The sequence below is a fragment of the Urocitellus parryii genome, chromosome 1 (assembly GCF_045843805.1).
Source record: "Urocitellus parryii isolate mUroPar1 chromosome 1, mUroPar1.hap1, whole genome shotgun sequence".
In the NCBI taxonomy this organism is placed as follows: domain Eukaryota; kingdom Metazoa; phylum Chordata; class Mammalia; order Rodentia; family Sciuridae; genus Urocitellus; species Urocitellus parryii.
Window position 1 is genome coordinate 255,011,228 of NC_135531.1, and position 72,089 is coordinate 255,083,316.

Below are 72,089 nucleotides of genomic sequence, written 5' to 3' on the forward strand. Positions count from 1 at the left end.
GCACTCTACCACTGAGCCACAACCCCAGCCCAACTTCACACCTTTTATGAGCAGCATATTGTCATCTAAGTTGCTGCCAGCACTCTGGGTGAAGAATGAGAGTCCTATGGTCTGAGTCAGTGTTAGGAATGACAAAGTTTCTTATTTCCTCCAAATCAGGGTGCCTTTTTTTTCCCACTCCCCTCCCGGTACTAGGTGTTAAACTTAGGGGCTTGCTCAAACTAGGTAAGTGCTCTACCACTGAGCCACACCCCAACCCTTTTTATTTTGAGATAGTTGTGTTATAGCTTTTCTTGAACTTTCAATTCTCAGCCTCCCACATAGCAGGGATTTACTTGTATTTGCCACTGTGACCAGTGATCAGTATGTCTTGACCCATGACCTTGTCTGTCCACTACTGAGTAGGAACTGTGGAAGAAAAGTGCAAATCTGTTTGAGGTTACATTTCAGATGCTGATCTGAGTGTTCTCAGGTTTTGTTTGTTTGTGGTACTAAGCATTAAATCCAAGAGCTACATAACCAGCCCTTTAAAATTTTTTTTTGAAAGGGTCTCAATAAATTGATGAAATATCCAACTTAACATCCTCCTGCCTCAGTCTCCCAAATTGCTGGGATTACAGGCAGGCACCACCATATCCAGCTGATCTGAGCATTCACAACTTGGTTATTGTAAAAAACTGAGAGGATATTCTTGAACCCAACGTTACTTTTTTTTTTCTACCAAGGATTGAAATAAGGGGCCTCAACCACTGAGCCACATCCCCAGCTCTATTTTGTATTTTATGTAAAGACAGGGTCTCATTGAGTTACTTAGTGCCTCACCATTGCTGACGATGATCCTTGAGTTGCTGAGATTACAAGTGTGAGGCACTACATACGCCTGGCCCCAACATTATTACTGGTATGGTGTCTCATTGCCTGGGACCCAACAGAGCTAGTGGAATCTGCAAACCATAGTACCCAAGATCCAGCGGCTTGTTTCTTCACATGTCTTGTAAGACAGATGCTGGCATATTGCTCTGCAGAGCAGCATATAAAACAAATAAGAGGCTGCAAATTGCAGGATCACATTGGTTATACATCCATGTGTATACACACAGCAATCCTAGTGTCAGTTAAGAGGCTGCAAATTATGCAGAATGTGCCAGGCTTGATCTGGGTAACTTGGGAGATTGAAGCAGGAGTTTAGCAAGTTCAAATACAGCCTTGGCAATTCAGTGAGATCTGGTCTCAAAATTAAAAATATAAAAAGAGCTAGGGATATAGGTCAGTGGTAAAACATCTCTGGGTTCAGTTCTCAGTATGAGGTGAGAAAACCACTACAAAATACCCCCAACAAAATGCTGAACCTTTGGCCAAAATCAGACCAAGAAAGTGAGGGGATAGTTTTGTATTGTTGCCAGTCAAGTAGTGAAAATGTTTGGGAGTTTAAATAGTGGAAAAGCTTTTGTTTTTGTTTTATTTTTTATTTTTTTTTGGTGGTACTGTGGATTGAACCCAGGGTGCTCTACCACTGAACTACATTCTCAACTGCTTTTTTTTTTTTTTTTTTTTGGTACTGGGAATTGAATCCAGGGGTAACTTAATCACTGAGCCACATCCTTAGACTTTTAAAATATTTTATTTACAGACAGGGTCTTGTTGAGCTGCTTGGGGACTCGCTAAATTGTTGAGGTTAACTTTGAACTCACAATCCTCCTGCTTCAGCCTCCCGAGCCACTGGGATTATAGGCATGTGCCACCTTACCTGGCTACATCCCCAGCTTTTTTCATTTTTTATTTTGAGACAGGGTCTGGCTAAATTACTGAGGCCGGCCTAGAATTTGTGATCCTCCTGCCTCAACATCCTGAGTTCGGGAAAAACTTAAAAATACAGATTCATATTGATGAACTCATCATATGAAAAGGTAATAGTAATTCTTTCTCATACGAGAGATCAAACCCAGGGGTGCTTAACCACTGAGCCACATCACTATCCCTTTTTTAAATTTTTAATTCTGAGTACTTGCTAAGTTGCTAAATTGCTGAGGCTGGCTTTGAACTTATGATTCTCCTACCTCAACCTCCTGAGTTGCTGGGATTACTGGCGTGCACCACCGCACCCAACGTTAATTTTTTTTTCTTTAAATGAACACCCTAGAAGACATAGCTGTGGATGACTTTTGAATTAAAGAAAGGAACAAGTTTGAAGGTAGTAATATTTTCAGTCCGGATAATCTCCAGAAGTTAAAAACACTTTCTTTGAGGGCTTCAGGTCATGCTTCTGCCAGCAAGAGGAGGATTGAAAAGGGAAGAGGGGAGGCAAATAGATGCAAAAGAGAGAAAGGAGAGAATGAAAAAAGACGGGGAGGTATGAAGGAATAGAACAGAGTACGAATTGATGAATTGATAAGGAATTATGTACTATGTCTTTTTAAAAAATATTTTTTAGTTGTAGATGGACACAGTATCTTTATTTTACTTACTTATTTGTATGTGGTGCTGAGGATTGAACCCAGCTCCTCATGCATGCGAGGCAAGCGCTGTACCCCTGAGCTACAGCCCCAGCTCGTTGTACTATGTCTTTGTATGAAGTTGCTGTATTGTGGGTGTAGCAAGAAAATTTAATGACAGAAAAAACTAGATTGAAGGAAGAATAGAATGGGAAGTCTATAACAGAGAAGTTAAAATTTTGTTGTGCATAGTTTTACTTCAATATGGGCAAGACCTTATTATGATCTTACACTTGTAGTCCCTCACCTTCCTACTCCTTTGCCTATATCTCCCGATACATTGAAGTAACTTTTAACTTAATTTTTTTTTTTTTTGTTTTGTTACTGGGAATCAAAAATCAAGCCCAGAGCCGAGCTTGGTGGCGTGCACCTGTAATCCCAACAGCTTAGGAGGCTGAGGCAGAGGATTGCAAGTTCAAAGCAACTCAGTGAGACCCTGACTCTAAATTAAAGATATAGAAAAAGGCTGGGGATGTGGCTCAGTGGTTAAGATCCCCTGGGTTCAATCCCAGTTCAGAGGGGGGGGGGGGAAGAAGCAGCAGCCCAGGATCTTCTATTAAGCTATGTCCCCAACCACGAAGTAACTCCCTGCTGCCCCATATTGCGATTTAAACTTAGGGTAGGTCTTGGGTATCCAAGGCAAGCGCTGGATCACTGAGCTATATCCCCAGTCCTTTTGATTTATTTATTTATTTTTTGAGACAGGGTCTTGCTAAGTTGCCCAGGTTAGTCTCAAACTTGCAATCTGCCTGCCTCAGCCTCCCTAGTAGCTACGATAATAGGTTGGTACCACTGTGCTGAACCAGAAATAACTATTTAAAAAAAGTTTTTGAAGTTTTGGTGGGTTATCTTTATGTTTCAATAAAAATAGGCTTATATTGCTATTTGGGGGTTTGCTGACTGGGTAGATATTGTATATTAAATTCCTTTATCACCGGTGGGGATGTGACTCATCTGCCTCTGCACCCTCATTCTCACACTTACATTGCCCTCATCCCTGAGTCCATAGTATACCTCTGCAACTTCAAACCATCTACTTTAGTTTTTCATTAATCATATTTCATAACATATTCGTCACTAATCTTTTTGTTTTAACAACCATTGAGATGAGGACAGTAACATTACTATCTTGTAAATTAATTTTTTGTTTATTTTACAGAGGGTGAGGCAAAATGGAAATATTTTGGGAAGCTTCTCATTAATCTTCAGTCATAACTTGGATGGGTCATATGAGTGAATCCTTTACCCTTAAAGTTGACATATACTCTTGCTCTCTTTTTGTGGTACCAGGGACTGAATCCAGGGCCTCATGAATGTTACACAGAGCACTCTATCTCTGAGCTATATCCATAACCCTACTTTATTTGATGACTTTTTCATTTCTGCAACTTTCAATCCTCCTGCTTCAGCCTCTCAAGTAGCTGGGATTGTAAGTGTGCGCCACTGTGCTGGGGGGCATATACTTTTTTTTTTTTATATTTAAATTCTGTATTGGGGATTGAACCCGGGGTTCTCTACCAGTGAGATATACTCCCAGCCGTTTTTATTTTGAGCCTGAATTGCTCAGGCTGTCTTTGAACTTACAATCTTCCTGCCTTGCTCTCCCAGGTCACTGAGATTGTGGGCATGCACAATGACGGCTGCTAGACATATATTTTTTCCCCCTACATTTAAAAAATTATTTTTAGTTGTTGATGGACCTTTATTTATTTATATGCGGTGCTGAGAATCAAACCCAGTGCCTCACACATGCTTTGCAAGCTCTCTACCACTGAGCTACAACGCTAGCCCTGCCCTCCTATATTTTTTATTGGTGCATTTTAATTGTACATAATGATGGGATTTATTGTTACATATTCATGCGTGTACACAATATAACTATAATTTGGCCAGTATCATTCCCCAGTGTTTTCCCTTTCCCTTTCATCTAACTCCCCCAAGTTCCCTTCCTTCACTCCACTGATCTTCCTGAGATCTTTCAGGAAAACCCCTTTTCGCTCCCTACCCACTACTTTTCCCTTCTATTCACTAGTCTCCACATATCAGAGAAAACACACGTCCCTTTATCTTCTGGGTTTGGCTTATTTCACTTAACACAATTTTCTCAAGATCTATCCATTTTCCTGCAAATTACACCATTTTTTTTCTTTTTGACTGAATAAAACTCCATTATGTATAAATATCACATTTTGTTTATCCATTCATCTGCTGATGGACACCTAGGTTGGTTCAATAGTTTGGCTATTGCAAATTGTGCTGTTTCAAACCTGGTGTGGTGACTAATTCTTCAGGGAAATACTAAGGGGTGGTATAGCTGGGTCATATGGTGGCTCCATGCCTACCTAGCCTTTGGAGAAACCTCCATACCCATTTCCATACTGGTTATAGGTTATACTAATTTACAGTGCCACCCAACATTGTAAGAGTGTTCCTTTTTCTCTACATCCTCTCCAGCATTTATTATTATTTGTATTCTTTTTTTAAAAATTTTTTATTAGTTGCTCAAAACATTACAATGATCTTGACATATCATACATTTGATTCAAATGGGGTATGAATTCTTGTTTTTTCACGTGTACAGATTGCAGCATTGGTTAACATTGGTTATACAGCCACGTTTATACATACAGCCATACTAGTGTCTGTTGTATTCTGCTACCCTTCCTATCCCCCCTCCCCTTCCCTCCCATCACCTCTCTCTACCCAATCTACTGTGACACTTTTCTCTTTTTTTTCTTCCCCCTCACACCATCTTATATGTAATTTTGCATAACAATGAGGGTCTCCTACCATCATCCGTGCAATTCCCCTTCTCTCTCCCATTTCCACACACCTCTCGACCCTATTTAATGGTAATTGTCTTCTCATGCCTTTCCTCCCTGCTCTATTTTGAGTCGCCCCCCTTATATCAAAGAAGACATTCGGCATTATTTGTATTCTTGATGACTGCCATTCTGATGGGTGTGAGATGAAATCGCAATATAGTTTTGATTCGCATTTCCCTGATTGATAGCAATGTATTTTTGTGTATTTGGTGGTCAAAGTGTCTATTTAATTTATTTGCCATTTTTGATATGTACACTTTAAAGAGGCAAAATGCCAGGCTAATGAGAAAAAGCTTCATAATGACTTCACCCATCTATAAAAGGGTAGAATGAAGTGCATGTTGTAGGATTGGTGGGGGGGAATAACAAAAACTCCAAGTTGACAGGATCTAAATTATTCTGTGACTCAGTAGTGGGATCTAGGTTTTCCCTGGATATAAATGAGCAGTTTTCAGGCCCCATGGCGCCAGTTTATAATCTCAGTTCCCAGGTAGGCTGAGGCAGGAAGATCACAAGTTCGAGGCCAACCTGGTGAGTCGTCTCAAAATAAAAAAATTAAAAAGTGGGGGACAGCACTGGAGATGTAGCTCCGTAGTACAGCGATCCTGAGTTCAATCCCCAGTACCAGAATTAAGAAAGGGCTGGGGATGTGGCTCAAGCGGTAGCACTTGCCTGGCACGCATGCGGCCAGGGTTTGATCCTCAGCACCACATACAAAGATGTTGTGTCCGCCGAAAACTGAAAAATAAATATTAAAAAATTCTCTCTCTCCAGAAATAAGAAAAAGCAGTTTTTACTCTTCCTTAAAGAATATGAGATAACGCATACAGAGGAGCCTTTTACTGTATAGATCAACTATGTTCCGGAAGAAATGGGTGCTTTCAAATCCAATCCTGATCTTTAGGATTCCAAAATCTTCACATTCAGAGCTCAACTTTTGTTAAACAGTTATTGAGTCAGTTGTTGATGGCTGTGATTTCCACACAATACTGTCTTTGCCACCAAAAATGTTGGTGATATGTCAAATCTTAAAAGAATGCTTCACTATTGAACAGCTGACTATGTTCCACAAATTTTGATTTTTGGCAGCTACCAGATGCCTGTGATTTCAGGTAACATCCAGGACACATTTTCCTTCTTCGATGGAAGAAGGATGGTGTTTTTGACTAAAGCTTAGAAAACGTATAGTTGACTATCCAGGCATCAGAAATAATAACTAATTTCATTTTTTGGGGGGTGTGTATTTGGGGAATTGGGCTTATACTTACAACTGTTCTCATGTGGGTTCCCGGAATGTACTAAGAAGTAATGTACCTGGCAACTAGGGACTCTGAGAAGTTTAAGAGCTTTTAGTTGGTCCTATTTCTCTCTTCCCAGTAAGGGTGAGAAACTCACGGGCCATGGACATGGTAGGCACCCATCTCTCTCTTTTCTAAGGGCTATGGGAATATTTTTGGTTTTAGAAAAATCCTTTTCTCTAGGAAAATCTCTCCTTCTCCAGGTAAATCTCTGTTTTAAGTTTGAGCAACTCCTGTATCTGCTAATTCTTTCCTTCCATTTAGGGTTGTGAGTTTTATAAAACAACACACTTTATTCTTTTGAAATAAAGACAGTCTGAACAAAAACGTTCAAGTTTTTGTACATGTAGGCAATACTGCCACCTTGCCAACAACATTAAGAGACCAAGTTTATAAGATGCATCTTGTTAATGTGTTGGGCGTGTGGAGCATGACTTAGTGTGTGTAAAATATATTATGTCTTGGTGGCTGGGCTAATGTATAATGGGTTTTCTCCCATTAATTCCAGGGTTGTCGTGTGGAAAAATCTCGCCTCAAAAAGAAAAAAAAAATCAGTACTTTTTGGTGTTAAAAAAAATCCAGGGGCTGTAGCTTACCTAGCATGTGTGAGACCCTGGGTTGAGTGCCCAGCACCAGAAGTGAGGTGTATATTGTAGCAACAGCCAAAGAACAAAGTTGCTTTTTCTAGTTATTTTTTCGTAAGACATAGCTTTCCAGCGGTGCTCCTAATTTTAGAAAATGATTAATATTTCTTTATCACCGATTATATATTGTGTAGCTATCGCTACGCAATTGGTTTAGGTTTGTATCCCCGTTACATTTAAACTGTTTTTGCTCATTGTATTCTTAGCAGGTAGGGGATTGTAATTGAATGACAAATGGATGTAAATATTGGTAACCCTTTCTTGTGCAGTGTAAACCTAAAACTCCTTAAAGGAGCCTCAGTTTTCTTTGTCAAAGGGGGACCATAGGATTCATTTTACATTAACCCCGAAATGAAATGGAAGAGTATCTAGCAATTATAAATACAGTGCCTAGCACAGAGTACATGCTCATTAAACAGTAGATTTTGTGAGGGGCACCTCACTGCGGGATCCATAGGGGAACAGGCAATGCATTTACTCTTTATGCTCCGTCTTCTTTTCGCTCTTCACATGTTGCTTTGAATTGGCAAGCCATTTTTTCTTTGACCATTTTTTTTTAATTCAAATGGTAAAATCTTGGTTCCTATCTCACGACCTAACTCCGCCGTGAGCCTAGTCATTCTAGCTGGAGCGGGATTGATTGCAAAGCCCAGGAGTGGGGCCCGGACCAGGAAGGCAGTGTCCGCTTTAAGAGGGGGGAGGCAGGGGCTCCTCGGAGCGAGCGAGTGAGTGGGTGGGCGGGTGGGCGGGGGGCGGTGCCGCAGCTCCTGCGTCAGAAGGGGCCCTGTTTTCGCACCTTCCCTGACGTCAAACCTGCAGAGGGGCTGCAACGCCGTTGCCAGTGGATGCCAGCGAGAGCCCAGTCGTGACTCGGAGCCCGCGTCTTGAGAGACGCGCTCCGGCTCGCCTCTCCTCTCGGGCAGGAGCGGCCGGGGGCTCGGGTTTCTGGCCCCGCGGCGCTCTGGACGGCTCGGGAGTCCAGACGCCGCCGCGGACCGGGATCCAGAGAGAGCGCGCCCAGCCCGGCCTCGGTCCCCACCGCGGCCCGGAAGGAATCCGGGCGGCCTCCGCGGAGGTGAGTGCCCGGCGGGGGCGGGCCGGGGCGGCGCGCGGCCGGGGCGGCGCCCGCGGGCGGGGCCTGCTCGTCGGGCGCCCGGAGCGCCTTGTTCCTCCAGAGGGACGGCGGACGGCTCGCCGGGCTCCCGCACCTCCTCGCAGGTCTTCGGCTTCCCCTCTCCCCGCGTCCCTTCCTGCCCCTGCGGCGCGAGCGGGGCCCGCGCCTCCGGGCCGGGCGGGCGGACGGCGCGAGGGGAGGAGGTGGGCCCTGGGTCGGAGGGGCCGGCGGCCAGGCCTGGGGCGGCGGCCGGGGCGGGGGCGGCCAGCCGAGGCCGGCCGAGGGACGCGTCCCCGCCACGTCTCTCCGGGCACCTGTGGGGCGAGACCCCGCGCCACCTGTGCACACACCCGCTTCCCCGTGCCCTGCGTGGTGTCCAGCGGTCCCGGACCTGGGCCTGGACCAGCCTCTGGCGGTTAGAGTTTATTTTGGAAACGTTCGATTTTTTCTCTCTCTCTCTCTGTGTTAATAATCGTTTTACTACGGCCGTGCAACAGTTGTGTAAATCTGGTCGAATTACGCCATCGTCCTTACTGGCTCCTGAGAAGGCCCTTTCCAGCTCCTTCGGTTTTCTGACGCGATGATTGTTGGTAGCGCACGGGAGAAATGCATGAGGCGATATTGGTTCTCAAGGCACTGAAATGTTTTGCGCCCCAAAATGGAAGCATCCGTTTTATTTATTTATTTATTTAGTTAGTTTACTGCAGCAATATACTACGGGGGGGGGGGGGGAACGGGGTTTGAAGAAAGCCCGTAGCAAACTCCTCCTCAGTAGAGAATTTTACAATTTCGAGTGTTTCTGTCCATTCTTTTTAGAAAATGCATGAATTTATATTTGCGTTACATCCGTGGGGTATTTACTTTCTGATTTTTTTTCACTTAATACATAGAGGACTTTTCTCTGTAAAATTGTAACTATAGCATCGATGGCTAGAAAGAAACTCGCTAAAGATTTGATGACGTATCACTGCAGTGGCCAGTTTATTGGCTAGAAATAAGCAGAATTCAGGGTAGCAACCGGTATCCAAAAGATATTATTTATTCCTGTTAAAAACTTGAGGCAGTGTTTTTCAGACTGCAGTTTTCAGCCCATTGGCGATTTGTAAAATTAATTTAGTGGTTCGTGAGAGGATTTTAAAAATTCATTTAAAAGATGAAATAAAATAGCGTAGAAAATACCAGACTACATTACTTGTTCTGAAGGGTATTGTTTTGTGAAACCTTGTTTTAACTGCGCATGTGTGCCTGTGAGTGTGTGCTGGGTTGTAATATAAAATGTATTGCTTTCTATGGTGTCAAGATAAATAAATTTAAAGTCACTGATCCAAAGTACTGTCAGCATTCAAAATGGGTGCAATGATGCAATTAAACTAAAAGTTAATTTTATTCATTTTCACTCTCTCTCTCTTGCAGAGGCGGGGAATACTTACATTGTTTATTGCAGTATATTAGGTTCTTTTCCCCTAATATTAAAATAATTAGCATTTCCAAAAATACAGAAAGGTTTTTATAGAAGTTAAAAGATCAAAACATTAACTGAACATATTCACTAGTTATTGGTGTGAGACTTGGAAAAAGATCACTTCTTTCTAAACTTAAGTTCCCTAATTTGTTCAATGGCAGTGACTTGATTCCTACCTTTTAAAGCTGTTTGTTATTTAGATGAAACAATGCATATAAAGCTATTGACGGTGTCCTGGCTCAGATTAAGTATTCACTACGTACTATTATTTTATTAAGATCCAGTGGTAGTGTCTAGAATAATTCTTGTTGTCAGAGAAAAGGCGGCATAGTGTGGATAATCAAAAAAAAAAAAAAAAAAAAGAAAGTTGAAAATTAGTTATTTGTGTTGTGTGACTGGGAATTAAGATCATCTTTTTATATATTATTTGGGCACTATTTGGTGATTGCTTACTAATTGTTATCCCATTGATAGATAATTTAGATTGTCTTATTTTAAAAAAAAAAGGTTTCCTTCTATTGTCTTTTCTTACTTTCTGTTAAGTTGTCGTCTCTTTTGTCAGGCAGTTGAAAAAATTTCCTCTGAGGATTTTGGATTTTGTTAGCTCTTATACAAAGCTGCAGTCAGTTTGGAAATCCACACAACTACAAAATCATTTCAACAATATTTTTATTGATATTTATCTCTGCACCCGGTGTAGATTTCAGATATACAAGAAATGTTTCTTAAAAACAAAGAAACAAACAGCTCACACGGTTCAGATATTTGTTGTTGACTGCTCCCGGTGGGTTTATTCAGTTTTAAATGTTGCAAAAACCAATGAAATAAGATGATTGTTATCACTTTAAAAATATCATTAAAATTATTAAAAATAAATAGAATGCTTTGGAATCGGAAAAAAAGATTTTGTTACTAGGTGGGATGATTGTAAAAGGTGGTGAAAAAATCCTAAACATTAATCGTAATTCTCTTGATTGGAAATGTCTTTAGATTCTAAGCACATGATTTGGAACTAATTAATTTGTCCCAGAAAAACAAAAACCAAAACCCCAAACAACAATGAAGCAAAAAAGCCCAACTAACTGAAACTTACATGCGTTAATGTAAGTTAAAATATTAAGGTTATGTGGGGATATATTTTTAAAATTATTGACTCACCAACTGCTGTTTTTTTTTGTCAGATAAGACGGGTTTTTATCTTACACTTATAAATGAAATACTATGTAATCATTAAACATTCTGTTTGCAAATATATATATATATATATATATATATAAAATGGCATGTAAAGTGCTCATATGATTAATTGAAGGGGTAGTAATAGGATGGAATGTTCAATATATTCCATTTTTGTAAAAATATGATTAGAAAGAATAAAGAATTTATAATAAATGTTAACAATGGGTGGTGGAATTATGACTATTTGTGCTGTTTTTTATAATTGTACTATAACTAGTATTTTACTTTTGAAATAAAAATAAAAATCACTTTTAAGGAAAAAATTTAAATGTGTGTTTTTCTAATTTATAAGACTAAATGAGACTGCTTTAAGGGATAATGACTCTTTGAATTTGAATATTTTGGATATCAATGAATTCTCTGTTATCCTAGGAAATGGTGCTGAGTAGTTTAAAAGTTACACATTTCTTATATATAGTTAGTATCCCTTTGAGGAGCTCCTTTGAATAGGAGGAAATCATTGTTCCAGAATTTTCAAAGCACTCTTAAAAAAAAAAATTCACTGCCTAAAGATATGTCTAAATTCTTTAGTCTGCTTTTGAATCCTACCATGTCAAAAACCTCAATGTACTTTTCCTGTTTTATTGCCCCTTAAATTCACAAATGAAACCGTAGGTTCAGCCGAACTTGTTAATTTACTGTCTCAAAGTGTTCCCATGCCTTCCTGCTTTTGTACCTATGCCTTTTACATGGAATATCTTTTTCTGACCTAAGCAAAGCCTTCCCATTTTCAAGAATCTGGTTTATAAAACCATGTCCACATTGACGTCCCTGGCTACTCCAGCTGAAACTGTACTTTGCAAATTAATCCATTAGCACTTATTAGTTTTGCAGTGCTGCAGATCAAACCCAAGGCTTCATGCGTACTAGGCGAGTATTCTACCCCAGCCCTGAATGTACAATTTTTATTTAGACTTTTCTTAAACACTTCTTCACACCCTTGCATTAATTTTCCAGTTTCATTTTAAATTTCTTGATGGCAGGAAAACTTTTCTCATCTTTTGTGTCTATCCCTTAAAGTTTCTAAGCACCAAACTCTGTGCAGGATATGTATTTAATAGCTGTATTTTGATTAAACAATGGTGTCACTGACTGTTTTGAGCCCCGGTGTTGGAATTTTTTAAAATCAGTGATCCTAGGTAAGGATCAATCCTTTATCTACAACAGTGTATAGGAAAAAACTGATTATTCTGCTTAATTGAGAGTTGGTCATTTTTACAAGACCCAAACTTAATTTCAGGTATATATTTCTTTTAAAAATGTTTCATGAAGCTTATTTTGTGTTTGGTAGCATTTTGCCTTTAACCTTACAAAAGGCACAGCTGTGCCTTATATTCTTTTACAGCTACTCTTCACCTGGGATCCAGAGGTCTGAAGTGTTTGATGGTGGGTTAGATGGGTCATCAGTCATTCTGCTCCAGAACATCTTAGGAGGTCATGTTGTGACATTCAGTGAGTCATAGTATGTAGTATGTTCTGTGTTCAAAAGTTAATATTTTTTTCTATTATTGGAAGCATAATTGCATCACTGTTCAAACTTAAAATGATTTGGGGATACTTGTTGGTGAATGGTAGACACTTGTGGGACTACTGTTTCTTTTCTTTCTTTCTTTCTTTTTTTTTTTTTTTTTAACAGTGCTGGGGATCAAACCCAGGTCCTTGTGCATACTAGGCAAGCACTCTTAACACTGAGCTACATGACTAGCTGGGACTTACTTACCTTTTTTAAAAAATTGTTTCATTTTAATTTACAGATGTTTACCAGGATTCATACATCGGATGAAATGCCTGCCCTTTTCTTCTCACGGTAAATAATTTGTTACTTTATAAGAAATATCAATTCTAATAAAATTCAGAATTTGTATAAAAAGATCCAGTTATGCAAATAATATAATCTCAGACCATGAAGAATTGATCTTTTTAATGAGTAAGAATTTTATTAGTTCATAAACTGATGATGTAGATTATTAGGTCAGCTTATATATCAGATCACCTTGGAACATTTTTTTTAATTTAAAATTTCTTCCACTTTTTTAAAATTGGTGTGTTATAGTTGTACATAATGATGGGATTTGCTGTTACATATTTATACATGCATACAATATAACAATATAATCTGCCTAATATTCCTCCTCAGCACTCTCTCGACCCTCCTTCCTCCTACCTCAGTCCCGTTCCTCTGTTCTACTGATCTCACTTTGATTTTCATGAGATCCCCTTAGCCTTTCTTTTTGGATCATTTTAAATAATCATAATATCCATGTGCTTTGGATTCCCCCCATGCCAAGGAGATTTGATTTGGTAAGTTTTAGATGGGGTCCTATAATTGAATATTTATAAATGCAAATGTGTTTCTGATTCATTGTGACTTTTAATTGTGGCACTAGAGAGGATGGAAACAGTAGGTGAAAATGCCATAGTAGTTAAAGGTCATAGGATTAAAGATTAAATAATATTTTTTGTGTGTGATGTTTGATTCATTTTCGTTTTGTCTTTCATTCAGCAAATATTGAATTGTGTGTATGTGTGTGTGTGTGTGTTTGATAGTGGGGATTGAACCCAGGGGTGCTTAACCATAGAATTGCATTCCCAGATTTTTTTTTTAAGAAAAATATTTTTTAGTTTTAGTTGGACATAATACTTTTATTTTATTTTTTATGTGGTACAGAGGATCAAACCTAGGGTTCTGCATGTGCTCTACCGCTGAGCTACAACCCCAGCCCCTCCCAGTCCTTTTTTATATTTTATTTAGAGACAGGGTCTTGCTGAATTGCAAAGAACATCGCTAAGTTGCTGAGGCTGATCTTGAACTCGATCTTGAACCGCCTCAGCCTCCAGAGATGCTGTGATTACAATTATGCGTCATTGTGCCCTGCTGATATATTTATTGATATATTTTCATAAATCACAAACATTTGTGATTTTATCATATTCAGAATTTAGGTTTAAGCTCAGGAGTTCTCTTAGCTTAAAAATTGCTGTATTTTTAATTTACAAACTGTTTCATTTTATTGCTTCAGATTAATAAATGAAGTAGATTAATGAGAAAAGAGACCAAATAATAAGTGATTTCTTATATATTATTTCAGATGCTGGTTTAATTGATTTATTTTCCCCTACGTGTGGGAATTCAGAAAATCAAAGGTTTCCAATAAAAGTAATAGGTAAGTAAATGTTATGAAAGAATTTTGACTTAAAGCTTTTATATTCTCATCTTTTTAGTTTTAAGGCTGCAATTTCATTTTTCAGTCATTTTATTTTTTGGTATCAGGGATTGAACACAGAAGTGTTTAACCACTGAGTCCCCAGCTCTTTTATTTTTATTTTTTAATTTTGGGACAGGGTCTAACCAATTTGTTTACAGCCTCACTAATTTGCCTAGGCTGACTTTGTGATTCTCCTGCTTCAACCTCCCAAGCTGCTGGAATTACAGGTGTGTATCACCGCACCTGGCTTTAGTTATTGATTTTGATATTTAAATCTTTTGTAGAATAATCTCATTTATAAACATTCACATTATTAGAATAATTTTTATACATTTTCCAACAGACGAGAATGTCTACAAATGGTGTGACTCTACGTTGTGTATAACCAGAGATATGAAAGATTGTGCTATTATATGTGTAATATGAATTGAAATATATTCTGCTGTCATATATAACAAATTAGAATAAATTTAAAAACGAATGTATAAAATAATTAGAATTAAAAACTTGACAAAATTATTTGTAATTCTGTTTTCAGTTTAACAGAACAGGAATATCACATTGAATTAATTTGTTTACTTAAAGTAATAATGACATGGTGTCAGCTAATAAATTGGCTGTGCATCAGAATTACCTGGGAATTTAAAAAATTCTGAGCTGGCATGGTGGCACACACCTATAAATCCCAGTGGCTTAGAAGGCCGAGACCAGAGGATACAAGTTTAAGGTCAGCACCTGCCACTTTGCAAGACCCTGTCTCTAAATAAAAAAAATAAAAAGGGCTGGGTATGTAGCTCAGTGGTTAAGTGCCCCTGGATTCAATCCCTGGCACCAAATAAATAAATAAACAAATAATATGAATCCTAAACTTTTAACTCATCTCTACTAACTGATTTTGGCATTCAGCCTTGTTTGGGAACTACTACTATATCTTAAGTTAGGGGATTATTGTTATAGGAGGGTGGAAGTTAAGAAATCTCAAAAGTAGCAGTAGGAAAAGATTCTGAATATTTATTTTGATTTATATAGTTGTCAGAAGAGAAATGTCTCATGTTTCAGAGGCTTCCTTAGATATTACTCTGATTGTTGGCAACTTTGTTGGTAAATTATTCTCTGTCTCTGTTATAAACTGAGCAGAAACTGTCATATGGTATCTTTTCTCTCATGACAGAGAATTAGCATTACTATATATGATATTAAGAGTTCAAATAATCTGAAACTTTGTATAGAAACATGGTAGGAAAATTAATGAGCTCCTTAAGATTATAGAAGTACACTCACTATAGTAATACCTTAGAAGTAATTTGCTTACACATTACGTACTGTATTCTTCAATGAATCAGTTTCTAATAATTCTTGTAAATTAGCAGAAAATTCATAAGAAATTCAGTCATTTAAATCTTCAAATATTGACAACAAACTGCTCTTTAAGAAGATGCTATATTTTCAGATCCACTGCAGGATCACAAAGTGACTCAGTAGATCGTGGCTGCTTTGCATATTTTCTTAACTACTAATAGAAATATGAGTGAATTTCTCAGTCAGTTTCTTCATAGTAGTAAGGAATTATAGTGATTTTAAAAAAATTTATAGTTATTGATGGACAACAACATGCCTTTATTTTGTTTTTTTTTTTAAATTTTTATGTGGTGCTAAGGATTGAATTTAGTGCCTCATGCATGCTACGCAAGCAGTATGCCAAGGAGCTACAGCTCCAGCCCCTTATGGTGATTTTTTTTGCCACCTTTCTTCTTCCTTTTTTTCCTCCAGCTTTGAGTATTCAAGAACAATAGCCATTTTGGTTATTCAACATGCAGAGGAAACAAGGATATTGCAGCTATTGCCGTGTGCAGTATCCTAACCTGGAACAGGTGAGAGGTTCCTACCAATATGATAATACCTATAAGGAACTTAAATGTGACTTTCTGTTCTTTTACATTTTACTAAATACATTTATTCATTCATTGAGCAGATTATGTTGAGAATCTACTAGTTAGTTGGCTGACACTGTTTAAGATTCTAGGGATATGACCAAGAACAAAACCAAGTTTCTTTTTTTCATGGAGCTTAAATTCTAGCACAGTAAAACAGAAAATAGTCATGTAAATTTAGCATGTAAATTTAATATGTCAGAATGTGATAATTTTTTTTAGGAAAATAGGGGCAGGAGTACTATTTTAGGTGGAGCAGCCAGGTAAGGCCTTTTTAAGAAAGTAACATTTGAATTGAGATTTTAATGAGGTTTACTGATATATATAAAGAACAAAGACAGGGAAGAGTGTTTGTCACGCTAACCAAAAGCCAAGAGGCTATTGTGACTGCAGTAGAGATGGTTAAATACATGTTGAAAATAAATCAAAGAAGTAGATTCTGTAAAGACCTTGCAGGTTAAGGTAAGGACTTTGAATTTCAGGACAGACAGAAGAGGTAAATCATCTAACTTATATTATAAAGAATCATTCTGACTACTATTAGGGAGAAGAGTTGGTATGGCATTTCTTTTAAATTTATTGTTTTATTGCAATATAATTCTCACACCATAAACTTAACCCCTTTAAAATGTGTAATTCAGAGATCTTTAGTACATGCATCAAGTGCATATACTAATGCCATAGTGTCGTAATTCTAGAACATTTTCATCACCCTAAAAGGAAACCCTATACTCATTAATCAATTACTCTCTATTCCCTTCTACCCCTAACCCTTGGTGACAACTAATCTGTTTTCTGTTTCAATAAATTTGACTATTCTGGATATTTTGTATAAATGGAATCATATACCATGTGACCTTTTGTGTCTGATGTTTTCACTTAGTGTAAAATTTTCAAGTTTGATCTGTGTCATAGCAAGTAGTACTATCTCTCTTTTTCATGACTGAATATTATTCTCTTATAAAGATAATACTACATTTTGTTTATTCATTCAATAATTGATGAATGTTTAGATTTTTAAAATTTTTTTTGGCTACCATGAATATATCTGCTATTTACTTTTGTGTATAAGATTTTGTGTGGACATGTTTTCACTTCCCTTTATGTGTGTGTGTGTGTCTGCGTGTTTGTACATTTATAGCAGTGTTATTGTTGAGTCATATGGTGTGTTAAGTTTTTTTGAGGAACTGCCTCACTATTTTCCAAAGTAGATGTACTGTTTTATGTAAGTTACTGCTAGCAGTGTATGAGGGTTTCAGTTATTCCTCATCCTTTCCAGCACTTATTATCTTTTAAAAATTATAACCATTTTTACTGGATGCAAAGTGATATCTCATTGTGGCTTTGATTGGCATTTCCCTAATGTCACTAAGCATCTTTTCATGTGCCAGTTATGTATCTTCTTTGGATGAATGCCTGTTCAAATCCTATGTCTATTTTTTAATTGGGTGTCATTTAATTGTTATGTGGTAAGTCTTTAAGTATTCTGGGCACTAGACCCTTATGAGATATATGATTTACAAATACTTGCCTGATAGTATGCTTCAGTGCACAAAGATTTTTAATTTTGCTATCATTGAATTTAACCTTTTTTTTTTTTTTTTTTGGTGTTGGTCCTGGGGATTGAACCCAGGGCCTTGTGCATGCAAGGAAGTGCTCTGCCATTGAACTGTATCCCCAACCCTGTTCCTTGTGTTCTTGATGTCAGAGAAATTGCCTAGTCCAAGATCATGAGGATTTATGCTTTTATTTCCCTCCAAGAGTTTTATAATTACTCTTACAGTTAGATGTTTGGTCCATTTTGAGTTAATTTTTGTATGTGACATGAGATAGGGGCTCCAGTTTCATTCTTTTGCATGTGATATCCAGTAATCCCAGCATAATTTGTTAAAAATATCCTTTTCTCATTGAATTGTCTTTATATCTCTGTTGAAAATTAGTAGACCATAGGTATAAGAGCTTATTTCTATACTTTCAAGTTTATTCTACTGGTCTATATATTTACTCTAATGCCAGTACCACAGTCTTTTAAAAAATATATTTTTAAGTTTTAATTGATACATAGTAATTGTACATATTTATGAGGTACAGCATAACATTACAATGTGTAATGGTGAGATTATGATAATTGGTATATTCATAAAAATAAGACATTTATCATTTCTTCGTTCAGAATCCTGTTATTTTTTAGATTTTTTTTAGTTGTAGATGGACACAATATCTTTTTTTAAAAAAAATTTTAGTTGTAGTTGGACACAATACCTTTATTTTATTTATTTTTATGTGGTGCTGAGGATCGAACCCAGTGCCTTACGCCTGCAAGGCAGGTGCTCTACCACTGAGCTACAGCTCCAGTTCCCTCTCTACTATTTTAAAATGTACACCTAATAGTGGTTAACCATAGTTATTACTATAATAATGGTAACTATTATTCTAGTCTCTATAACAAGATCAGCTTTTGAACTCCCACACATGAAAGCATGCAGTCTTTGTCTTTGTCTTTGTCTTACTTCATTTAACATAAGGTCCTCCAGTTCATTTGTCACTACAAATGACAAGGTTTCATTTTTTATTATGGCTTAATAATATTCCATTGTATTTATATGTACCACCTTTTCTTCTATCGGTTCATCAATGGACTATTTGGTTGATTCCATTTCTTGGCTGTTGTACATAGTGCTGCAGGAAACATGGGAATGCAGTTGTCTCTTCAACATACTGATTTTATTTTCTTTGGATATATATCCAGTAGTAGGATTACTTGGTCATATGACAGTTCTGTTTCTAGTTTTCTGAGGAAACTCTACAGTTTTCCACAATGGATTTTCATTCCAACCAATAGTATATGAGAATTACCCTTTCTCTACAGCATTTGTTATTTTTTGTCTTTTTGATAATAGTCTTTCTTACTGGAGTAAGAAAGTAATGTTGTAATGTTGAGCATTTTTTCACGCACTTGACCACCATTTGTGTATCTTCTTTTGAAAATGTCCCATTTAGGTAATTTGTTTATTATTAAACCAAATTTTTGCTATTGAGTTGAGTCCTTTATGTTTTCTGGAAATTAATTCCTTATTAGGCAAATAGTTTGTAAATATTTTCTTCCAGTTTGTAGGTTGTTTCTTCACTCTATTGATTATTTCCTCTCTCGTGCAGAAGTGTTTTATTTATTTTTTATTAATGTTAATAAAATTTGACAGTTTTTGCTTTTGTTGCGTGTGCTTTGGGGATCATATTAAAAAAATTTTGCCCAGACCCAATGTTTTGAAGCTTTTCCCTTATGTTTTCTCCTAGTAGTTTTATATTTTTGGAGTCTTACACTGAAGTCTTTGGTTTGTATTGAGTTGATTTTTGAATATGGTAAGAGAGAAGTCCAGTTTTATTTTCCTAAATATGGATATTTAGTTTTTCTAGCACTATTTACCGAAGAGGCTTTCCATTTTCCTGCATATGTTCTTGCTACCTTTTTTGAAAATCAGTTGGTTATAAATACATAGATTTATTCTTGTAATTTCTGTTTTGTGCCTTTGGGATATGTCTTTTTTTGTTCTAGTACCATACCATTTGTTTACCATAGATTTGTGGTATGATTTGAAGTTAGGTATTATAATGCCCTACCTTTGTTCTTTTTGCTCAGGATTGCTTTGGCTATTCAGGGTCTTTTGTGGTTTTCATATGAATTTTATGATTTTTTTTCTATTTCTGTGAAGAATATCATTGACCTGGGTACAGTGGTATATGCCTGTAATCTCAGCAGCTCAGGAGGTTAAAGCAGGAGGGATACTGAGTTCAAAGCCAGCCTCACCAACTTAGCGAGGCTCTAAGCAAACTCAGTGAGACCCTGTCTCTAAATAAAATACAAAAAAGAGCTGGAGAGGGGCTGGGGTTATGGCTCAGCGGTACAGTCCTTGCCTGGCACGTGTGAGGCTCTGGGTTCGAGTCTCAGCACCACATAAAAATAACTAAAATAAAGGTATTGTGTCCAACTACAACTAAAAAATATTTATTTTTTAAAAAAGGGCTGGAGATATGGTTTAATGGTTCATGCCCCTGAGTTCAATTCCCAGAACCAAAAAAAAAAAAAAGAGAAAACAATATCATTTATATTCTGATAGAATTGTATTGAATCTGTAGGATTGGATAGTATGGACATTTTAACATTAGTTCTTCTAATCCGTGAACAGGGAATGTCTTTCCATTTTTGCATCCTCTTCAATTTTGGTCTTTTGTGTTTCATAATTTTCATTGTATAGTCATTAGCTTCTTTGGTTAAATTTATTCCAAGGTATTATTATTTTTTTATAGCTATTTTTAGTGGTATTTATTTCTTGGCAATTTTGTAATTGATGTATAAAAAACTACTTTTTAATGTTGATTTTGTATCCTACCACCTTATTAAATTTACTTATCAGTTCCAACAATATTTTGGGAGAGTCTTTAGGTTTTACCTATATAAAATTACATAGTCTGCAAACTGATAATTTGATCTCTTTTCCTCTTTGAATGCCCTTTATTTTTTTTTTAATCTTATTTCCTTGGCTAAGACTTCCAATATTGTCTATCAAATAAGAGTGGTTAAATAGACATCCTTGATCATGGAGGAAATGGATTTCAGCTTTTTTTTTATTTAGTAGGTTATAGGCTATGAGTTTCTCATGTATAGCCCTTGCCATACTTCAGTACCTAATTTTTTGAGAATTTTTATCATGAAGAGACATTGAATTTTATCAAATGCCTTTTCTGCATGTATTAAAATAATCATAACAGTTGTCATTCATCATTCTATTGATGTGTTTGATGTATTATGTTCAGCACTTTGTATATATTCAGCCATCCTTACATCCTTGGATAAATCCCACTCGATCTTGGTGTATAATCATTTTTGTGTGTTGTTGGATTAATTTATTCATATATATATATATATATATATATATATTTTTTTTTTTTTTTAGAATTTTAACATCTGTGCTCATCAGGGATATGGGTTAGACATTTTCCTTAATTTTTTTTTTTTGTGTTCTTATCTGGTTCTGGTGTCAGCATAATGCCTTATAAAATGAGTTTGGAAGATTTCCCTTCCTTTCAATACTTTGGAATAGTTTGAGAGGTAGCATTAGTTCTTTAAAGATTTGGTAAAATTCATGGGTGAATCCATCTGGTCCTGAACTTTTCTTTCTTTGTACACTTTTTATTACTGTTTCAATCTTGTTATTGGTTTGTTGAGGTTTTCTGTCTTCATAGTCCAATTTCAGTAGGTTGTAATTTTCTAGAAACACATTTCTTTTAGGTTTTCCAACTTTTTGGAATGTCATTGTTCATAATAGCTCCTAATGACCTTTGTATCCCTCTACTATCAGTTGTAATGTCTCTTTTTTCATCCCTGATTTTATTTGGGTCTTCTCTTTTCCCTTTTCTGGAGATTGAATACAGGGCCTTGTGTATGCTAAGCACATGTTCTTCCACTGATCTACACTCCCAGCACCCTTTTTCTCTGTTAGTCTAGTTAATGATTTGTCAATTCTGTCATTTCTAAAAAAACAACTCTTTATGTGATTTTCATTTACATATATTTTTGTTCTCTATTTCATTTTATTTCTGCTCTGATTTTTGTTATTTGTTTCCTCCAATTTTAATGGGTTTTGGTTTTTTCTTTTGTAGTTCCTTGAATTGCATGATTAAATTTGTTTATTTAAAATAATTTTCTTTTGCTATAAACTTCCCTCTTAGTACTTTATTTGCAGTAGTCCATAGGTTCTGATGGGTTGTTTCAATTTTCATTAGTTTCAAGACATTTTACCCCTGCCCCCTTGCCCCACCCCTTTTTTTGAGATAGGAGTCTTGCTGTGTTGTCTAGGCTTGTCTCAGTTCTTGGGCACAGGTGATCCTCCTACCTTAGCCCCTCAGGTGCTAAGAAAACAGACATGTACCACCACCCCTGTCCCTAAATTACCCTTTTGAATTCTTCACTGACCCATTGTTTAAGAGCACATTGTTTAGTTTTCATGTATTTGTACAGTTTCTTTTATATATATGTGTATGTATATATATACATATACATATATATATATATATATATATATATATATATATATTGTGTGTATATACACACACACACACACACACACACTTTTTTTAGTTGTCAGTGGACCTTTATTTTTTATTTATTTATATGTGGTGCTGAGAATTTAACCCAGTGCCTCACACATGCTAGGCAAGTTACTTTTGTTTATTATTAGTTTTATTCCAGTCTGGTCAGAGAAGACACATGTGCTGATTTTGATTCCTTATATACATTGTTGAGACTCATTTCATAGCCTAACATATTAGAAAATGTTCAAACATATAGGTTTGATTCTCTTTATTGTATATCTGCGCTACTGCTTTGTATTTTCATGCTGGTAGTTATCCTTTTGCTTCTAGTACAGCAATCCTTTAAACATATCTTACAGAGCTGATCTGATGGTGGTGAGTTCCCTCAGTTTTTGTCCTGAAAAGTCTGTGTCACTTTTATTTCTGATAAAATACCAGCTGTGCTGGGTATATTATTCTTGATTGGCAGTTTTCTTCTTACAACTTTGAATGTATGTATTTTTATGTCTGCTTTTAATTTTTCCCCATTTTTATTGGTTCTTTTTAGAACCAGTACATTTTTTTTACATTGGGATTCATTTTGACATAATTATAAAGGCATGGAATATAACTTGCTGTAATTCAGTCCCAAATATTTCCCTTTTCCTGTTCCTCCTCCATCCTCCTGTTCTCTTTCCTCTCCTATTGATCTTTCTGCTATTTACTTTTAGGGTTTTTTTTTAAAACATAGTCTATTGTGGTGAGAGTCACTGTGGTATATTCATATATGCACATTGGAAAGATAGGTTAGATTGATTTTGAATATATTATTCCTTTCTCTCTTGGCCTGTAAGGTGTCTGCTGGTAGGTCTACTTGTTAGTCTAGTAGGGATCCTCTTCTGTATGACTTGATGCTTTTCTCTTGCTGTTTTTAGAATTTATTTCTCTTTCACTTTTGACAGTTTGATTATGACTCAAGAGAGTGTGTTGGTTATCTAGTTATTACTGAGGATAAAACGACTTACCAAAAGGAAAAATTTATTTTGGCTCATAGTTTTGAAGGTTTCGGTTCAGACTTGGTTAACCTTGCTTTTGAGCTTGTGGCTCCTCTTGTGAATTGTGAAAGGGGTTTTACAATTCCTTTGAGGGCTTTTGCTTTTGCTTTTAGTGTAGGAATACCTTCCAATGACTTAGAACTTCCTAATAGGCCCCATCTTTCCATTTTTCCTCCTTTTTTTTTTTCCTTTTTTTTTTGTGCCCGGTATCAAACCTAGGACATTGAACATACAAGTGCTCTACTATTGAGCTATATCCCCATTCCAGTTTCTACAACTTCTAATAGCTCCAAGTAGAGGACCAATCCTTTAACACATAGGCCTTTGGGAGATATTCCAGGTCCAAACTGTTACAGAGAGAACCTTTTATGGTAGAATCTATTGGAGCTCCTTTGAGCTTCCTGAACCTGAATGTGCATATCTTTCTTATGATTTGGAAAAATTCAGCAGTTATTTTACTGAATAGGTTTATTTTTTTAAAATTCCCTTTATTGGGCTGGGGTTGTGGCTCAGTGGTAGAGCACTCACTTAACAAGTGTGAGGTGCTGGGTTCAATCCTCAGTACCATATAAAAATAAATAAGTAAAATAAAGATATTGTGTCCAACTACAACTAAAAATTTGTTTAAAAAAATTCCTTTTGGACTGGGGTATATCTCAGTTGGTAGAGTGCTTGTCTAGCATGTATGTATAAGGCCCTGGGTTCAAACCCCAGCACCCCCCCCCCACCCAAAAAAAAGGAAAAAAATTCCCTTTATTTTTCTAGTTTTTAAAAGAATACCCATAAATGCAAAGGTTTCTTTGCTTAATCATTTCCCCTGAGTCTTATTAATAGACTTTGACCATTCTTTTTAAATTTTTCTCTCAGTACTAGAAATTGAACCTAGGGCCTTTCTATAGTTAGGCAAGTGCTTTACCACTGAAGTGTACATCCTTAGCCCACAAAAGACCTGTATTTAAGCTCAGAAATTATTCTGCTTGATCCAATTTGCTATTAAGAGCTTCAATTGTAGTTTGTCTTTGATTTATTGAGTTCTTCAGCTCCAGCATTACTATTGAACATTGATTCTGTTTTGTGACCTCTTTTTGGTGAATTTATCATTCATATTATAAATTGTCTTAAGTTCATTAAATTATCTGCATTTTCTTGTATCTCATTGAGTTTCCTTAAAATCTTTATTTTGAATTCTTTTTCAGACAGTTTGTTGGTTTTCTTTTCTTTGAGATTTGTTGCTGAAGAGTTATTAAGTTGCTTTTGAAGCATCATGTAACCTTGTTTTTTTATGCTTCTTGTGTTACTACATGGATATTTGTGCATACAACAAATCAGTTGTGTATACTACTTTTACAGGGTGACTTTCATAGTAAACAACTCTCCTGTTGATGTGTCCTCAGTTATTGAATTAGATAAAATACATTGGTTTTGGTTCCAGGTTAGTGTGTTAGCATAGTGCCCATGTGATTTTTTCACCTATAATCAGTTTTGGTGTTGCCTGAGGATATATTGGTGGCCTAGATTCAGGGGTCATAGGGTTGCAGCTTTCTTAGGCATGGTGAGTTTGCTGGCAACTCTGGGTGTAGTACTTCTGGCTCCTAATGAGTGTGTCCATAGGTGTGATTTGCATAGGGGTTGGGCCATTTTGGTGGGCCTTGGCAGATGAGGCACAGTGGTGTAGCAGTGGAGGCAAAGGTCCCATCATTTTCTAAGAGCTGGGTTGGGGTGGGCTTCCTTTGGTGGGCCTAGGTGAATCTGGTGCTGTGTGCCTGGTAGTGGGTTAGAGTGTCAGTGTGTGAAGGCTGTGTGGGGACTGGTCTGCACTGGAGGAGGGCTCCTGTCAGTGTTCAAGGGTTGTGAAGGTGACTTTGCACACCTTTCAGTGGCTAATCTGCTCATATGGGGCTGTCCACTTGCTTCCTTGGGCTGAGGGTGAATGGGTGGGGTCCTGAGTCTTTGCATCTGAGTCTTGAGTCAAACAGCTTTGTTCCATCATATGCTCCCTGCCATAATTTGCTGCCTTTACACAGGCCCAGAAGCAACCCAATCAATCTAGGACTGAAAACTCTAAAATTGTGAGCCAAAGCAAACCTTTCCTCTTTGTAAGTTGATTATCTCAGATGTTTTGTTGCAGTAATGAAAAGTTGACTAACACACTCTCTCTGTAAGGCTATCATGAGTCTTTGTGGTCTGTGACATCTTTGCAACATCTCCACTCTGCTATGAAGCTGTGCTTCAAACACTATAGTGAAATGGTTATTGCATTTTCTTTTTGGTCTTGAGTGTGTTTGTGTGTGTGCTCAAGCACGCACATGTATGTGGAGGAAAATGTGCCAGGCACAGCTAGTTAGCCATCTTGCAGACATCACTCCTGCAGTCTTGTGTACTATAATTTTGTATTAAGTTTTGAAATCCAGAAGTTTGAGCCATCTAACTTTGTTATTTTCTTTCAAGATTGTTTTTGTTCCATATGCATTTTAGGGTTACCTCTTCAATTTCTTCAGCAAGGCAGCTGTATTCTGATAGGGATTTTGTTGAATCTGTAAACTGGGGGAGTATTCATAAGTCTTCCAAATCATGTACAGGGAGTGTATATTTGCATTTATATGCAACTTTTTAAAAATCTTACAGTAGTGTTTTGTGATTTTTAAATGTATAAGTCTTATAATGTTTATGTTAAATTTATTCCTAAGTATTTTATTCTTTTCAATGCTATTGTAAATGAAATTATTTTCTTAATTCATTTTGGATTGTTCATTGCTAATATACAGAGTGATATAATAGCTTTAAAAAATTTTTTTTAATTGTTGATGGACACAATACCTTTATTTTATTTATTTATTTTTATATGGTGCTAAGGATCAAACCCAGTGCTTCACACATGCCAAGCAAGTGCTCTACCACTGAGCTACAACCCCAGCACTATAATAGCTTTTTTTTAAAAAAATATTTTTTACATGTTTATAAACCTTTATTCTATTCACGTATTTATATGTGGTGCTGAGAATTCAACCCAGCACCTCACACATGCTAGACAAGTGCTTTACCACTGAGCCACAACTCCAGCCCTATAATAGCTTTTTAAAATATTGATTTTGTATTATGCAATGTTGCTGAACTTATTTTTTAGCTTTAATAATTTTTTAATAGATTCTTTAGGATTTTTTAATATGTAAGATCATATCATCTTCAAATAGTTTTGCTACTTCTTTTCCAGCCTGGAAACCATTTATTTATTTTGAAAGGATGTAGGCTTTGTCAAATCCTTACGTGCACCTATTAGAAATTATGTATTTTTCACTTAGCCAATTAATATAGCATATTACTCTATTAGCTCAGGCTGCCATAATAAAATACCGGAGACTAGGTGGCTTAAATAGCAGAAATTAATTTCTTAATTGGCTAGGAAGTCAAGATTTAGGTGTTAGTTTTTGGTGAAGGCTCTCTTCCTAGGTTGTGGATGGCCGCTTTCTTACTGTATTATCACTTGGCAGAGGGAAGGATGATCTCTCTCTCTCTCTTCTCAGAAGGTCACTGATCCTATCAGATTAGGAACCCATCCTTATAATTTCATTTAGCCTTAATTATTTCCTAATAGCCTTGTTTCCAAATATAGTCACATTAGGGGCTAGAACTTCAACATATGAATTTTGGGTAGATACCGTTAAGTCTCTATAGTAATTGCATTAATTGATTTTCTGATATTAAACTAATCTCATTTTCCTGTAATAAATTGTACTTGGTTGTGGTGTTATTATCCTTTTTGTGTGTTGTTGGATTTGGTTTGCTACTAATCTGTTGAGGATTTTTGTGTTTGCATTCATAAGGTCCAACATTTATTATGAATGCAGATGTAAAAATCTCAACAGGGTTGTTGATAGTGTTCTTTTCTGTGATGTCTTTGTGTGATTTTTTTGTATGAGGTTAATAGCAACCTCCCAGAATGAATTGAGTAGTGTTCCCTTTTTTTTTTTTTGTTGGAAGAATTTATAAAGTATTGTATATGGGGATTTTGAGATAAGTATTCTTGGAAATAGTAGCTACAGTTTTCTGACTAAGGTTGTTAACTTAGAACTGAGCCTCAAGTTTTTCTTTAGGGTCTGAGCAATAGAATTGCATCATAAAGTGGTCATATAATGACATTCCGGGTCTGCTAATGCTAAATGGTTACACCTTAGATGATAAGTTTATAATATACAAAAATTTGGCTGTGTGGTGGCATTTGTTTTGTTTAATTATCAAATAGTAATCATTTAATTTCCTACTAAGAAAAAAATTTCATTATTGTGGATTTGAACCCCTCTGCCCTTTTAAAAAGAAATGATTTTTAATGCTCATCATAAATATGAGGAGGCAGAAAATAAACCTCAAAGTTCTCTTTAGTATTTCTCTCATGATTGATAAAATTATATCATTACTTTAGTGGAAGATTGTTTTTTGAATCTTTGACAGTGGTATACCTTAATTCTTTAACTACAGGTTCTATTCAATAAGAATTTAGTGCAATTTTTTAACCTAATGTTTAAAATAATATTTTTCATTCATTTGGATACTCTTGCACTAAATTGACTTCAAAAAGATTCTGTTGACAACAGTCAGGGTAATTTGTATAAATTGTGAAAGCTTGGAAAAATATATGTTTCAAGGCTTTGGAAAACTAATAAGGCAGTGAAGAAATATGGGGCCTAAATCTAGTGGAGTATTCCATAGAAACAATGGAAGCCAAAAGAAAGAAAACAACTGCCAACCTAGAATTCTCTACTCAATAAGTATATCTTTTAAAAAGTAAGGTGAAATAAAAAATATTTTCAGGAAACAAAAATTAAGGGAATTTGTCACCAGCAGACCCTCACTAAAGGAAAAACTAAAAGGAGTTCTTCAGGCAGAAGGAAAATGATTCCAGATGGAAGCTCAGAGATAACAGGAAGTAATGAAGAGCAATGGAAAGGTAAATATGTAGGCAATCTAAATGAATAATGTTTTGTGGGATTAACAACAATGCCATATAGGTTGGGAGGGCAGTAAATGGAGTTAATTTCTAAGGATCTTATATTGTTCGTGAAGAAATAATTTTAGACTATGATAGGTCAGGGTTGTTTGTTTTAATTTGTTACTGTGAATAGACTATGACCATCAAATTAACAGAAAGGGAAAAATTGGACTAATAAACTACAGTCCAAAAGAAGGCAAGAAAGAAGAGAAAAAATATTTATAGTATAGACACAAATAATAAAAATACTTAGAATTTAAGGTGTCGGGACTAAGCTCAGTGGCAGAGCAAGTACATGCAAGTGCAAGGCTCTGGGTTTGATCATTGGCATTGGAGTAAGGGGGAAGTAGGAAGAAAAAAAAGAGAGAGAGAGAGAAAAGGAAAAAATAAGGCAAAAGAAAAGGATTCAAATCAAAGTATATCCAAGTAATATATCTTAAGTGAAAATGGATTTAATGCTTGAAATAAAACTATATTCAGGGTCTCGGGATATAGCCCAGTGGTAGAATGCTTGCCTAGCATGTATGAGGCCCTGGGTTTGATCCCTCCAGCATTATGAAAAGAAAAGAAAAAAAATTTATATTCAAGATTTTATCAGAGGTCCGAAGAAATAAGGAAAGCAAAAGATACCAAAAATGATAAAGATTGGATAAGAAGAAGTAAAGCTATTATTTAGATGCAACATAACTGTGGATATAAAAAATCCAAAAGGTATCTAATAAGCTATTAGAATTGATAAATGAGTTTAAAAAGGATGTTGGATGTAGGTATAGTGATATGTGCCTGGTAGTCCAAGATACTTAGGAGGTTGAGGCAGGAGGATCACTTGAACCTAGGAGTTGGAGACCAACCTGGATATAGAGACACTGTGTTCAAAAGAAAGAAAAAAACCAAAGCTGTTGGACCAACATAAAAAACAATTTTGTATTTTTTTTTTAAGCAGACACTACACAGAAAATGGGGTTTAAAGAAATCCTTTATAATAGCATCAAAGAACATGAACTCCTAGGGAGTAATAACAACAAAGTATGCGTAAGATCTTTACATAAAACATCGAGAAATTTTCAAGTTCAAGGATTGGAAGAGTCAATGTTGTAAAAATGTCAATTCTTCCCATATTGTTATTTTTTTATCCAATGAAATTCCAGTCAAAATCTCAGAAAAATATTTTTTAAATAAAAAGCTAATAAAATGATAATGAATAAAAATGATAATGAAAAAAAGCTAAGAACCAGGATAATCTTAATGAAGATCAAAATGAGAGGACATACTCTAGCAGATGTCAGTACTTATTAAACTACAGCCGTTGAGACAGTACAGTCTTGGTGCAAAGTTATAAGGACCAGACATTGCAGAAATAGATGTATATGAATATTTGATATATGACAAAGGTGGCATTACAGAGCAATGAGGACAGGAATTTCTTCAGTAAATGATACTGGTGAAATTAGATATCTATAATAGGAAAAACATGAAAGTTTATTAATGAATCATCCTCTATACAAAAATGAATCCCAAATGGACTATAAATATAAATATTATACAAATACAATAAAGCTTCTAGAAACAGGAGAAACTCTTCATGACTTTGGAGTTAGGAAGAGTTTTCTGGTCACAAAAAGCACTGAAAAATAAAAATTAACACACTGGCCTACAAGAAGATTAAGAAACTCAGGAAAATTATTAAGAAAATGAAAAGGCAAGCCACTGAGAGGAAGATGGTACTTGAGACATATAACTGAACAAGGAATTCATGTCCAGAATAAATAATGAATTTCCACAAGTTAATAAGAAAGAGACTGAACATCTATTTAAAAAACAGGAAGAGATTTGCACAAACCCATCATAAAAGATGATATGCAAATGGCCAGTAAATATGAAAGCTATCATAAAAATTGCAGATTAAGAATACAGTGATATAAAATTGAACACTTTCCAGAATAGCTAAAATTTAAAAAGACAATACCAAGTGTTGATGAGGAAGTAGAACAGTGCAAACTATGATACACTGCTGGTAGAATATAAGTTAGTACAGCTACTTTGGAAGACTAGCCTACAATGAATTCTAAAGCTGAACATATGCAAAATTTATGACCTAGAAGTTCCATTCCTAGTAACATACTCAATAAAAATATATGTGCATTGGCACTAAAAGCCGTATCAGAAGGTTCTTTGTAACATTATTTGTACTAGCCAAGTGCTGGTAACAACACAAAAGTCTATCAAGGGCAGAATGGATAAATAAATTATGATTTATACAGTGGAATACAGATGTGAAAATAACCAAACCTCAGCTAACATGTAAGAATATCACAAATATAATATTGAGTAAGAGAAGCTGAATGCAAAAGAATAAATGTTGTATGACTCAATTTTTATGAATTTTAGTCCCTTTCAAAACTCCAATATTTCTGGGCATGGTGGTGCATGCTTATAATTCCAGCTATTCTGGAGGCTGAGGCAGGAGGATTGCAAGTTCCAGGCCAGCCTGGGCAACTTAGTGAGACCCCGTTTCAAAATTTTACAGAAGGTCTGGGGGCCAGCGCAATGGCACATGCCTGTAATTCCAGCGGCTTGGGAAGCAGAAGCAGGAGAATCGCAAATTCAAACCCAGCCTCAGCAATTTAGCATGGCCCTAAGCAAAACCCTGTCTCAAAATTTAAAATATTTGAAAAGGGGCTGGGGATGTGGCTCAGTGTTAAGCACCCCTGGGTTCAATCCCTGCTACCAGGTGCTGGGGATGTAGCTCAGTGGTAGAACGCTTGCCTAGCATGTGCAAGCCCCTGAGTTCATTCCCCAGTAGTGGGGGGAACAATTGTAGTATTAAAAATCAGAACAGTAGTTACTTTTGGGGAAGTGGGAAGGAATATTAGATTGCTATGGGACATTAGAGAAATTAATAGGTGCTTGCTAATTTTTCATAGATGGTTATGGATGTATTTATTTTGTGATAATTTGAACTTATGCATATTATTTTTGTATTTATGTATGTTATATATCAATTTGAAAATTGTAAAGGAACCCTTCTGGGATATATACAATGTGGTGGTTACTAGAATTTATGTAAATACAGTTTTTCATCGCTTTTTTTCTTTTCGTCTTGGCAGAGAGAGCACAGGGTTGGATTTTAATTGAATCTTTGTTCCCTAGTGCATGTGTTCCCTTTAACTACCAGTGGTGTAACTTTGATGATGGATACTGGACAGTGGGGAGTTTTGTTGTAGTAGGAGGATTTCAAGATTGTCACATATGTATTTTTTTGGTGCTGGAGATCAAACTTAAGGCTTTGTGCATGCTAGGCAAATATTCTACCACAGAGCTATACCCATAGCCCCAAGATTGTCATGATTTTAGATTCTTACTGGAGCTTAAGTAGGACTAGAGAAAACCTCTGAAATCAACATGGAAGAAATGATTCCAAGAGTTGGTGGTCAGGAGGTAGCAACCTGATTTTAAGTTCTTTTGGCACATTTACTATGTTGTGTAAAACATGATTTCCTCCCAGTATTATTATAAACTTTAGTTGTTGACTCAAGTCCTGACCTTACTACTTGCTAGGTATATACCTTTGGACAGTTACTTTCTTTGTTGCCCAGATTCTTTATGTCTAAAGGGAACACTTATTAGTCATACACCGAAAAATCAACAAGACTATTGCATAAACAAAATAACACTGCGTTTGGTACATCATATACTTTAGTCCTCAAAATAATATTTGTGAAGGCAGAATCTTTCTGTGGACAAAAGAATTTAGTGTATTTATGCCAGTATTTACTTAAGACAGAATTTTTAACCTCTGAAGTAAAAAGAAGAATTTTTTGTGAATTAATCTTTGTTCTTTTAAAATACAAGGATCCAGCTGGGATACAGTGGTGCATACCTGTAATCTCAGCAATTTGGGAGGCTGAGGCAGGAGGATCCCAAGTTCAAGGCCGGCCTTAGCACCTTAGCAAGGCCCTAAGCAAATGGTGAGACCCTGTCTCAAAATAAAAAAATAAAAAGGGCTGGGGACTTAGCTCAGTGGTAAAACCCCCCCTGAGTTCAATCCATAGTAGCAGTGAGATAAAAGGATCCAACCATGTTCTCTCTTTTAGCATATTTTTATTATAAAAATAAGGATTTATAAGAAAAACTTAAAAATTATCCATAATTATACCACAAACATAAATGCTTCTATGATTTTGGTGTATTTTCTTCCATTAACTTGTATATTCATTTTAAAACTGTTTTGAGTTAAAACTAAACGTGATATTTGCATTTCCCATTTTTTTTGATATGTAACAATTCTCTATGTTATTAAAATTTGTATTATTTTAGATAGCTGTATAATTTTACATCTTAGGGCATATTGTAATTTAAGGATTTCGTTGATGGACACTTAAGAGTTTTCAGTTTTTTTTAATTACATAGTGTGATAAGCACTCTTTTGACATCTTATTCACATTTGAGATGATTTCCTTAGGATATATTTAGAGAAATGCAGTTACGGTATCCAAGGGAAAGATAGTTTAATGGTTTTTAGATTTGTATTTTCGAATTGCTCTACAGAGAGGATATCAGTTTATGTCTCTACCAGGAATATATAATTGAATCCACCTTGTGAATTCTTACAAATGAATATTACTCATTTAAAAATACTCACTTTTTTCTTTATAGCATTTGTTCAGTGCTCAGCACAGAAGCTTGACCAGACAGAGTAGACGTCGGATATGTACCAGTAGTTTGATGGAACGTTTCTTGCAGGACGTACTGCGACATCACCCATATAATTATCAAGAGAACAGGTAAGGTAGCTCAGTGGAATAATAGTATCACATAGTTTTATGATACAGTAGTTGTCTCTGTTAATGCTACTACTACTGTTGTTGTTGGTTATTATTATTATTATTTTGTGTGGTACTAGGGATCGAATGGGATTGAATGCAGGGGCTGCACCTCCAGCCCTGTAGTGAAATTTTTTACTTAAGCCAAAAAGAAGTAAAAATTGCAAATGGACATCACTAGACAAAATTTCACTACAGGGCTAGGGTGCAGTTCAGTGGTATAGTGCTTACCTGGTATGCATGAGGCCCTGGGTTCAATTCCCACCACTCCAAAAAGGTAACAAAAAATTTCCCTATAGGAGATAGGGACTATACTATGCTTTTTCCTAAATGTTTTTGGCCAACAAATAATTATATATCATTAAGTTTTTAATACGTGTCTAATAGGATTAAATAGGGATAAAAAGGTGAGCAAAAATAGTTCTTAAAAGATTAGTAGCAGAAATTATGTCATTTGTAGGGATGGAACTTTGAGACCATTATATTAAGTGAAAAAAGTCAGAATGTCAGAGGCTGTATTTTTTCTCATGTGTGAAAGTTATAAAAAATGAAAATAAAGGTGGGGTGTGTTTCATGAAAAGTAAAGGGAAATAAATAGAATAGAGGAAAGGAACCCAGGGATGGAGGATGGCTGGGAAAGGAGAAATACTGGGGAATGATATTGATCAAATTATATTGCTACATTGTGTGCAAGTATGAATATGTAACAACAGATTCCTCTAGTACTTACAACTGTAATGCATCAATAAAAGATTTTGGGAAAAAAAGATTAGCACCAGAAAACCTGGGTGACAGCAGAGTAAGAATAGTCAAAGTAAAAAACTAAGTCATTTCTACATTAATGGAACTGTTTGCTAACTCTGAGTAGAAGAGGTATCAAATAGAGTTGTCTCCTTTTATGATCTTAACATTGATGGCTTGTCTTACATCAGTTTGTTTTGGCTGTTTTAATAAAAATAAATAGTTTGGTAACATGTCCTATGTTAAAGAAAAACATTGGTAGAAAGAAAAGAGGTTAAGCTGAATGTGGTGGTATAATCTGAGAAAGTCGGAAAATTGAGGCAAAAGGATTACAAATCCAAATGCAGCTTGGGCAATTTAAGCAGACTTTACCACAAAGTAAAAAAAAAAAAAAAAATAAGAGCTAGGAATGTAGCTCAGTGGAAGAGCCACCCAAGGTTCAATACCCAAGACAAGGAAAAAAAAAAAAAGAAAGAAAAAAGAAAAGAAAATCAGATAAAATACTATAGTGATTTTTCAGCTCTAGTTGTAGAAGACAAGGTAAGATAAATATTAGCACACCTACAAAATTAGCTGAGATGCACACCACTGGTAGAAAAAGTGATAAACTTCTGCTTTGCAAGACACTAACCTAGAAATGGTGAAAATGTTTTAGTGGAGAATTTCTTCTTAAAATCTATTTTTTTTTTTAAGCTGGTGGAAAGATAGACTATCCTGGGTCAAATGTGAGTGTTTCTAGTTTACAACTCTCTATTTCTATGGTTTAAATTCCTGGAATTTGAACTTCGAGGTCAGATTATATGGACCTTAAAAAAGTCTTTATTTTCTTAACTTTTCACTATGGAATAATTTCAGGCATACAGAAACATTACAAAACTGGTACAAGAAATTCTCATATTTACCCAGCTTCTTATCTTATGTATTGTTTATTCATATACTTTGCCCACTTTTCTATTGTTTCTATACTTTGAATCTGCAAGCAGTATTTAAATATGGATGATAGTTCTTTTTTTGATAATAGTTCTTTGTATTTTAAATATGTTACTAGTATTTTCTTAGAATCTGTTGTTTGTCTTTTAACTGTACATGCTTTTATTCTTTCTTTCCCATATGGAAATGCAACTTTTTTTTCCCTTTTTTCTGGTGCTGGAATAAAACCTATGGGTGTTCTACTACTGAGCTACATCCTTAGTCTATATTATTTTATTTTTGAGACAGAGTCTTAAGAAATTTCCAAGACTGGCCTCAAACTCGAAATCCTTCTGCCTCAGCCTCCTGAGTAGCTGGGATATAGGCTGGCATCACTACACTAGGCAAATTAAATATTTTAATATAATCAGGTCTAAGGAAAAATTTCCTTTGTGGTTTCTTTTTTATATTTTTTCCTTAATGTCCTGGTTTCTTCTTTTAAATATTATAAATAATCCTAGAATTTGTTTTTATATGGGGTATGAGGCAGGACTTAATTCTTTTATAAATGTATTTCTAATTTATACTGATATAAAATGTCATCCCACCTGTAATATCTAATTTCTGCATTTTGTTTTGTCTCTGTATGTATGTGTGTGTACATATACATAATATCTGATCTCTCTTTTTTTTTTTGGAACTGGGGATTGAACCCAGGGCTTTGTGACTGCAAGGCAAATGCTTTGCCACTGATCTATATCCCAGCCCACATATCTGATCTTGAATACCACTTTGTCCCTTCAAGTTTTCAAAATCCATGTAGGTATTACATTGTTTGTTTTTATTTTTTCTAAATTATAGAGTTTATAGTTTCTTTATTTTTTTTCTGTCTTTCTAGAGACATTGTAGATTTCTTTATTAGTCTTTTTTTTTTAAGAGAGAGTGAGAGAGGAGAGAGAGATAGAGAGAATTTTTAATATTTATTTTTTTAGTTTTTGGCGGACACAACATCTTTGTTTGTATGTGGTGCCGAGGATCGAACCTGGGCCGCACGCATGCCAAGCGAGCGTGCTACCGCTTGAGCCACATCCCCAGCCCCTCTTTATTAGTCTTTCTAAAAATTAGCTCTAGCTTTAGTTTTTTCTTATTTATTAGTTTTTCTTTTTTCTTAATTTATTTCACTTTTTTTTTTTGGTAGTGGGAATTAAACTCAGGGGCACTTAAACACTGAGTCACATCACCAGCCCCCTTTTTTGTACTTTATTTAGAGACAGGGTCTCACTGAGTTGCTTAGGGCCTTGCTAAAGTTGTTGAAATTGGCAGTCCTCCTGCCTCGCCTCCAAGCTGATGAGATTACAAGTATGTGCCACTGCACCTGGCTCATTTTCCTTTTTACTAGGGTAGTTTGGTGTTCTTTTTCTATCTTCTTGAATTAGATGCTTCAGTTAATTTGTGTTTAATAATTCTTTTATTATGCAGGAGGACTTAAAAGTACATTTTCATTTTGGCAATACCTCACAGCTTTTGATATATAATTGTTTTATTGATAGTTAAATAAATCATTTTTAGCTCAATAGTTACATAAAAGCTTTATATGACTTTTTAAATACCTTTATGTAATTTTTTCTTTATTATCTTCAATGTTTAGATTTTTGGAGAGCTTTTTCTGGTATAGAGTTAAATTACAAATAACTAGAAATATGGGTTATGATTTAGTTGAAAATTTTAATCCCACAAATATAGAAGCAAATCAAAAGATGTAGATAGCAGTTCCTAACCTTTTTGGGATTTTTATCAATTTTTAAAAGTTGTATGATTCTTCCTTCTCTCCCTCTCCTTCCTTTCCTGTTCTGTTCTAAAATTATATTTTTAGAACAGTGATAGTTGTGATAGTCCTTAAGAGAAATGAAGATAGTCTAGTGTCCTGAAAAACTAAGGTAAAAATTTTCATTGCGCTGTAATCTCATTGATTATTATTATTATTTAAATATTTGTTTTAGAGTTCAAAAGTATGGAAAAAATTTTTTTTGCCCCATCATATTATTTTGATGTCAGGGTTAACTGTTTTATTTTTTAAATCCCAAATTAATATTAAATAAGATAATAATTCTATTTGGGAATGGGAAATACTTTGTTAAAAAAAAAGGACAGTTGTATGTTGTTGGTACATATGCCTGTTAGGCAAACATGGCATTTTTCAAATTGAAAAATATTTAATAAAAGTTTTAGGATTTATTTTTTTACTTTCAGTTATTTCTGATTTTTGTAGACATATTGTGTGTTGCTGGGACTCTACAGATTATTTTTTAAAAAAGGCAAAAATCCAGTCATAAAACAGTTTCTTATACATATGAAAGAGCGATTACTAATATGTTCTGAGTCCTGATGCTAGTAAAAAAGATTCCTTGGCTGATTTTAGGTACAAAGTTTTAGGACTTTTTAAAAATAATTTAAATATTTGAATGGGAAATGTGTATACAGAGGCATAATTCAAAAGTGACTCTAAAGCCAGGTGTGGTGGCACATGCCTGTAGTTGTAGCTACTTGAAAGGTAGAGGTAGGAAAATTGACCCCAGGGGTGAGAGACCAACCTGGGCAACATAGCAAGACCCATCTCAAAAAAAAGTTTTCCCTCCACAGGTAACAAATAGATACCATTTTCGTATCTGCCCTCTCTAAACATATTCCAAGTGTATTGTCTCTCCTCCCCATTTTAGTGTTAGCATTATAATATTTAGTGTTCTAGGTAGACTTAACTTGATTTTCACTAACAATGCTTATAGTGATTGATTTTTATTAGTACACATAAAGCTGCCTTTATTTTTTAAACTTACATTGTTTTATTAAAAACCATTAATTATTTAACCAGTACCCAGTTGATGAGTGGATCCACTCATCAGGAGACTATCATGCTAAGTGAAATAAATCAATCCCAGAAAAACCAAAGGCCAAATGTTCTCTCTGAAATGTGGATGCTAACACAACAAGGGGTCGGAGGGAAAAATAGAAGTTCATTGGATTAGACAAAGGGAATGAAGGGAAGGGAGGGGAGATGAGAATAGGAAAGACAATAGAATGAATCAGACATAACTTTCTTATGTTTACATATGAATAAATGAGCAGTGTAACTCCACATCATGTTCAACCAAGAATGGGGTCCTAATTAGAATAAGTTATGCTCCATGTATGTATGATATGTCAAAATACACTCTACTGTCATGTAATCTGAAAAGAACAAATAAAAAAATAAATTACAAAATTTTGAAAAAGGTGGATCGACTGGGTGTGGTGGCACATGCCTGTAATCCCAGCAGCTGGGGGAGCTGAGGCAAGAGGATCTTGAGATCAAAGCCAGCCTCAGCAAAAGTGAGGCACTAAGCAACTCAGTGAGACCCTATCTCTAAATAAAATAACAAAATAGGGCTGGGGATGTGGCTCAGTGGTTGAGTGCCCTTAGTTCAGTCCCTGGCAAACCTCCTCCCCCCAAAAGGTGGATCTGTTCATTTGCTATTATCAGAAATTAAAATAAGGAGTGAATACTCATATATTCCTAATTAATTAAACACATGAGAAAACCAGTAGGGGAATTACTAGATCAGAGGGAGTATACACTTAAAATTTTAATTGACATTCCTACATTGCTCTTTGTAAAGGTTACCAGTCAGAAAAGGTTAAAAGGTTAATCTGAAGTTAACTTATCTATTCCTACCAACAGTGTATTGAAGTACCCTTGTCAAAACAATAATTTAATAATAGTTGACATTAGTGAATCCTTGCAAATGTGCCAGCTTTTTTCTTTTTAAATGCTCTTTACACATAATGGCTAATTTACTCCTCAAAATGGTCTCATGAGAAAAAATAATATTATTCCATTTTTTAGAGGTGGAATCTGAGGCATATAAGGTTAAGTAACTTGTGTCAAGTTTTCTGCTATTTACTTCTCTAATAAATGACTAAAAAATGAGATGTGGTTTAATTTGCATTTCTTTCTCATGTGAGGGAGCCATTTTTGTTTATTAAATAGGTACTTCTTTTAAACAATTACTTCCCTGAAGCACATGCAATATACTGTTTAGTGTAATTGCCTTGATTCTTTGTCCTTTAAGAATTGCCTAGAGTAGAAAGAAAATAACGCTTACTATTGCATATTTTTATTTTTTTTCCTTTTTTTTCTTTTTTAGAGGAACACAAAATGAGATGTCTATGAATGCTGCATCACCTGAAGTGGTTCATTTGGAAGATTTCTTTTCTGAAGAATATGCTCAGGACACTCCTGAAACCATAGAAGAAGAAACACTCTCTGAGAGTTCTGATTCTGTTGAAGAGTTGACTTCTGAACCTAGTGATCAGTCACAGGAGCCTGTAAGGGAGATATCAATTCGACCATCAGTTATTCAAAAACTGGAGAAGGGACAGCAGCAGTCCTTGGAGTTTGTTCCTAAAATTGAGAGTGGTGGTATGAAAAGAATAAATCCAGTAGATATTGGTCAAGCTACAAATAGTGGAAAAAATCCAGTACGTCCCCCAGTGATTTGTAATGCTCCTGCCAGTTGTTTACCTGAGAGGTCTTATGATAGGCCAGTTGCGACTACTACTGCTAGGTTACCACTAGCAGTCCACTTGGATTCAGTTAGCAAATGTGACCCAAACAAAGCTCACACACACCTTGAACAGCTAGACATGGTCTCTAGAAATCCTGTGCCATCAGCCCTTGTAGGAACTTCAGTTTCATATAAGAATCCTAAAGAATCAAATAGGAAACCTTTATGTGTAAATTCAGATAAGTTGGTTTTACAGAAAGAAGTAAAATCTCAGGGTGAATTGTCACCTGGCTTTAAATTCTGTGAACTTAAGGGTACTGAAAATTCTGTAAGAGTTAAATCTTCTTCCAGATTAGCATCTAACTTGGCAGGAAATCTGAACAAAACTGACAAGCCTTCTGATAGAGGAGTCTTTGGAGATGCCATTCCAAAGCACCATGACGAATTTCTTTCAAATATGGATTGTAGCCAAGAAGAAGAGCATTTGGTTTTTAAGAAGTCATCATTTTTGAAACAAAAGTTCTCACTGAGTTCCGAAGTGAAGTTTGATTGTGGTCCTCTTCAGTCAGCAGCTGATCAATCTCAAGAGGCTGTCCAAGACTTAAACCTTTGGAAGGAAGAGCGAGTTGACCAAGAAGATGAGAACTATGAATCTAGAGGTTCTGAAATGAGTTTTGATTGTGATTCCTCCTGTCATTCACTGACTGATCAATCTGAAATGTCTGATAGAGAAATAAATCTTTTAGAGGAAACACATGCTGATTTAACACATAAGAATAAGAAATCTTGTGTTTCTGAAAAAATTTCTCATCGCAGTGATTCTCTTCAGGCAGTTACCAGGCAATCACAAGTGATTGTTAAAGAAGAAGGTCTTCAGAATACAGCACGTATTAGCCTGGTTGATGAAAGCTATGATACTAGTGGTTCTGAAATGAATTCTGATTATGATGAAGACTTCCCTCAGTCAGCTAAAAAGTACCGCCAACAGCCTGTGAAAGAAGTAGACCTTCCTCAGGAGGTTCACATTAGTTTGGTTGATAGGGACTATGGATGGACTAGCTCTGAATCAAGTGCTGATTCCATTTTCTCACTTGAGTCAGTGGTTGATGAGTCCTCAGTGATTGTTACAGAAAAACAAGTTTGGAAGAAGGCTCATGTTAGGTTGGTTGATGCAAGCTATGGATCCAGTTGTTCTGAATCAAGTTTTGATTGTGATGCTTCACCTCAGTTAGTAGTTGACCGACCTCAAATGACTGTCAAAGAAAAAAAACTGAAACACAGACACGTCCACCTAAAAAATAAGAAACGTAAACCCAGTCATGCTAAAGCACATCTTGATTGTGGTGTTTCTCTTGAGACAGTGGCTGATGAACCCCAGAGGGCTGTTGAAGAAAAAAATCTTCTGAAAGCGAAGAATGCTGACCTTGTGGATATGAACTGTGAGTCTCATGGTCCTGAAATGGGTTTTCATGCTGATGCTCAATTAGTGGCTGATGAATCTCAAGTAGCAGTTAAAGAAGTAAACCCTCAGAAAGTAGATAATGACCTAGAGAATAATAAGAGTATTCCATCTAGCATTTCTTATCTAAGTTTCGATTCTCATGCTTTTTTTTATCAGTCAGCTAATGATCAACCTCAAGGGGCTTTGGGTGAAGTAAATCTTAAAGAGTTAAATGTCGACATGGAAGTTAAGAGCTATGGGTGCTCCAGTTCTGAGTTGACATTTGATTCCGATTCCCCTCTTCTGTCAGTTACTGAGCGGTCTCAGCTGGATGTTGAAAGAATAAAAGAAGATCACATTAACCTGGAAGATGAGAGCTGTGAGTCAAATAGTTCTGACATAACTTTTGATTCTGATATTCCTGATTGCTCAGTAGTTGACCAACCTGAAGTAGCTGTTGGTGAGGAGGAACCTGTTGATCTGGAAAATAAAAGTAATGAATCTTGTATTTCTGAAATAACTTTTGATTCTGATATTCCCCTTCATTCAGGAAATGATCATCCTGAAGTAGCTGTTAAAGAAGTAATCATTCAGGAAGAAGAATACGTACATTTAGAAAGGAAGAATGACAAACTCATTGATTCTGAAATAAATTTGGATTCTTATGCCCCTCTTCATTCAGTGACTAATCCTCCTGAAGTAGCTGATAAAAAGCTAAATCCTCAAAGAGAAGAGCAGGTACTCTTTAAAAATAAGGAAAATGAGCCTGCTGATTCTGAATTAAGTTTGGCTTATCATACCATTTTTCCTTCAATGACTGGACATTCTGAAGATCCCTTTAAAGACATAAACTTTGAGAAAGAAGTGCATGTACCCTTTGAAAATAAGACTAATGAATTAAGTGCTTCTGAAACAAGATTGGATTCTGATATCCCTCTTCAGTCAGTGATTCGGAAACCCACAGTAGTTGTTAAAAATATATGGCTTCAAAAAGAAAAGTATGCTGAATTCCAAGATAAAAATGCTGAACTTACTGATTCTGAAATAAATTCAGATTCTGATATTCCTCATTATCCTATGGCAGAACCTCAAGTAGCTGTTAAAAGAAAAGAGAAAAGGAAGCATATTGTAGAAAAGAGTCATTATCATGGTGATTCTGAACTACTTTTCAGTTCTGAGATCCTTCCTCAGTCAATAGCTGAAAAACCTCAGTCAGCTATTTTGGGGAAGGATCATGTTAAGCCAGAAGGTCGAAGTACTGTACTTAAAGGTTTTGGAATAAATGTGAATATTGATGCCTCTCTTCATTCAATCACTGACCAACCTCATCTGGCCCTTTTGAAGGAAAAACATGTTGATCTGAAAGATGAAGGTAGCAAACCTAGTACTTCTAAAATACATTTCAATCCTGTTGACCCTCTTCAGACACTACCTAAACGTCCTGAAGTAATTAAGAGCACAAACCAATGGAAGGAAGAGACTATGCACCTGGAAAATAAGATTGATGAACCTAGTGGTTCAAAGGCAGTGCATAATACTGATATTTCTCTTCAGTCTACAGCTAACCCACCTGAAGTAGCTATTAAACAAGTAAACCTTGCGAGTGAAGATCAAATGTATTTGGAAAGTAAGAATAGTCAATATAATTCTGAAAGAAGTTTGGATTCTGATTTCTTGGTTCAGGAAGTAGTCAGTCGACCTCAAATAACTACTGTAGAGCCAGAGCACTTTGAAGTAGAAGGCAAGCACAGTCAGTCTTGTGATTCTGAAGTAAGTTTTGATTCTGATGACTCTCTTCAATCAGTGGCTGACCAGCTCGGGGAAACTGTTAAAGAAATAAGTCATTGGAAGGATGAAGACATTGACATGGAAGATAAGAGGGATGAAGCCAACAGTTTTAAAACTACATATGATTCTGATGTACTTAAGCCAGTAGCTGACCAAACTGAAGAAGTAGTTCCAGGGATCAACCTTTGGAAAGAACATGTTGACTTTGGAGATAAAATTGTTACTCCTAGTGACAGAGTGACAGAAAAGAAAATAAATTTTGATTCTGACAAAACTCTTCAGTCTGTGACTAAAATTCAAGAGCCTGCTAAAGAAATAAATCTTTCAAGAGAAGGACATGTTTGTCTGGATGATAAGGGCTATGAACCTTGTGGTTCTAGAATAATTTATGTTTCAAATATCCCCTTTCAATCAGTGATTCAGGGACCACAAATTTTGGAAGAGAGGCCTGCTAATTTGGAAGTTAAGAACAGTGATCCTTGTGGTCCTGAAATACGTTTTGATTCCAGTGATTCTTGTCAGTCAGTGGCTGGCCAGTTGCAAAAATCTATCACAGAAATCAATCTGAAGGAAGACCATATTTACCTGGAAGATAAGAGCTATAAACTGGTTGATTGTGAGGCATGTTATGATTCTGATGTTCCTGTTCAGTTTGTAGCAGATCAATCTCATGTGTCTGTCAAAGAAATAAACTTGCAAAAGGAGGATCAAAATGACCTAGAAGATAACAACTACACACCCTGTTGTTCTGAAATAAGATGTGATTCTGGTGTTCATCTGCAGTCAGAAGTTGACCCGTCTCAAATGACTTACAAAGAAACAACCTTTCAGAAGAGAGAGCTGCTTGGCATGGAAGAAAAGTCCAGCGAACCAAGTGATTCTGAAATGATGTCTGATTCTGATGTGTCTTTTCAAATAGTAGTTAACTCATCATCCCAAACGTCAGATGGAGAATCAGATTCTCCACCAGTGGTGTTTGTGGATGTGATGGCCAGTGATAGTGATTGTGACCGTGAAGTAATATCTGATTCTAATGTTCCTCTTGAGTTAGTGACTGACCCACCTCCCATGACTATCCCAGAAACCAGCTGTATAAATACAGAGTCCATTGACGTTGGAAATAACTACTGTAACTACTGTGGTTCTCAACTAAGAAGTGTTTTGGAAGCCTCTTCTCACTCAGTGGCAAGCCAACCCAAGAAGTCTTTCAAAATAATAAACCGGAAGAATGACTATATTATTCTGGGAGACTCAACTTGTCAGTCTTGTGGTAATGAAATAGATTTTAGTGGTGATGCCTCTGATCAGTCCATGACTTACCAGTCACAAGGACCTGATAGAAGTATTGACTCAGAAGATAAGAGTTGTGAATATAATCGTACTGAAAGAAATTTTAATTTGGAAAGCAGTACTCAATCAGTGACTCATCAAGTACAGCAAACTGACAAGGAAGACATCCTTTGGAAAGATCAAAAAGATAAAAGCTGTGAGTCTAATGTTTCTGCAACGGGCTCTACTTCCTCTTCTACATCCGTGATCCGTCAAACGACAGTTAGAAAAAGTGCTTTAAAAAAACGTAGAGATCAAGAAAGTTGTAAATCTTGTTTTGAGAGGGGTTTTCAGTGTGATCCCTCTCATCATTCTGACTCTAACCAGCCTGGAGAAGCTGTTAAAAAACGCCCAGTTAAGAGGGTAACTTTTGACTTAGGAGAAAAGAGTCGTGATTCCCAATCAGGCTCTGCCCCCAAGACTGGTTCTGGAAGGAACCTGGGAAAAGACAAGGTCATGGATGATCTTGATGCACCAGTTATTGAGGCCTTATCACAGATACTTCCTTCATCTCTGGGAAGAAAGTGGTCTCGAATAATAAGAGAAAATCACTCAAAAATTAATGCCCTTATGAAGGATTTTAAGGAAGGTCATTTCCGCTGTTACTTTAATAATGAAGCTAAGACCCAAATCATTACTTTGTATAAAGAAAGACACATTGCCTGGCCTATCTTTAATCAAACCACTGCATCCGTTCAAACTGTGTCAAGTTTTGAAGATATTGCAGGTGGATTTTCAGACTTTGATGACTGTGTAGTGGCTGTAGAGAAACCAAACTGTCATTATCCTCTAGCAGAGAGGCTTCTTTCTAAACAGAATTTGTTTGTGGCTTCTCAGAGCCAGATAGAAAAAGTTAGCCATGGAACTCAAACCAGTTTTATAAGTTACCCATTGAAGAAAAGAAAAATAGTTAGACTAGAGGTAGAATCACCAAAAAAAAAGTGTGTGCAGAGTGACGGAAAAGAGAAAAGAATCATCAAAATTGGAACAGTTGAATTGCCCGGATCACAAATTAAAGTTTTGGAGCCTGGACAATCCAAACCTGTAATTCGTATTCTTACTTCTATAAATATTAAACCGAAGGAAGATGAATCCTGCGACTCACCTAAAGCGAACCATTGTGTTTGTGATAATGATCTACAGTTTCTGTGCAAATATAAACAGAGTAACCATAATTGCCCATCACTTCTGAAAATTGTAAATAATTTTCCATCAAACGTGGTAATATCAGAGTCTGACATATGTTGTAAATGTCACATTCATCATGAGAGTGACTTAAACTTTAGTGAGGGAGACAATGATGCTGTACAAAACCATGTTTCAATATCTCAAATGATAATACCAGCAAGATATGAATTGAGGTCACGTTGTAGGACCAGTGAATCTTCTACATTTCTAGAAACTTCAGAGGTTGTAAATGCTAGTGAGTTTCCAGAGGAAGGTAGTTTCCAGCTAACTCTTTTAAGTCGTGATGTTGCCAAAATCTCTCCAAAACCAGTTAAATATGAGTTTTTTGAAAGTAAAAGGAAAAAGAAAATTCAAAGAAAGAATGTTATGAGAAACCCAAGCTTTCCCAAAAAGGTGTTTAAAGCAGTTATTCTCCGTCAGAATGCCAGAACAGCTTCAGAAAAATGGTCAGTTTGGATTCGGACCAAAGCAAATGACATAATAAGAAAATATATTTCAAAATACTCTGCTTTTCTGCGTCGTAGGTACCAATCCAGGGCCACTTTATTTAGAATGCATCTTAAGAAGAAAAAATCAGGTGCCAGTAGGCTAAAGGAGATGGATAAATCAACTCAAACACCTTCGGACACCTCAGTTACACCAGCTGGTGCTAAAGAGAAGTTAAGGGCTATCGTGAGTCCTCTGGAGCAGCCTGCGCAGCACACTTCCCGTGCTGTAGGAAGACGTGCTGTAGGAAGAAGACGTGCTGTAGGAAGAAGAAGTGCTGTAGGAAGAAGTGCTGTAGGAAGAAGTGCTGTAGGAAGAAAGAAGGCTAAGAGAAGGAATCGCCGCAAAAAGAAAAGGCCTATACCTGTTAGAGAATATGATTTGAGAAGTTCGTGTTACATACCAGATTCTGATAGAATGGTGACTCGGCTTGCAAGCAAAATGAAAAGTAATGAGGTAAAATAGAAATTTTTGTGTTACGTCTAGTTGAGGATTCAGTACTTCAATTAAAATACATTTGGTACTTCAGTGCACATAGCTTTCCCAACTTTGGTGGGAAAACTAACCTTAAACTATTTTGCTATAGATATTATTTTTCAGAACTTTTATATTCATTTAAAATTAGTGTTTAGGGTCCTTTTTTTTATTTTAAAGATTCAGAAGCAACTTTTGTCCAACATTTTCTGTAGAAGAGCTTCATCTTAATTTGTCATGATATAATTTAGCGCAGTATATAGAATTTTGTCCCTCAATTATGTCCTTCTTATTTATTTTTTTTATGATCTTTCTTGTGCAAGAAAGTTATAACATTAGGAGAATGAACATAAAAAACTTATTAATGCCATCTTCTTTTAAAAAATTGAGACAAATGCATAAATACTTACATTCTATATCAGAGAAGCATTGTCAATACAGTATTCTAACTGGATAATTAGAAGGAACTATAATGAGTTATCTCAGCTTTTAAACAGGGGTGACTTAAAACTATCACAAAATATAATTTATCTTTCTCTTAAAAGCATTCCGGAGAATGAGATTCAATAATCTTCAGTTTTAAAAAGTGCCTGGTGATTTTATAGATACAATACAAATTCCTTCTGCTTCATTTAAATTGGATCTGCAAGTCTGTAACTTTCCTCATTTGGATATGGACTCATAGTCTCCTCTTTAGCATTATTAGATCTTAAGGGGAAAAAATTTTACTAGCGTGATTAGGCTTTTTAACCACCTTTACTCCCTTTTACATAAAAGGTTGGTGGTTTGATATAAAAACTAGTTAATTTTATGGCCTATCCCTTTAAAATATCTTATACATTACTACCTACCACTTTTAATAACTTGAACTGAAATTATTGGCTTGTTAATATTATTTGGGGAGGCCATTAATTATTTGCTTTAGTAAATTACTTAATATTTCAAAAAATTGAATAAAACTGGTAACCTAAATGGAGGCCCATTTGCAAGTGAAAAACTAGTACATCAGTTTATCTTAAATTATCAAATCAATTATCCTACACTATCTAATTAGATAATTGATTTGATAGTTTATCTTTAACTGATTTTAATAGATTAAAAGATGTGAAGATACACAGCATAAGTCTAGGATACTTGAGCATATTCATATCCTTTATTCAGGAACATTGGTTAAGCTGGAACAGATGAATCCAGTTATCCTATTAAGCCAAGATCCTGAATCTCTTTCAGTCATTGATGTTAAGGGGAAACATGATTTCACCTATATTGTGTAACTACTATATTTTATTGAAACTAGAGTCAGTGTTAAGATGTGTCTTGATTTCAGAGATTAAAAAATGTGTTACCTTAGAATTAATGAACTATAAATGTGGTTTTGTTTCAGGGGCCATTATTTAACCTGTGGGTGTGTTATGATGGTGTTTTGATGTAATTTCTTTACTTCTAAATTTAAAACATAATTATGTTGAAAAAAGTGGACAAATGTGGTGTATCTTTTCGTTGCAAAGCAACATATATAGCATTTCTTCAACCTTGCCTCTTTATATACAAACATTTTAATTTCCTTTCTTAAAATATCACTGTGGGCCTCTAGTTCACAATCATCCTCCAAATTTAATTTAGAAAGAAAGCTCTGTCCTACTGATTAGGAAGTAAACAAACAGCCAATATGTGAAAATACTCAGATTGGGTACTGATGTCTTTTTTCTTTATGGAATAGACACTTTGCTCCCTTAGGTACTATCAATAGACATTCTTTGAGTGTAAGTTTAAAAGCAAGAATTCATGTGGAAATAATGTGCGACGTAAATATGACAAATTGTATCTGTTGTGATTACATCATAGGGAGAGGCAAGTGATCAAGAATAAAAGTTAAAAAAAATGTTACTACCTTTTACACATTAGAAGCTAGTCTAAGTACCATTTCAAGGGACAAAAGTCAAAAGGTTTTTATTTAAAATATACATTAACAAAAGTATAAACACTACAACACTGATGATTTTGTTTAACATCTTGGAAGTATTTACTAAGTTCTTATTATAACCATCATTATTTTAGGCAAGCTTGAAAACTTGATATTGTAAAAATTATTACTTGAGTTAAATTGGAAATGAATTGCTTTCAGAATTTGATAGGATACAAGATGTGCCCCTTTGTCTAAATAAATGTTGGCTTAATTTGCAGATTATATAAAACAATTGGTGATTTTGTGTAGTCACGAATGCATTATATTCTTTTCATAGTAAAGAGTCAAATTACAACCATAATGAATATTTTATCAATCTTGTCCTTTTTCAGTATCTTGCATAGATTTTTATTGTAATTGTCCTGAGTTATACAGTATGTGGACAATATTGTGTAATGTGTGTTTTTGCATTTGTGCATTTAAATTATTTATGTAACTAGGGCTCTGAGTAACACTTTTTTTTTGCTTAAAGAAAAGCTATATTTAAATATTCAAATAATTATATATTTCCATGTAAAACTAATGTGAAGACTAATGTATTTTTTATAATGCAATTTAAAGTGTAAACTTGTTTTTGAAGTTATCAAGATAAAATTTATTAAATATTGAAATTTGTGTCTACTCTCTCCTCATATTAGAAGCCTTTCTGGAAAAACTTAAAGAATCAGAGAACAATTAAAACAGAAGTACTTTTTATAAATGGTCTGAGAGATATTAAATAAGAGATTATAAATGTTGATGCTGGTGAGAAAATAGTTAACCAAAGATACACAGATTATATTCAAAATAGTGATTATTTCAAAGGATTAAAATTAAACAACCATTTATTTATCTGATAGAATGGTGGATTAGCAACTTTTCTCTCTGTTTACCTGTATTGAAAGTGCTCATGAATAGGATTGAGTTCAGGAGTCATTTTATGTTTATTGTTTGACGCCTACTGGGAAGGGAAAAATTTAGTGCCTCCAATACCATAGCCTATATTATAAAAGACAATGTACATATGTCAGTGAGGTAGATGCTTTTGGCCCCAGTTAAAAAAAAATTACTGTCTTAAGTCTTTCAGTAAAGACTTTCATGTGTAGAAAATACCGAAAAATCTTGTAATTGTGAAATTACATGCCAAAATGTCAACTTAAGAAGATGTAGGGAAGGAAAGGAGACTAGGTACAAGTCTCAGTATTTCCTTGTCCTTATCCTTATTCTAATATCCAGAATTACAAGATAATTTAGTATGTTTTCCTTTGCTCTTATTCCTTATATATGTGTATTTTAAAAGTTCTCCCAAAATATTTTAAGCTATTTATCTTAAGGAATAGGTCTAGGATTTTTTGTTGCTGAATCTTTATTATACTTTCTTCTGTGTTTTTAATTTATTGTATTCATGTTGTGATAAATTTCTTTCTAGTTTATTTATTTTAATACACTTTTAAATAAGCCTGGAAAGAAATTTATTTTTCAGATTCTCAAGCTGTGCATACATCTTGAGCCTTTCCTCAGTGCAGCTCATTGTTCTAAGCTTTACCTGTATTATCTCATTCGCTCTTTAAAGAACCCTTATTGAGATGCTATAATTATTACTATTAGATGAGAAAATCGAGATATAGTTTATAGTTAATCTCCCCTTCACACCCCCAGTTTTAGGCCACCACTATTCTAATTTCTGTCTTTATAGTTTTGCTTTTTCTGGACATTTCATATAAATGGAACCATATGTAGTCTTTTGTGTCTGCCTTCTTTCATTTACCCTGATATTTTTGAGGCTCATCTGTGTTATAGCATGTGTCTCTATTTTGTTTCTTTCTATTACTATATAGTATTAAGAGTTAGTTTTCAATGAAGCCAGTAATGGTCTCCTGATAACAATTATGATAAGTCCATTAGATATGAGGTTAGCTGTTCCCTTTATGCCTCTTAATATTTGTTATAATTGATTAATCACCAAATCCAAGCCCAGATTTGACAGTTGCTTTTTTGAGTGATTTTTATCCCACATTTCAATGCTCTATGCTTCTTTTACTGACCATTTGGTCATTTTTTTTCCCTGTGCTCAGTGAATTTGAATTTTCAGTGTCAATATATTACCCCATGTCCTCAATCCTTTCATGATGGATTGCTTACAGGTAACTGAAATTTGATAATCATATCCAAGTTGCATATTCTAATCCACATATGCCACAGAACCAGAAAGTGTTCATGGTGTACTAGTTGTGGTGAACACTCTTTTTATTTTAAGTTACTCTCCTACATACTTACAATACATACCATCAAAATTAGGAAATCAACATTGATCTGATATAACCATCTACTCTACAGACCTTATTCAGATTTTACAGATTGTCCCAAAATGTCCTCTGTAGGTCCTGGATTTGATTCAGGATTGAAAACTTCATGGTTCTTTAGTTTCTTTCAGTATGGAGCAGTTCTTCAGCCTTTCTCTGTATTAATAGCATGGCATTTTGAAGATGAACTGGTTTCTTTGTGGAATATTCCTTGGTTTGAGTTTGTCTGATGTTTCTTTGTAATCTATGCGTTTTTGGGAATTCTGTGTTCTCAGTGTATCTTAACAGAAGCCATGTGATGTCAGTTTGAATAAATGTGGTGACAGAAGATATCCAGTGTCGGTTCTTATGTTAGGGGAAAAGCTTATAATCCATTGAAATGGGGGCACACCTAGAGGTTATCCACAAATAGACTTTTTACAAACCATTGTGACAGGTGTGACTGAGAATTATAATTTACATTTATCACCAAACCAATCATACACAAAACAATAGTTTATTCATACATTTAACAATTATTACTTCTACCCCTTCTACAGGCCTGGCCCTATGGTGGGTACCGAGGATCCAAGCATCACCCAAACAGGACCTTAATTGTTCACCCTCATACACTGTTAGGAATGAAAGGAAATTTAAGTAGTGGTTAAGTGCTATTGTGTATATGGTTTAATTTGGCCCCTATAAGTTCATGTGATTGGAGGCTTGGTTCCCAGGGTGGTGATATTGGGAGGTGGGGCCCTAGTGGGAGGTCCTTTGGTCACTGGGAGTATGAGATAGTTCTTGCTAGAGAGTATAAAGGAAGTAAGCTCAGTTTATCACACTTTTCTCCCTTGTTGGAGAAGTAATCTTAATCTACACCCCTCTGCCATTGCTGGCTGACATGAGGTGATGCAGCTGTGGAGAGGCCCTCAGTTGAGCCCGTGCTATGCCATTTGAACTGTGAGTCTTCAAAATTGGAGCTAAATAGACCTCTTTTCCTCATAAGTAGCCTGTATCTGGTTAACACAAACAAAAAGCTGACTTAACAGTAAGTCAGTGGAGTTGCAACATAATTGTGCCTTCAACAGATCATTAATAGGGGCTGGGGTTGTGGCTCAGTGCTTCCCTTGAATGTGTGAGGCACTGGGTTTGATCCTCAGCAACACATAAAAATAAAGGTATTGTGTCCATCTATAACTAAAAACAAAAATTTAAAAAAAGATAGTTAATAAACTCATAGAACACTCATGGGATCCTGCTGTTCAGCACAGACAAATTCCTCAACTTTCCTGCATGGGAGACCCAGTGCAAAGTATTTCTGAGCATCATCTGGAAAGGTTGTATTATGAACAGTTTCTCCTGTGTTGGTTTTGAGCACCAGGATGAATTGTTACATAGACTTACTTATCCATCTTGCCACAATACAAAAGTGACTTCCTGAGGACCAGTGGTACATTGATCAGAAATTTAGTTTTTCAGTTGAGATTTTTGTGAGCTCCTTTGAACTGGAAATATAGGTGAAAAGGAATCGCCTCATCCTTCAAATGAACACAATGCAGTTTAGTCAGGAAGAAAATAACAGTAGGCATGGTATCATTTCTGCCTTATTTCTTGGCACCATATTCTAGCACAAAGTTATACAGAATATTTACTTAAAATTTCTGCTACACTGAAACAGCTTAAGAGTCCATCAACTGACAAATGAATTTTAAAATGTGGCATATACACACAATGTAATACTGTTCAGTTAGAAAACAAACCAGGAAATTCTGTCATTTGTAACATGAGTGAACCTAGAGAACATTACATGAAATAATGCAGGCAAAGAGAGACAAATCACTGCATGATCTCACCATGTGTGGAATCTTAATTTGAACTCAAGAGTACTACCATACTTCCTTTTGTCTGATTGGAAGGAAAAGGGGAGACATTGATCAACAGTTACAAAGGCATAATTAGGAATAAGTTCTGGTGTTCCTATCACAGAAAGTTCACTGTTTATTTCAAATAATTTCAGAAAGAATGAATACTTGAGATGATGGTTATGCTGCTTAGTCAGATCATTCCACAATGTATATATGGAATCAAAATAACACTTTGTACCCCATAAAATTTAATCATTAAAGTACTAACCCTCATTAAATTATATTTAAATTGGGTAAGTTCTGTGGTATGTCAACAGTACCTTGATAAAGCTGTAAAAAAGAAAAAAATTTCTCCCACATTGATTGTCTCCATTCCTGTGGCCATTAAATTAGTCTTAAACACCATTTCATGCTTAATGTATTCCCCAAAAGGCTGGGGCCTCCAGAATGATAGGATGAGGACCTCTGTGAGTCTACCTCTCCATAACATCAAAACTAGCAACAATGGTTGAAACCAACATTTTAGAACTCTTGGAATTAACCAAACTTAACCAAAGTTAATTTCTAGATCAATAATCTAAGGAGTGTTGATGTGAGAAAATTGCTGAGTCTCACAATAGTGGGCTTTGTGGCATTTTAACTTGTGTTGCTCTCACTACATTGTCCACCTGTACTGTATCCTTGAAAACCAGCAATCTTGGAATCACAGTATCTGGGAAAACCAGTGGCCATTCAGTCACCAGAGGCAGTAGACACTCTGGGGCTCCTGAAAAAGTTCTATCCCCAGAACGTTGAAAATATTTGACCTGCAAATCCCATTTGAGGGGAATTGTCTTTTTTTTTTTTTTTTTTTTTTTCTAAATCCTTAGGTGGAGTTAACTCTACTGAAAACTCCATGGTTTTTTGACTTTTTTTTTTTTTTTGGTGGCATTTGTTTAATATCATAGCTGCCAACAACTATGACAGCAAGTGGGGCAGACAAGAGCCTGGTCAAAATGAAAGTGGAAAATCTGTCCACAGGGACTTTGAAAAGCTCTGATGTATTTCTGGGGAATCTAAAAGTTTGCACAAATGTACACTTGTAAAGTTGAAAGCATGCTCAGGGGAACTTGAGAGGGCCTCAGTGTCTCACTCCTGATTGACTAAAAGCCTTGCACAAGCAGAAAGGCTGAGTTGTGTTGAGGGCATGTCCTCATACACAGAACTCCTTAGCAAATAATAGAATGTTTATTGATTCAAGGCATTTAAGGATATCTCTGACTATTAGCTGACTACTAAGCAAAATAAACAGTGACTTCGGTGGCTGCACAGTATGGGGAATAAAGGCTTTATAGAATTAGTTCAGGAAAGTGACCCTCAGCAGCAACACCTAATATCTAATTGAGAGTCCCTTATATATAAGAAAAGAGTATGAGTCCTTAAAAGCCACCCACTTACTGATCAATAAAAAACACATTGCTGGTATATAAATAAAAAGTAAAATTCTGTTTGGTTAAAAAAATAGCAACAACCAAACAGCAATAATAATAACCCCTGAGGGTGGGGTAAATCTGACTCCCAGTTTCTAATAAATTTTGAAATAAAAGTATAACCATATACAGGAAAACAAAAAACAATAAACTGGGGTTGTGGCTTAGTGGTAGAGTGCTTGCCTGGCCTGAATGAGGCACTGGGTTTGATTCTTAATACCACATAAAAATAAAAAATAAAGATACTGTGTTTACCTAAAACTAAAAAATAAATATTTGTTAGAGTCTGTAAACAAGTCAGGATGGTGCCTGGCATTTTGCCAGAGAAATGTTAGAGTCTGTAAACAAGTCTGGATGGCGCCTGGCAAAATGCCAGAGGGAGTGGTTTGTGAAGTAACAAAATCGAGCCATTAAGTGTGGAGATTCCTGATTGGTTGACTGCTGTATCTAGTTTATGCTAATTAAGATAAGCTGTGTGGAATGTATAAATACAGCTCCTGTCCTACAGTTAACGGCTTCCACTCCTGCTGTATCAAGGTACACAAGTTGTTTGTCAACCCCCCCCCCCCCGCTGCTATTTTGCCCAGCCAGCCATACTTCGGCAAATATTTTAAAAACCCAGTCAATAGAAAATGTCCCTGAGGGATCTAAATGTTGGATTTACTAGACAAAGACTTTAAACCAGCTATGATGCTGGTTTAATATACATATATAATACATATTTAATATATAATACATATGTAATATATAAGTATTAATATCAAGAACATATAAAAGCAAAGAAAAAAAATCATGTCTAAAGAGAGTATGAGAACATTTCAGCAGGGAATATCAATAAACAAAAAGTAGGAAAAGAAGTCAAATATCCTGGAGTTGAAAAAATCTTTTGATATATTTTTCTGTAAAAATAAATACAACTTGTCCTCTTTGCTACTTGTGATCTTCAAAGATGCATTAGTTATATAAGTATATTACTTTTTTTTCATTATGTCTAGTGTAATAAATGATTTTCCTTGTTAGCATTTATCATAATCGGTGAATATATATCTCTTGTGTGTCTGTCTTCACTACTAACATGGAGACTTCTGAGTATGGACCTTGTCTACTTATCACTATTCAGCATCTGAATTTATATTTGATAGTAAATTTTCAAAAAATATATCTTGGATAAGGAAATCTCAAACAAAATAATGAACTTGATGAACATGTGCCTCATTTCAGACTATGATAGATTAATATTTAAGTTAGTGTTCACAACCACTCTACGCTATTATTATTAGGTATCCATTATTTCTATAATCCATACATTGATTTCCTTATCTTGGAGGTGGGAAAGAGTACTAATTACACTGGGTTGGTTACCATACTGTTTTTAGGCTAATAAGCAGATGATTGGTAGACCAGAATTATTTTTTAAAAATATATTGTTTTAGTTATATAGATGGATACAATATCTTTATTTTATTTATGTGGTGCTGAGGATCAAACCCAGTGCCTCACGTGTGCTAGGCAAGTACTTTACCACTGAGCCCCAGCCCCAGCCCTGTAGGCCGGAATTTCTAACCTCCCTGGTTCCCTCTACTGGTTGAGCAAATGGTCTCTTTTTACCTTCTGCAAGTGAACAGGTACATGACTCCAAAATTTGTTTTCATATCAGATTTATAAGGTAGAATTCATGTGAGGCCCTTAGGGGTATGGCTCCACTCAAGCACACCGACAGCCTTGCACATATCCTCATAGACCATGAAAGGTTAATCTGAGTCTTGGCAGAGTGTTATGGTTTGGGTCTGCAATGTTTCCAAGAGGCTCTGTGTTGAAGGCTTGGTCCCCAACGTAGCAGTGTTCAGAGGTGAGGCTTTTGGGAATGATTGGATCATGAGGGTTCTATCCTCATTAATGGATTAATCCACTGATGCATTCATAGCTGAATGGACTCTTGGGAGATAGTGGAAACTATAGGAGGTGGGGCTTAGATGAAGTAGGTCACTGGGGGCATGTCTTTGAAAAGGCATATTGGGAACCTAGGCCCTTTCTCTCTCTGCACTTCCTGGTAGCCATGTGGTGAGCAACTTTCCTCTGCCATGCACTTCTGTCATGATGTTTGGTCTCACCATAAGCCTAAAAGCAATGGCACCAGCTGACCATTGATTGAAACCTTTGAAACCATGAGTCAAAATAGACTTTTCCTCCTTTAAGTTATTTTGTTATAGCAATGGAAAGCTAGCACACAGAGCATTGCATTCTCCTAAAGCTTTAAAGGATGGGAAGTCTGACAGCTTCTTTGAGGCCATCTTTCACAAGCTTCTCATGGTCTCCCAGGGGCTGATGAGGTATAACATTATCTGTCTGTCTTTGAAATACAACTGCAGACCTTAAAACTACCTGGCTGAAGTCTAGAGTTAGCTTCTCAACAATGGGTTCCCCACTGTTCATTTTGCTATCAGCTAGACCTGTTTTTTAAATATTTTTTTAGTTATAGGTGGACACAATACCTTTATTTTATTTTTATATGGTGCTGAGGATTGAACTCAGTGCCTCATGCATACTAAGTGAGCACTCTACCTCTGAGCCACAACCCAGCCCTTGAGTCAAACATTTTATTTTGTGGGGCAAGGTCCCCAAGGAGCTGGGGCTAATGGCAACTGTAATAAATTGACTAAATATTTAAAAAGCTTGTGGAAATCTGTGGAAGCTGTTGGACAGGTCTTTGGTCATGACTTTTCTTGTTGCTGCTGTGTGCTTTACAGGCCCGTGATCCAAAGTGGGAGTCTTTACAATACAAATCTGTAGAGTTTCAGGCTGAGACTCCCCTTAAAGACTTTGAAGTCTAGATCCTAGTTATCTCCTAGATACCATTGCCAAGTGAAGCTAGCCAATCCTTAAAAAATAAATGCCAAATGTCTTCTTTGATTTAAGGAGAGCAACTAAGAACTGAGCAGGGAGGAAGAGCATGAGGAAAAGATTAACATAAAACAGAGGCGAGTGGTGGGAGGGAAAGAGAGAGAGAAGGGAAATTGCATGGAAACGGAAGGAAACCCTCAACGTTATATGAAATCACATATAAGAGGTTGAGAGGGGAAAGGGGGGCAAAAAACAAGGGAGAGAACTGAACAACAGATTAGGTAGAGAGGGAAGATGGGAGGGGAGGGGAGGGGAGGGGGGATAGTAGGGGATAGGAAAGGCAGCAGAATACAACAGTCACTAATATGGCATTATGTAAAAATGTGAATGTGTAACTGATATGATTCTGCAATTTGTATTTGGGGTAAAAATGGGAGTTCATAACTCACTTGAATCAAAGGTATGAAAGATGATATGTCATGAGCTGTGTAATGTTTTGAACAACCAATAGGGAAAGAAAAGAGTGTTGAGTGGGAAGAGTCACAGACTGTGGTGCCAGTGTTAGAAAGACTCGGCTAGCCCTTAAGGGAGCTTCAGTGTAAAGATTACCCATTAAAGAGCTCCACATTGGCAGCAATGGCTCAGTCACTGGCTAGGGACTATCCAGGAGGAGGATAGACTCGGCATAAACACTTGGTGGATTCCAAAGGTGATGCACCTGGAGACTAAGTTAACTGTACTCCTGGATGCTAAGAGCAAGTTCATCTTGATGGGAGATCCAATAAGTGCACCTCCATAGTTGCCATAGTCCTCTCCTTGTGCCACGCAGATCTATATACTTCTCCATACATATCTGGGGAAAGTTACTCCAGGGTCCATTACAGAGTATTTCCTCTAAGCTTGCACTTTGGCAGGCTGGTTGCTTTTTGAATAATATTGTGTAGAATATGACAATGGAATCCCATGATCATAGGCTTATGTATTTCCTTTGCTGAGATTGGATGCTATGTTGTGTGTGATTTCATGACTGCCAATTAGCCACTCTAAAGTTCTAGATTGTGGGGCTGGCAGGAAAGCCATAAGCAGAAAAGACAAGCCCTTTCTTAAAATAAATGCCTATTCCTGAGAGAATAAATCATTGGCCCTTCCTTGACATAAGGAGTGCAATGTAGCCATCTTGACATTATATGGTTGGTCTTCTCAAGGAACAGTGCTATATCCTGGGATCAATTCTGGTCTCTTGTTGGCAGGTTAAGTTAAAGTTCATGCTGTTGTTGTAATATTACAATTACAATAGTGTAATATTGTAATACAATATTACAATAGTGTAATGTTTTACACTAGGCAATATCCATCTAGTGTACAATATCCAGAGATGGATATTGCCTCCATCTCTGCCATGGTGAATGCTCTGTTTGTCTGCCCATTTTTCTGGTCCTTACATGACTGATGATGAAGGCTTGCTAATATCAACTGACAGACCCATTTCATCTGCTTTGTTATTTATTACCTCTTCTATGTAGATGCTTTCTAGTTGGCATTAATGTGAATACAAATATTTACATTTCATGTTCATTTCCCCTATGTCCATCCACTTACCTCTACAAGTCCTATACCAGTCTCCCAGAGATTTCCTTCTAGACCCTTGACCAGCATACCAGGTCACCATATACATGAATCTATACATCTTATCACCTTGGACCACTTCTCATTCTCCACAAAGCCAAGACAAAATGTACCAAAGCTCTTGCCATTGTAATGGTTTTCTCTCAACTCTGACTTTCAGGGTTTCCCTTTAATTGGGTGGCAATGCGGTCTCCATTTATTTTCAGCTTTCACTTAACATGTGGAGACAACCATTTGTAAGCCAAGTTGAGGCTTTCTCCTTTTGCTTCAGAAGGTCATATGGGACTCCAAATGAATAGTAGGTGTAAGTGAAAGGAGGGCATTGAAGTAGAAATCTGGTCTGTCTCCCTCATGCAGCTTGTACACACACTTAGTTCCTACCTGGGTTTGAGATCAGATGTGCCCTCTCCATCAGGCAAAGGACTTTTTGTTTTTAAACTTTATTTATTTTTGTGGTTCTGGGGCACTCTATTACATAACTATATTTCCCAGACCTTTTTATTTTTTATTTTGAGATAGGGTCTTGCGAAGATGCCGGGGCTGGCCTCGAACTTGCAATCCTTTTTCCTCAACCTCTCCTGAGTTATGATAGACTTCTGCTGGACAATTAGGTACTACCTGACCTCTACTACTTCAGGGACTCATCATTGTTGCTAATAATGAGCCACTCGCTATGACTGCCTCTCCTACTGTCAGCCCTGACAGTAAACGAGGACCAACATGAATTCTTCAGCAATGTTGGGGTCCCCTCACCATTGCATTTCTGATGGCCTTCCGTAAATAGGATGTCCTCTAGGTTTTCTGATGAAGAACAGTCCTCTGATTAATCTTGTGACTCCAAATAATTTATACATCTTAGCATATCCAATTCCTTGAGCCTTCTAATTGTCTTTTCCCCTGCCTCCCAGGGAAACTCAAGGGTTTCATCTTCGCTCAGTAAAGGCTATCGTTTTCTTCCAGATTTTAAAGCCACCCTACCAATAAATTTATCCTGTCCTTTGGGTTCTTGCCAGGGTTCTGAGAGGGTATCTCTAAGTGAGTAGACTCCTGCTGGTACGGGAGTTGATCCTAGTGTACTGAAATTCAATCCCCTCACTTCTGCTAGTACATCCCAGCTAATCCTTGTGGCTCCTTCAGGATATAATCTCTCTTCCCTTATCTCTAGCATGTTCCTAGTTGTGTTACCCTGGGATTTAACACTAGCTGTTGATCTGGCAGCTAGATGAGAAGTGGAGATAACTTCTAAGGCAGGGAATCCGTTGTCTTGCTGGTGATAGGTCTTAGCAGCATCTTTTTGCTTAGAGGAAGTGCTTTCTCAAAATTGGGCTTCATGGACTAACTCTGAGAACCTTAGACTTCGAAGGTTCATCCCTGTCCCATGTTTCAGTGTCCCATAATTTCTTACCAGAGCCTTGATTATTTCATAAAGGATTTTGCCTCCACTGAGTATTCAATAGTCCCTGAAGTTGGGCAACCTTGAACTTGTTCCACAGCCATGCCTGTTTCTCACTGCAAGAGATAAAGTCCTCCTTGTAAGCTGCCAGAGAGGTCTTTGGCTCTTATGTTTGTTTTTTTTTATTTTATGTTATTTATTTTTTTGGTACCGGGATTAAGCTCAGGGGCACTCAATCACTGAGCCACATACCCAGCCTTATTTTGTATTTAGTATATTTTGTATTTTAGTTGCCTCTACCAGAGTACTTTTCTGAGAGATCACTAACAAAAGTTTAGCAAATAGGCCTCCACGTCGTGCCACCTCTATGTGTTGCTGGGGCTTGGGGTCATCCTTTCCAGCTGAGGAGTGAATAAGCTAATCTCCCAAATTCATCTTGCTACCTGCCACTTTGGATCAGGATCAATGGATTGAATTTGGATCCTCTGGGTCAAAGATGCCAAGCCCAAGTTGGCAATGCAAGAGATTCATTGGAATAATCCTGTGAAACAGGAGATGGAAGAAAATGGGCAGGTAAGGAGAGAGAAAAGGAAGATAGATAAGATAGGAAGAGCTAAATTTCAGCCAATGGGGAGCTCTGGTATAAAGAAAGTAGAGTGGTCCCATCTTCAGCAAATGCCTAGCTCTTTACATACCTGCTACACTCAAGTCTTTGGCTTTGGGCTGCCCAGGTAGAGTGTGGCTTCAGCTCAAATGATGTGGCAGATCCTGAAGGTGTTGTAGCTGGTTGTTGTCAGCTAATTGCACATCTTTTTTTTTTTTTTTTTCCTGGTACTGAGAATTAAACCCAGGGGTGCTTTACCACTGAACTATATCCCTAGCCCTTTTTAAAAATTTGAGGCAGGATCTTACTATGTTGCCTAGGCTCACCTTGAATTTGTGATCCTTCTGCCTCAGTCTCCTGGGATCACAGGCATGTGCCACTTCACCCAGCAAATAGCACAACTTTATCCTGCCTGGCAAATTCTTTCTTGAAGAAAAATCGAAATGGTACACATCTATATGTAAGCCTAGGTGTGGTTGGTTGATGATTACTTTTAAGAATATGTCTACCTCTTAGTCTTCTGAATCTATGGTAAGTGCCTTACATACAAAATGGGTGTTATTAGGCATGAATAAGCAAAGAACATTGAGATAAAATTATCTTTCTTATGTAGTTGGTTTATTTATTTTTAAAAATATTTTTTAGTTGTAGATGGACACAGTCCCTTTATTTTATGTATTTATTTTTATGTGGTGCTGAAGATTGAACCCAGTGCCTCACACATGTTAGGCAAACACTCTATCACTGAGCTACAACCCCAGACCTGTTTGTTTATTTTTGAGATGAGATCTATTTCCCAGGCTGGTCTTGAACTCATGATCTTCCTGTCACAGCCTCTCAACAGCTGGGATTAACACACCTGGCTGATATAACTTTTAAATTGAGATATAATTTATTTATCATAACATTCACCCTTTTAAAGTATATAATTAGGTGATTTTTGGTATAGTCACAAGTCATAAAACCATTACCACTATTTAATTCCAGAATATTTTCATTGTTCCCCCCCAAAGCCTTATACCCATGATCACTCCCCATTCTCTCTCATCCCATTCACTAGCAATCACTAATTCAGTTTATGTCTCTATGGCTTTGTCAGATTTGACACTTTCATATAAACAGAATCATGTGGCTTTCTAGTTTCTAGCATAATGTCCTCAAGGTTCATCTATGCTGTAGTATGAATCAGCACTTCATTTTTTCTCATGGTCCAATATTATTACATTTATGGATATGCTACTTTGTTTATAATTTATAAGTGACAGACATTTGGTACATTTTAAAATTTATCTTTAATAGATACATAAAAGTATAAATTATATATATTAATTGGGTACTATGTGATATTTCAATACATGTACACATTGTGTAATGTTTAATTGAATTAAACAGGACTGGGGGGTTGTAGCTCAGTGGTAGAGTGCTCACCTAGTATGCACAAGATCTTGGGTTTGACTCCCAGCAAAACACACACACACACACACACACACACACACACACACACACACACATACAGTGTGCTAAATCAGGTTAAACATATCCACTTAAAAATCTGTAATTATTTCTCCTCCTCCTCCTCCTCTTCCTCCTCCTCCTCCCTCCTCCTTTTCTTCCTCCTCCTCAACTGGAGATGTGGATTGAGTCCACTGCCATTTTTTAAAAATTTGAGACTGAGTGTCTCTGAGTTGCCCAGGCTGGCTTTGAACTTGCAATCCTCCTGCCTCAACATCTGGCTTATAATTTCTTTAGAGTGAAGACACTCAAACCTTTTTTAATTTTTTGAGATACATACAGTGCATAATTGTTATCTGTAGTTACCCTAGTGTGATAAATAGCACACTAGAACTTCTGATTCCTTTTTAACTGTCACTAAGTACCTACCCTTCCATCAACTTTGTCCTATGCCTCCCTACCTCCCTACTATCACAGGCTCTGGTAACACTATTTTGCTCTCAGCTTCTATGACATCACCTTTTTAAGATTGATCTTCTATTCCTGGATGATTTCATAATGATCTAGATTCACTCATGTTTTTGCAAATGACAGGATTTCATTCATTTTTTTGGTAGCTGAATAGTATTTCATACTTTATATTTACCACATTTTCTTTATCCACCCATCAGCTGATGGACATTTAGGTTGTTTCCTCTGCTTTGTAAATAGTTCTATAGTGAATATGAGATGTTTGTTTGGTACACCTATTTCATTTCCTTTGAATATATATCCAATAGTGGAATTGTTGGATCATATGTTAGTTCTATTTTTAATTTTTTGAGGAACCTCCATATCATTTCCTGTAGTGGCTTTATATTAGTTTACATTCCTAATAATGAGGTTAAGAGTTTCCTTTTCTTCACATACTCACCTGCACTTGCTACCTTTTGTCTGTGTGTGTATGTGGTGTGTGTGTGTGTGTGTGTGTGTGTGTGTGTGTGCGTTTTATACTAGAGATTGAATTATCCCTGGATAATTCAATCCCCAGTACCACTGAGCTGCATCCCCAATGCTTTTTATATGTTTATTTTGAGACAGAGTTTTACTAAATTGCTGAGTCTGGTCTTGGAACTTGTGATCCTCCTACCTCAATCTCTCAAGTAGCTGGGATTACAAGCATTCATTCTATTGTCTTTTTGATCAATGGCCATTCTTACTGAGATGAGATGAAATCATATTGTGGTTTTGATTTGCATTTCCCTTATAATTAGTGATGGTAAGCATTTTTCAGATACCTGTTAGCCATTGGTACATCTTAGTAATTTCTTGAAATAAAATTTCTATAGAGAGTGCTAAGTAACTCAGTGAGACTCTGTCTCTAAACAAAATACAAAATAGGGCTGGGGATGTGGCTCAGTGTTCAAGTGCCCCTGAGTTCAATCCTCAATATACGCCCCCCCACAGCAAAAAATATTCTATAGGGGAATTTTGTATGTAGACCAGTGTTACTCAGATGTGAATATGGTCATCCTTCCTCTTAATATTTTGAATAAGTCACAATTCCAAATCTGGTGGAAAATCCAAAGTGTCCTCAAATATTTCTATGGATCCTTAAGTGGGGTGAGTAAGGAAGGCTTAAATTATCATGGTTAACATTTGGCTCCTATTTTCCTGCAATCATTGAATTCTCATTCTTTGCTCTGAATATTGAAGCTGATTTTTAAAATATAGGTATTGGTATGTCCCCAGTATTAGAACTCAACTTCTTTCCTTTTCCCCTATATAATTTCTAACTTTAGTTATAAGTGATGAAAAATGAAAAATCGGCTCAGGCAAAATAAGTATGTAGCATCTTGAACAGTGTTCCTCAAGTTTTTTGGGCTTCACACTCTTAAAAATTATTCAGGCTCTCAAATCCCTTGTTTATATGGATAATACAGATCTATAATTATTGTACTAGAAATTAAAACTGTGCTTGAAATTTTTATTTAATTCAATTAAAGTAGCAATAGTGGTCCCATCATGTGTTAATCTAAATAGTCCATTTTATTGAAACACAACTATATTTTCAAAAACAAAAAATTAGAAGAGTGGCACTGTTTTACATTTTTCTGAGTGTTGTATTTAATAGAAGACCGTTGCATTCTCATATCTCTTTCCTCATTCAATCTTGTTCTATGTGGCTTTGATTGAATTATGAAGAAAATCTGGCATCAGAGAGATAATTTGAAATGAATGAGAAGTATTTCAGTAGCCATGTGAAGTAACTATGGATTTTGTTCTTTGAAATTACATCCAAACTTGACAAGGGGTAGTTTTTTAAAGGTTAGTGGCAGCATGACATCTAAAATCATACCCATGATGTTTGTATGCTTTGTTATATGAAAATCTTTCTATGCATCTTGCACTTTGATTCTTTCATCTGTCTATGCATGATTTTGTATCAATCTATATTGATCATTAGGAAAATATGGGTTCAGTGGTTTTGCAGATCTTCCAAATATTGACACATTTCATGATACAATTTTAAAAAAATCACATTTGTTGTTACTAACAATATCTACAGAAAAGCCTTTTAAGTATTAGTAAACTGTTAAGCTTGAAATGTTGTAAATACAAGTTTTCCAAAATCCTAATTTTCTCTCAGAATTTTGCATTTTATCATTAGCAACAATATTGTCATGTTCTCCTTGAGGTTAAGGGCACACTTTGTTCATTTTTCAGTAACATGTCTGTCTGCCAGATATCCTAATCTGAATGAGCATATTTTGCCTGTCGGTTGTTCTTTCAAATGAAATTATTTCACATGAAAAATTAACTTGTTCATCTTGGAAATCAATAGCACAAATGTGCTTCCTAGAGAAGGCTGTTTTTAGTGTATAGTAGAAGCTCTTCATGCACACAGTACTTTTTCATCTTATAGAATATTTAAAAAACATGTATTCTTTTAACTGTGGTGCTACACACCTGTAATCCCAGCTACTCAAGAGGCTGAGGAAGGAGGATCACAAGTTCAAGATAGCCAGGGCAACTTAGTGAGCCTCTGTCTCCAAAAAAAAAAAAAAAAAAAAAAGTGGCTGGGGATGTATGTATCTCATTGGTAGAGCACTTGCTTAGTGTTTCTATGTACCTGGGTTTAATTCGTAGGATTGCAAAACAACAACAACAACAACAAAAAGCAAACAAACTAACAACAACAAAACAAACCCCAAACAAAGCAAGCAAACAAAAGGTATTCAACAGTCCAGCTTTAACAAGATTAATAATTTTTAGTGCTTCATCAAGGGCTTTATCAAGTGAAATTGTTTCCCTCTGTCCCACGAGTGCATTTGGGTAAAGTACAGAATGACCACTAGCACAGTTGGGTGTCACTGTCTTAGTACGTGTTCAAGTACCAACAGTTTCATTCACTCTTGCTTTGTTCTATCAGTAGGAATGTTAATATATTGGGGGAAGGGATTTCAAAATAATGTCTTAGTCATATTATGAAATTAATTTTTTATCTCATGTATCTCCCGAAAGGACCTCCTAGATCCCTGGTGGTGCACTGGTCATGCTTCGATGCTTTGGAGCATCCTTTTCCCCCCATGTATGATATTCCTCAGAGCTCTAAATTCCAGTCAGTGAGCCCTGAGATGTGGGAAGCTGCAAACGTGGCAGTTTTGCATATGTTAGCCATAGACAAACAGGCTTTGAACTGATTAATCTACTAATTAGCTATTTATCATCTACCTTGTTTATTCACATCACTTGGTCCATAGGGTTTATGTTATAAGCTAAACAATAGACTCATCAATGAAATTTTAGAAGTGTTTTGTATTGGTATAGAATAGAAACGAAAGAAAATCTTCCAGCTTGATAAATGAAGCTGTTCAGTTTCCAGAGAACTCTAGATGGTTCAAGGATAAAAGTTATTAGAGGAGCTGGGCTAGGATTGTAGCTCATTGGCAGAGCACTTGCCTAGCATATGTGAGGCACTGGGTTCGATCCTTAGCACCACATAAAAATAAGCAAATAAAATAAAGGCATGCTGTTCATCTATAACTACAAAAAATAAAATAATAATAAAAAAGAAGAGGGGGCTGGGGCTGGGGATCTGTGGTAGAGTGTGTGCCTGGCATGTGTGAGGCACTGGGTTTGATCCTCAGCACCACATAAAAATAAATAAACCAAACAAAGGTATTGTGTCCATTTACAACTAAAAATATTTAAAAAAAATTAGAGAAAAAAGTAGAAATCAATATTGGTATCTCAGACTGAGAAAGTGCATTTTTCATATCCCCAAATTATCATTATACCAGAATCTAAAAGGATAGTGTTATCAATATGAATTCTGACTCCAGGAGTTGTTAAAAACGGGTAACATTTATTGATAAGTAACTTCACAGAACACAGAAGAACTATTTTTTAAAGCACATGTTTCAATTTAGAACACTTTCAGTTTAAGCAACAATAAGATAAAAAAGCTGTTATGTGGGTGGAGAGTTATACTAAAAAGGTTTTCAGAATGGTGAGGATATGCAAAAAGAGAATTTCAGTATGTCCTCTTGTGATATGAAGGGACTTGCTTTATTCATTAGCAGTAGTCAGTGAGAAAAAATAGAAATTGTAGATATCACTATGTTAAGGGAACCAGGATGTGATATGCGGTTGCTTTGATATACAGAATAAATGGAAGGTTTGATCAAATCTCTGCTGGGGTAAAGTGCTATGATCCTAAGAATTTAAAATTCCCTTGTCAGGGAACTTATGTGAAGTTCCCTGATGTGGTGACATGTTGTGTTCATTTAAACAACGCTTAAAAAAAATTGAGGGCTTACTATATTCCAGGCACAGAATGATTGATCTTACAGAATATTATGAATGTGTCAAATCTGGATGTCAGAATTAAACAAAAGCTTGAAAATAATTCAGCACCACAGTGATGTACAAGAAAATGGAAACATGGTACAAAGTCGAATATCCAGAGTCTTCCATTCCTTATTTATCCACTTGGCTCTGACTAACCTGCACTTGACCTTCGTCTTAGTCTTTCATCCTCTCCATTGTTCCCACATGTTATGATTTTCCCCTTCCTTTTTCACTCATTCAACAAATCTTAATTTTTCATTGCTTGTATCCTAGACCCCTGCTAAGCACTAAGGATACAATCACGAAGGAGGCACATACACTCATTTGACACTTGCATTCCAGTTGAGAATAAAACAATTAAACAAATAATTGTATAGCTAATAATTACAGTTGTGATAAGTCTTACAAAGGAAAAATAGAGAGGGCTATGAAGGGGTCCAGCAGAGATCTGACCTACTCTAGTGGGTTGGGACCTGTATATTGTCTCATAAGCAGGGCAGGAAACCAGATTTCCTAAGCTAATAACTATTTTTGCAAACCCAAAGGAGAAGGAGACACAAGAAATCACACTATGGTTACTAACCATCCAGGCTTTTCTGGAACTGAGGGGCCTCCTGGGCTTTTAGTGCTAAAATTGGGGGTGGGGAGTCTGGGGAATATGAATTGATTACTCCTAGCTGACCCCGTCTCAGGAAATTTCCTATTTGGCAAAATGCTCTAGGCTCCTTTGAAATTGATGAATCTGATAGTGATACAGAATTTCCCCTCCTTGCCATCTAAATGGATAGATTGGGAAATCTATGAATCTTGGCCATAGCAGGTGAGGCTTAAGGGCAGTCTCTGCCTCTTCAGGATACCGTTTGGCATGGCACTGGAAATTTCTGGTGGCTCCAAGCCTAGTAAAATTTCTTCAATTACAGAGGGAGCTGTGATTAAGTGACTTTTCTATAATCACATCTCCAGTTGAGAGTAGAGATGATGCAGGTCTGGTTTCCTTGGTAACAGACTCTGAGATGGAGATTCTGTTGCAGATGATTTATTATAGCTTGCTCTTGGGAGTGAGGAAAGCAGGATTAGCAGAGAGAAGTTGAACTGTGATGTAGCCTTAGCCTGGAAACTCTAAAGCTGGAGTGGACCTTCAGAGACGTGCAGATGGAGACAAAGGGGGTTGGGTCTGTCTGTCATTATATGTAGACTTACCCCCTCTCCCTAGGGAGTAGGCATAACCTCATGGCTGAGGGCATTTTTCATTCATTCAGCTGGGGGAATGATTACAGTTGTCCTTTGGTAGTCACAGGGAATTGTTTCTAGGACCCCCGTTTCCACATGGATACCAAATTCTGTGATGATCAAGTCCCTTGTAGAAAATGACATCGCAGTTGCAAGTAACCTACACAATCCTCCTGTATACTTTAAATCATCTCTAGGTTACTTATAATACTTAATACAATGTAAAAGCTACATAAATTTTTGTCATGCTATATTGTTTAGGGAATAATAGCAAGAAAAAAGTCTTTACAAGTTCAGTACATTTTTTCCCCCAAATATTTTCAATTCATGATTGATTGAATCCATGGATGTGGACCCCATGGATATGGAGAGTTGACCATACAAGTCCACAAGAGGGGAGTTGAGTGGCACACAGTCTAGCACACTAAGTCATTGGGTTTCAGTTCAATATTGCCACTGTTCCTGGTGTCACCATTTGTCAAGAAGAGCTGGTAAATATTCTAACTTCTTGATTTAATGTGTTACTTAAAAAACTTCCTAGTTTTATGGGGCTGGGGTTGTGGCTCTGCAGTAGGGTGCTCACCTAGCATGTGCTAGGCACTGAGTTCAATCCTCAGCACCACATAAAAATAAATAAAATAAAGGTATTGTGTCCAACTACAACTAAAAAATAAACAAAACAAAACAAAACAATAACAACAACAACAACAAAACCTTCCTGGCTCTAGAAAGATACTGATTGACAATGTAAATTCATAAAGTTGTTAATATGAATGAATCTGTAGAGGCAAATGGCATATCATTACTATGTAATGCTTTCATTGAAAGAGCACTGATTATCTCAGGTGGAAGCTGACTTTCGAAACTAACTGTATTATGCCCATGAACAAAAAACCAGACATTTCTAGAATGCCACTGTTGGCCAAGATGTGAAATGTCATTTCTCTGATAGGGAGTATTCCATGGACTTCTAAGAAATTTAACACAAAATTCACAGAAGTTGAAAAACTATGTCTAAAAACAGTTTTAAAAGATTCACATCAGTCAATTAAAAAATATGTCTAAAACCAAAGTTCAGTCTTTGATTTCATCAATTTTGGACTTTCTTGAATATCATAGTATTATGTAAAATAATAACCCCAAATATACATTTCATCATATATAAAATTAGTACTTTTATAATCTGACATGGTGAAATTGCAGAATAGCAGCCTTCAAATTGATATAAACATTAGAATTGTCTGGGGAACATAAGATTCTCAAGCCCCACCCTGGCCATTTTGATAGAGTCTTGATGTGGGTCCTTAAGTTTGTATTTTAGCAAAGCACACAAAGCAATCCCAATGCTGCTACCAGGTACTAGCCTAGTGCCTCATTTATTGGCACGGAGATGGACACTTGACTTGCTTCCTGCTTTAAGCTAATTTTAATAATACTAGCATGAATATGGGTATACAAACATCTGTTCAAATCCTTGCTCCTAAGTCTTTTGGCTGTATATAGAGAAGTAGAGTGTTTGATCACAGTCAGTTTTTTTAAAAAAAAAAATTTATTTTTTTAAGTTGTTGAGGGACACTTATTTTATTTATTTATATGCAGTGCTGAGAATTGAACCCAGGGCCTCACACATGCTAGGCAAGTGCTCTATCCCTGAGTCACAATCCCATCCCTGTTTTTAATTTTTTGAGAAATCACCATACCATTTTCTATAGCAGCTGCATCCTGTTACCTGCTAGCAATGTCCAAGGGTTCTGGTTTTTCCACAGCCTCACCAATACTTATTCCTTTCCTTCCTCTCTCCCTTTCTCTTTCTTTCTAATAGCCATCCTAATGTGTGTGCAATATTATCCCATTGTGATTTTGACTGTTATCTCCATATTAGTGTTGTTGATTTCTACATGTGCTTACTGCCCATTTTTTTTTTTTAAAGGAAATCAGGTGCTTATTTTGTTGTGGCTGAGTTGTAGGAGTCCCTTATGTATTCTGGATATCAATTCCTTGTCAGATATATGATTTACAGATAATTTCTCCCATTCATGGGTTGCCTTTTCAGCCTGTTAATAATGTCCTTTGATGAACAAAAGTTTTAAATTTTGAGCTTATCTTAATCTACGTATTCTTTTGTGGCCTATATTTTTAGTGTCATCTCCAAAAAATTATTTTTGAATTCAATGTCATGAAGATTTTCTCTTATGTTTTCTTCCAAGCTTTAATAGTTTTAACTCTTACATTTAGACCTTTGATACATTTTAAAATAATTTTTTGACTAGGGTTCTCCTCCTCCTCTTCTTTCTTCTTCTTTTTATCCTTCTGCTGCTTCTTGTTCTCCTTTTCCTCCTCCTGCAGGCGCGTATCTAATTTTCAAATATGACACTGTAGAAAAGACTGTCTCTCTCCCACTTAAAGGTCTTGGCATCCTTGTTGAACATCATTTGACTCTCTACGAAAATTTGTTACTGGGATCTTTTTTCTGTTGCATTGGTGTATGAGTCTATATGACGATACCACACTATTTTGATTATTATGTTTTGTAGTGAGTTCTCAAATCAGAAAGTATGAGACCTCCAACTTTGTTCTCATTTCTCAAGATTGTTTGGGCTATTTTGGGGCCCCTTGAGATTGCATTTCTGTAGTTGAGTTCAATGTTTTTTCTTTTAAAAAATTATAATAAATGTAAGTACATTACATGTAAAAGTAAGTACACAAAATAGAAGTAAAATTATCCATAAATTATAACAAAGCAAATACCTGTGTAACCAACACTTAGTTCAAACAACAGAGCACACCACAACTTCCCCTTTGTCCCCTTCCCCCCAGTTCCTATTTGTTTACCTCTCCAAAGGTATGCCTTGCCTTCCACTGCTATAGTTTTCTTTTGCTTATGCCTGAACTTCATATTCATGGATTGTATAGCAGGCACTCTCTCTCTCTCTCTCTCTCTCTCTCTCTCTCTATATATATATATATATATATATATATATATATATATATATATATTAGTTTCATGTGGTGCTGAGGATTGAACCAGTGCCTCATGCATGCTAAGCGGGCACTCTTTCTCTGAGCCACAACCCCAGCCTTAGCAGGCACTCAGCAGGCACTCTTTATTTCTTGCTTCTTTTGCTCAACATTTGTTTGTGGGAATCACCTGTGTGTTCACATGTGACTATAGTCACTTCATTTTCTTTTTTGGTACTGGGGATCGAACCCAAGGGCGTTTAACCACTGAGCTACGTCCCTACCGCTTTTGATATTTTATTTAGAGACAGGGTCTTGCTGAGTTGCTGGCTTTAAACTCACAATCCTCCTGCCTCAGCCCGTGGAGTTGCTGGGATTACAGGTGTGCACCATTGCCCCGGCAGTCCCTTCATTTTTTGGGGGGGGTGGTACTGGGGATTGAACTCAGAGACACTCAGCCACTGGCCACATCCCCAGCCCTGTTTTGTATTTTATTTAGAGACAGGGTCTTACTGAGTTGTTTAGTACCTCACTTTTGTTGAGGCTGGCTTTGAAATTATGATCCTCCTGCCTCAGCCTCCCGAACCATTGGGATTACAGGCATGTGCCACTATGTTCCATTCTTTCATTTTTGATACTACTGCAAGACTTGATTATTCACAAGCAGTCTTACCTCTAAGTTTTAAAAGAGCTAGGAGAATGAGGAACTTTCTTTAATTAAAGGCTCCCAAGTAACTAAGATTACAAGTGTGCACCACAGCACCCAGCTCTTTGACTTATATCTTTAAATAAATTCACATATTTAACAATATGCATATTAATTTTGGCAAGTTTTTTGCAGATCAGCCAGATTTGGTAATCTTCTCAAGTTTACAGTTAGCCCAGGTAACAGGGAAAGTCTCATCTATGCTCAGTAGATGGATGTAACATTGTGGCCTGGCAGTAGATACCAAGAAGTAGTACTGATAAGTATTTTTTTCAGAGACTTTCCAGAGAATAATATAATTTGCTTTTTTAAAAAATGTTTTTGGCAGTGCTGGGGATTGAACCCAGCTACTGAACTGCTTGTACATATTTGGAATGAATTATTCGTAAATGCACTATAAGCCAATCCTTTTTAAAAGTTTGAAACAGGGTCTCTTGCTAAGTTGCTGAAGGTCTTGCTACATTGCTGAGGCTGGCCCCAAACTTGTGATCCTTCTGCCTCTGCCTCCTGAGTCTCTGGGGTTACAGATGTGTGCCACTATGCTTAATTACAGAATGATATAATTTAATGGGAGGGTAATAATAGTGAAGATTTCAGGCTCTACGTCAAACTGGAAGTGCAAAATTTGGGGGTAAATGGACCTTCCAGTGTCTTTTAAATTATACCAGATAGATAGATGATGGCTTATAGTGCGTTTATGAATAATTCATTCCAAATCTGTACAAGCAGTATCTTACTAGGAGTTAAAAATAAATCTTACTTGAGGGACTGGGATTGTGGCTCAGTGGTAGAGTGCTCACCTAGCATGTGTGAGACTCTGGGTTCCATCCTCAGCACCACATAAAA

At 36.3% G+C, this 72,089-nt stretch overlaps 1 protein-coding gene across 1 annotated transcript; it reads left to right on the forward strand.

Moving 5' to 3' along the window:
- The first annotated feature begins 8,174 nt into the window (after nucleotides 1-8,174).
- Nucleotides 8,175-50,615, forward strand: Zdbf2 (zinc finger DBF-type containing 2). Its single transcript, XM_077803378.1, is given in 8 exon segments — nucleotides 8,175-8,334; nucleotides 12,829-12,881; nucleotides 14,164-14,238; nucleotides 16,051-16,151; nucleotides 28,175-28,249; nucleotides 28,251-28,277; nucleotides 32,976-33,103; nucleotides 38,974-50,615. Coding segments are annotated over 5 exon segments (7,347 nt in total). The 5' UTR covers nucleotides 8,175-8,334; nucleotides 12,829-12,881; nucleotides 14,164-14,238; nucleotides 16,051-16,091; the 3' UTR covers nucleotides 46,031-50,615.
- The last annotated feature ends 21,474 nt before the right edge of the window (nucleotides 50,616-72,089 follow it).